This window comes from Thamnophis sirtalis, unplaced genomic scaffold (assembly GCF_051295495.1).
Source record: "Thamnophis sirtalis isolate CommonGarterSnake01/CBP01778 unplaced genomic scaffold, rThaSir2_p1.2 scaffold_10, whole genome shotgun sequence".
Classification (NCBI taxonomy): domain Eukaryota; kingdom Metazoa; phylum Chordata; class Lepidosauria; order Squamata; family Natricidae; genus Thamnophis; species Thamnophis sirtalis.
In genome coordinates this window covers 18,849,228-18,921,316 of record NW_028261390.1, presented here as the reverse complement: position 1 = coordinate 18,921,316, position 72,089 = coordinate 18,849,228, and the positions used below count along the sequence as shown (strand labels likewise).

General features: G+C 39.7%; 1 protein-coding gene across 5 annotated transcripts; it reads left to right on the top strand.

Moving 5' to 3' along the window:
* The first annotated feature begins 25,374 nt into the window (after window positions 1–25,374).
* On the top strand, window positions 25,375–70,985 carry EMCN (endomucin). 5 transcript variants are annotated; one of them, XM_087724148.1, is made up of 14 exons: window positions 25,375–25,639; window positions 39,776–39,808; window positions 43,280–43,315; window positions 45,422–45,463; window positions 49,494–49,571; window positions 49,928–50,002; window positions 52,219–52,296; window positions 53,947–53,997; window positions 58,337–58,432; window positions 59,840–59,864; window positions 63,396–63,457; window positions 65,876–65,954; window positions 66,959–67,029; window positions 68,560–70,985. In XM_087724148.1, exons 1-13 carry the CDS (start codon window positions 25,570–25,572, stop codon window positions 66,981–66,983), a joined length of 750 nt encoding a protein of 249 aa, XP_087580274.1. In that variant the 5' UTR covers window positions 25,375–25,569; the 3' UTR covers window positions 66,984–67,029; window positions 68,560–70,985. The 5 variants fall into 5 exon arrangements, with proteins under 5 accessions (XP_087580274.1, XP_087580273.1, XP_087580277.1 ...); XM_087724147.1 differs by having other exon boundaries at window positions 66,956–67,029; XM_087724150.1 differs by lacking the exon at window positions 65,876–65,954 and having other exon boundaries at window positions 25,378–25,639.
* Window positions 70,986–72,089: the final 1,104 nt, after the last annotated feature.

The following is a 72,089-nucleotide window of genomic DNA, read 5'->3' as shown; positions in this document are numbered from 1 at the left end:
CCTCCCTTTTCAGATTCTACCAGCTTATTATTTTCCTTTCTGTGAAATTCTCATGCACCTATGGCGCATGTGGCATGCCACATTTGGTGGCATGCCAGCCATCACTCCATCGCTCATGCACCGGTCAGCTGATTTTTCACATTTCCGGAGGGCCAGGGAAGACCATTTTCACCCTCCTCAGGCTTCAGGAAAGCCTCCAGAGGCTGGGGAGGGCGAAAAACGGCCCTAACAGGCCAACCGGAAGTTCGGAAACAATTTGTTTCTGGCTTCCGGAGGGCTGGGGGAGGCCGTTTTTGCCCTCCCCAGACTTCAGGAAAGCCTTTGGAGCCTGGGAAGGGGTCGCACACTTATGCGCAGGAGAGCGGTCATGCGCACATGCACAGTTGGGCAGGAGATTGAGTATGCCTGCGCACATGCATGAAATTTTGGCACACCATAAGAAAAAGGTTGTCCATCACCAGTGGTGGGTTTCAAAAAATTTTGGAACCTCTTCTGTAGGTGTGGCCTGCTTTCCAAGTCCACTGGTGGAACCTCTTCTAACCGGTTCGGTAGATTTGACGAACCGGTTCTACCGAATATGTGCGAACTGGTAGGAACCCACCTCTGTCCATCACTGACTTATGGGTACCGTATATAGTGACGACATTTGTATTTTTAGTTTGTTGGAGATTGTCTCCTTTCCAATTTTTTATTTGTTTTAGTTTTATGTTTAAAGATTGCTTTGTTAATTGTGTATATTAAGCACTTTAAAAAAAGATGCTTATGTCGTTAGGCTGAAATTCTTTCTGCCTGCCATGCTGGCTATCCTACTCTACTTTTAAATTTTATCCTAATTTTAAACACAGTGTTCAAAAACTTGCAAAAGACTGGCTCCATTCTTATTTTACATATCATTCTTGAATTTAAGGAGGGTACATAGAATAAATACAGATACAACACAACACAAGGCACAGTGAAATAAAGATTTCTTTTTGTAAATGTTGATAGTATTTGGGGTGACTGGACGCAATTTCATTAGTTCACCATTCCTTAAATGGGATGTGTGATTCGTGATAGCCATGATATGCCAATCATTTGTTTTTTTAAGCGCTCAAAAGCATTTCAGAATACCAGACGTACTCACTGGATTCCAATGGTTGGGGACCCTGCTCTGAGGAAATCTGGGTATCATCCAGCTTTCCTCATAAGAACAATGTGACACAATTTAAAGTAAAATATGCAGGTTGTCCTAAGGTCCCACAGGAAATATTGTGTCTGAAGGTCAAATTGCATGTTATACTTATCATGAAGGATGCAGCTGATTGTGTTTCTGTTACCTTTTAACCTTAAACAGGACCTTATGGTTTTGTTCTGCCTTTGAACTGAAGCAATGCTATTTTCTCCTAGTTTCATTCATTCTCCATATGGCTATTTCATTATCCTTTTTATTTCCCTTTATTTTGGTAGAAAAGCTGATTTAAAAGGTTATATTTATATGTATAGGGGGACAATGGCTCAATGGTTAAAGATGGTGAGCTTGTCAGATGGAAAGCTAATAGCCCGGGTTTGAGACCCAACCATTGAGCAATGGGGTGAGCTTCCGTTAGTTGCCTCCATTCCTGTCCACCTAGCAGTTCGAAAGCATGCAAATGCGAGTAGAGAAAAAGGTACCACTCTAGTGGGAACATAATAGTGTTCCATCTGACTTTGGCATTTCGTCATGCCGGCTACATGATCATAGAAGTGTCTTTGGACAACACTGCTTCTCTCAGTAAGAAACAGAGATGAGCACCAACCATCAAACATGAGTGGACAGGGGAAAACCTTTCCCGTGCCTATATATATATATAATTATATGATATATAATCATATGAAGACTCAGATCCTAATCTACTAAGAGAGCTCTAGCTCAGCTTCCTGAATAATTAGGTGAAGACATATAAGCAAAGTTGGACCAAGCAATTGGCATGGACCCTACTATAAAACCTACAGAGCTCAGGTGGTGGTGGGGAGAGATCAAGCCATTGGCTTAGGCAATTATAACTTCCCCAAGGGCAGGCGTACTAGAATGGGCTGTTTACTCTCTCAATAGAAGAACCACTATTGTCTTCTTCCCTTTGTATTTTTGCTGCAATTGTACTTTCTAATGAATGAGAGTAGAGAATAGGAAGCTGACAAAATAGTCAGCCTTCAGTTTGTTCTTGAAAAAGCCAAAAATACACCCCTCACCATTTTTTCCTTATTGCCATTCACCCCATTATTGCTTTCATCTCCTGCCATCTATGGAAGGAAATTCAGAACAGCTCTATACTTTTTGTCCATAATACCGGATATCCTTTTGATTTTTGTGCCTTTGGGAATAGACACACAGCTGCTCTTACATTACCTTGGCTTTCAATACTTTCACATTGAACAAGACCCATATGTTTCACAGAGTTACTTGAAACAAATCTTTCAGTAAGGATTGCTTCATACCAATCTACTCATGCCACTTGTCTTAACATTTAAATGTTGTGAAAAGAACTGAGGATTACAAGGTCAGACGTTCAGATACCACCAGCAGGATGGGATTTTATCTTCAGAAACAGAATTTCTCAAAATCAGTCCCTCCAGACCATTCTGAAGGCAGCCAAAATCCTGTTTGCATTCCTGCAAGATTTGGAATCAGAGGGGGGGGGGAGTGTCCATGACTTAGACTCTTTCACTAACTGATAACAAAATGCCCAAATTGTTATTTAGTTGGTGCCCCCTTGCCTACAGCAGATTGTATCCCAAAATATAAAAATATCCCTTATTTCCCTAAATTAAAGGTAAAGGTTCCCCTTGCACATATGTGCTAGTCATTCCCAACTGTAGGAGGCAGTGTTCATCTCCATTTTAAAGCTGAAGAGCCAGCGCTGTCCAAAGATGTCTCCATGGTCATGTGGCCGGCATGACTAAATGCCGAGGGTGCACGGAATGCTGTTACCTTCCCACCAAAGGTGGCCGCTTTTTTTTCTACTTGCATTTTTGAAGTGCTAGGTTGGCAGAAGCTGGGACAAGTAACGGGAGCTCACTCTGTTATGCAGCACTAGGTATTTGAATTGCCAAACTATCAACCTTTCTGATCGACAAGCTCAGTGTATTAGCCACCGCATCCCTTATTTCCCTAAATTACGAGATTCTAAAATATTAGGAAGTTAAAGAAAATTCATGTTTTCAGAAGTGAAAGAAAAAGAAGAGGAAATTTTCAGGAAGCCTGGTTGTAAGTCTCTGAAGAACTCTCATTAAAAATAATCTGTGTAATGCAAATTAAATACAAATTAAAACAATCATTACACTGTTAAAAATTGCTCAATGGGCTAGGAGAAATCTAAATTTTCAGAACCATCTGCTTCAATGGACACCTCCTGTCTGATCAATTGTTTTGTTCGCCAGTGACTCAGTATTAAACACTCAATTATCAGGAAATGGGCCTTCAGCCAATGGAAATTTGCCGAAAATATCCTTCCTAGGCAAATGCGGAAATAAAAGTTATTGTTTATTGTCCATCTAGTCATCTTTGTTTGTTTGTTTGTTTAATCAGATTTGTATGTCACCCATCTTGTCTAGTAAGATGTTTATGTCTTAAGGGTAGAGGGTAAAGGTTTCCCTCGCACATATGTGCTAGTCATTCCTGACTCTAGGGGGCAGTACTCATCTCTGATTCAAAGTCAATGAGCCAGCACTGTCTGAAGATGGCTCCATGGTCGTGTAGCTGGCATGATAACCAAAGGCGCATGTTACCTTCCCACCAAGGTGGTCCCTATTTTTCTAACTGCATTTTGTACGTGCTTTTGAACTACTATGTTGGCAGAAGTTGGAACAAGTAACGGGAGCTCACTCAATTATGCAGCACTAGGGGTTCAAACCGTCAAACTGCCAACCTTTCTGATCGACAAGCTCTGCGTCTTAGCCACTGAGCCACCTCATCCCTTGTTTATGTCCTACAATGTCCTAAATATTGGGAAGCTCAGGAAAAAAAACACACGAAGGCCACAGGTCATTGTAGAAATATCTGGAAACAAAAGGGTTCAAATTGACACCTTGTCACACATTTTGAGTCTTCTTCCAGCTCTCCCGTTGTTGAAAAAATAGCATTTTTGCTACCAAATGTTAGTACGGCTTTGTCTCATGGATTGCCCACTTCTTTGCTCCTCTTCTAATCTTGCCAGCGATCTTGAACAGAAAAGCACATTAAGCCTTGGGGCCACATGATTCCATTTAAGCAGGACTGATCAAATCATTTGTCTCTGACCTGATGTCTTCCAAATGTATCAGAATTATATTTTCAAGAATCTCTTGACAGCTGAGCCATTGGCCTTGCCAGCTGGAGTTTCAATATTTAAGGATTTAAGGACTGGCGCTACACAACTCTAGAGCAACACTGCTTACAGATTCTTTTTTTCCTCCTGGCAAAATACCTAAGTCCACATAGAGCAACTGACATAAGAAAAACTGGAAAGGAAAACATAACTTTAGAAAATAAAGGAGAGCTATAAATGCGGCTTAGTGCTGACTAGAATTAAAATTTATTCTGTTTGTTGTACACTCTCTCTTCCTCCTATATCTTTCGAAGCAAGCATTTCCATATGTTTAGATACTAAAATACTCCCTTTCCAGAGAAGAAAAAAAAAAGGATGTTCCCCAAACCCTAAAATACAGAAAAAAGAAAGAAAAACACAATACCATCTAGGACAGACAGCTGATCAGCTAAGGATTGTTTCACAGAGAGAAAGTAGACACGTTGATAAGGCAGACACAGAAATACTTATGTGTCTGAAAAGAACAAAGAGTTCCTGGTATCTTCAACTAAACACCCTCATTGAGTGTTTCACTGTTATTTCCTGAAAAGGAATTTGTTGGCTTATCTAATGTAGTACTCATGGGCCAAAGGTCAACTTTCAAGAAGGAAAAACTCTTTTTTCAGGATGTGTAGACTTCACCTCCACAAAATGAGCTGGTTAACATAAGGCCTTGAGAGGCAAATGTGGTCTAAAGGTAAATATAAAGGTTTCCCTCAAACATATGTGCTAGTCGTTCCCAACTCTGGGGGGTGGTGCTCATCTCCATTCAAAGTCGAAGAGCCAGCGCTGTCCAAAGATGTCTCTGTGGTCATGTGACTGCCATGACTAAATGCCGAAGGCGCATGGAATGCTGTTATCTTCTCACCAAAGTGGTCCCTATTTTTTTATTTGCATTTTATGTGCTTTCGAACTGCTAGGTTGGCAGAAGCTGGGACCAAGTAACAGAAGCTCACTCCATTATGCAGCGCTAGGGAGTCGAACTGGCAAACTGTTGACCTTTCTGATTGACAAGCTCAACATCTTAGCCACTGAGCCACCGCGTCACAAATGTGGTCTAGGTACCTGCAATTTTTATAGTTGTGGGAGAAGAAACATTCTAACTGATGCACCAGCCCAGTCCTGCTTCTTAACCCACCCCTCCTCACTAAATATATGATTTAAACATTGAGAAAATCTTTCCCAATGAATGGCTGGCACCATGTTTTATGGTGGACTCTGTAAATAAATTCTGCCATGTGTACTATCCAAAAGTTGTCCTGTGGAAAAAGGGAGCAGCACGTAATGGCTGTGTAGAAGAGAAAAATAGGAGGTGCCATTTATCCCTGCCAAATCATGTAATCAGGAGCAGGGCTTCCCGTAAATAGTACGCAACCCAAGAACCCATTGAGGCCAGACCTATCTCTTTGGCAGATAACAGTGAAAGGTTTTAGTGCCCCTCTCTTCCTGACACAGTGTTTTTAAGGCAAATTCTTTCTCTAGACTTACATAAAACTTTGGCAAGGTTATAGTAACAAGGGTGGTGTCTAGCTCTCTGCTTCCACCTTCAGTTTCATCTTCCTTAACATAGTTAAAAGTGCAGAAGTCCTGCTGTCTTTTGTACAAAGCATTCTCCCAAAGGAAGCCTCTTGTCAATCTACTTTTACTCCAACTTTTTATGTTAACAAGCACAGGTTTGTAAACCATCCCTTTCTCAATCTGGCCCAAGCAGGAGCCCATCAGAGAATTGAATGCCCTTGATGAAGATGAAAGGTGAAGTAGAGACATGTAAACTGCATATAGATGGCACCCAGCTCCATATTCCCTGACAATTACATATATAATAAGAATCATATCATATTTGAAAAAAAATTGCATGCTGAGCTTGTTGTTCTCATTGATCTGGTTCTTCCGGACTGTCTTAGCCTTCTGTAGTGCTTGAAAGTTTCTCTCCCCCTGGTCTCCTCTCCATCATGGGTCCCATGTGACATTAGACTACCAGATACAAGGGACTGTGTGTCTGCTATGGAGCCACTGGTAGCTCCATCCCATCAGCCTTAACTACCTTCCTTCTCATTGCTACCGTCAAGCTTTACTTTTCCAGTCCAAATAACATCCCACTGTAGATTTGTGTTAGGTAGATCAGCAAGTAAGTTGATGTTTTGTTTATTCTTGGCATACAGTTTGATATCATCCATGTAGAGACATGGCTGATGATAATTCTACTCTTGAACTTTTATCCATCTATTTCTATCTCTGTCTCTATCTATCTTTATCTATCTATCTATCTATCTATCTATCTATCTATCTATCTATCTATGTGTGTGTGTTTTTTTATTTATTTGTGCTGATAAATAAATAAAGGGAGACTAGTATAGATCTATTTCAAGCTATTTAGCTCTGATCAGCTAGCCATACCCTTACTGGGATTCGAACCTGTGCTGCATTGCATCTTAGGCAAATGTCTTAGCCATTATGCCACAGGTCTCCTCCTTATCAGCTTATCATATATATATGGATTTCTGTCTGGATGGTCTCTTGTAACGAGCCGATGGACAGAGAGTGGAAGCAGTGAGCTTCCTCCCATATTTGGGCATACCAGGGGTTGTAACACTTCATACATACATACATACATACATACATACATACATACATACATACATACATACATACATACACTGTATATATCTAGATATCAATATCATCTATATCAATATCATCTATATCAATATCATCTATATCAATATCATCTATATAGCAATAGCACTTAGACATATACTGCTTCACAGTGCTTTACAGTCTTCTCTAAGTGGTTTACAGAGTCAGCATATTCCCCCAACAATCTGGGTCCTCATTTTACCAACCTCAGAAGGCTGGAAGGCTCAGTCAACTTTGAGCCTGGTGAGATTTGACCTGCCAAATTACAGGCAGCTGGCAGGCAGCAGAAGTAGCCTGCAATATTGCACTCTAACCACTGCGCCACCACAGTTTATAATATCTATATCTATTACATCTATATTACCTCTATCTATGTCTATCTCCTGACAAATTTATGTAAACGTATGTATAAGAAACTAGAAATGTTGGTAGGTATAAAGAAAACATGCAAATCAGAGGAAGCTTTGTGTCCTGAGCATTCCTGTCTGTTTTCATAAATGTTTTACAGTCTTCTCTACCTCGTGACTGATGAGCAGAATCAAAAGCTTTGAAAAGCCCTCCAGCATTTTTTGGTAGACCTGAAACTCTATTTTTAAATCTCTCATCTTTATAGTAACTGGAAATAATTGCTATTTCATCTTTTTTTTAAATATGCACAGTATATTTTAGTCAGTGCTGGGTTTCAATTTATTTTACTACTGATTTGCTTGAGCGTGTCCACTCGCCCGCGTGCATGCGCAACCCTTCTGCACATGTGCAGAAGCATCCAGATGGATGGAACCACCGGCCACCATCACTACCAGTTCACCCAATCCAGGGCAAACCAGCAGAAACCTCTGATTTTAGTACATTTTTTTAACTTAATGTAAAATACAAATAAAAATAAAGGCAGTGAAAAACCTGCAAAGGAAATTGTGGGGATTAAGTGAGTGAAAGGGGGAAAAGTAATTTTAAAACAAAGCAATGACTTCCAAATTTTTTCAGTGCAGAAGGATACATAGGAGAGTTATAATATCAACTTTTTAGTTATGCCAAATACTAACCACTAGCCATTTCTATAAGGATTACCCACTTAATTTTCAAAAGCTAAAGTTTCATTTTTTTTTTCTCTTTCACAAAGAAAGTCCAGAAAGTTATGTATCTCCATCAGTTCCATCACCTTTTCAATCCATTCCTTGATTGTTGGGATTAATGCTTCTTTTCATTTCTGGGCTATTTTATCATTGTTGTGACATTTGACTTTATTTAGCATTCCTCTCAAATCTGGGTTTGCTATTCGTGTTTATCCAACGTTCTCAGATCTTATTTTCTTTGAGCTACCTGAAATCACTAATCTCTCTCTCTCTCTCTCTCTCTCTCTCTCTCTCTCTCTCTCTCTCTCTCTCTCTCTCTCTCTCTCTCTCTCTCTCTCTCTCTCTCTCACACACACACACACACACACACACACACACACACACACACACATACACACACACAGACACAGACACAGACATAGACATACACACAAACACATACACACACACAATGGTGCAATATGCAGACAGAGCAACACCAGTTAATCACTGAACGGAAGAAGAAAGAAACTTTGCCATTAATTAGAAAAGATTAAAAAAAAAAAGCTTTTAATCACTTTCCAACTTCCTATCAAAATTCCTATTGGCTAAGAAATTGTCTCTCATCATCCAATCGGAAGTGAATGTGGGAGCAATGAATACCATTAGAAACTATGCTGGGTCCTGGTAGAAATAGATGAATATTAGAAAGAGAAATATAGTACTGATATCGAACTAGCACGGAGATCTACAAGGATGATAAATGACATGTGTGTCATTTCATCATGCAACTGACGCAATTTACACACTGTCTATAACATGGGTGCCAACTCTGCAGCGGACCTGACCGCTTCAGTGTTGCCACATTGGAGCTGAGGGATAGGGAGGAGGGATTTGAGATAGAGGGGATTCTATAGTCAAAGCAAAATATTTTGGGAACCAAGGACATTCTCACACCTCATTGGATGAAGAGAGAGTGATGCTACCTGGCTGCCAGTCAGAGGTGGGTTCCTACCAGTTCACACCTATTTGGTAGAACCGGTTAGTCAAATCTACTGAACCGGTTAGAAGAGGTTCCACCAGTGGACCCAGAAAGCAGGCCACACCTACAGAAGAGGTTCCAAAAATTTTTGAAACCTACCACTGGTCCTTGGATATGATTATTCTACACTATCATACTCATATTTATAAAATTCAGTGCCTCTGTGAAAGGTAAGGATGACTACTGCATTTGTGGTGCAATCAGAACATTGCGTGTGTTGAAGTTGTTTTAATGCAAACCAAAGATGTCTTTTAAAAATCAAGTTTACATCATATTCTTATGCATGCCAGTGCTGTGTGTGAGGTAATTTAAGGTGGTTCTGACAAGTGTCGTCGGCATCTTCATATCCGGTCACATGGGCAGCAAGCCCCTCCCACAAAGGAGGCCACACCCACAGAGGAGGTTCGAACAATTTTTGAAACCCACCACTGCTGCCAGTCCTCATTGTGATTGGACCATGTGACTGATTGTTTGAGAAAGTAGAAAAAACTTTTACTTTTAATTAAGGGAAAACTGCAGGAGACTTCAAAGTCGGTTTTCACCAGTTATTGCCAATATGAAATTTCCAATAAAGCTATTTGAGGAATCTACCTGCCTTGGAGTTTTGCTTGCTATAGATCTATTACTTGGAACCCTGACATTAAACCAACTCTGTCAAACACGCAGCATCTCGTTGCTGTCATGTGACATATTGTGATATTTTTTCCCTTCATGGAGCTGGCGTGGAAGTGGCTTGCATGTTACACATCTGACCCACAGGCTGCCAGTTTGTCACCACTGGTCTATAATTACATCAGTTGCGCAGTGAAGTCTTGACACATGAGTTGATATTTGACATTTGACATTTTCTTGTGGATGTCACTTGCATCAAGTATTCATTACATTTTGTTTCCTTTCTTCCAGCCATGCAACATACTGTATGTTTGATAGATAACTGGACTTCAGGCAGAAGTGGGTTCCTACTGGTTCAGACCGGTTTGGCTGAGTAGGTAGTAACTTGGCCTCCCATGCACCCAAACCAGTTCTATTGTCGTAGGCGCCATCTTGAATTTTCCTTCTGTGCATGCGCAGAACAATCTCCATTGCAGAAATGTAATTTCCCCCTTTTTTACAACCTTTTTAGGTGTAAATGCGCATGCATGCAGATTTTTTTTGCGTGCCGAGCCAGCAGTAATGCTGTAGCAACCCACCCCTGGTTTTAGGTGTATATGAGGATTTGATCCTCAATTTCCCACACCTATGCTAGCTGAAGTTCGGCAGTTCAAATCTCACCAGCTCAAGGTTGACTCAGCCTTCCATCCTTCCGAGGTGGGTGAAATGAGGACCCAGACTTTGGGGGCAATATGCTGACTCTGTAAAAAGCTTAGAGAGGGCTGAAAGCCCTATGAAGCAGTATATAAATCTAACTGCTATTGCTGCTGCTATTGCTATGCCAAACTCTCATCACTACAATCCTCCATAGGAATGTCTCCTTACATTTAATGAGACTAACTTCTGAATTGACACATACAGGATTAACGTATTTTTTGGAGTATAAGACGCACCCTTTCCCCCCAAAAAAGAGGGTGAAAATCTGGGTGCATCTTATACACTGAATATAGCATTTTTGGCCTCCCGAAACCCTGCCCTTTCAAAATCTTGGTGCGTCTTATACTCCGGTGTGTCTTATACCCTGAAAAATATGGTAAATTATGATTCATGCTTCATCTGATGGTATTTATAACTTTGGAGAAAATCATATATCATTATTTTCACATAGGCATCATAATTAAGGTCTGATTTATTATAGTTATTGTTATTGACAGTATTTCAGGAATTGTTGCTTTAAAGAAGGAGTGGCTGTACTTCCTAAAATTACCTTTCTAACCAATATGTGACTTATTTATAAAATATAGTTCCGATTGAGAGGAAACTGCTTTACTTCTTTGGGGCAACACCCGATTTTAATGGAACTAAATCAGGGGTGGCAAACTGGTGGCCTATGGGTGGGATGCGTCATGCACAGGCCACACCTATCCCAGATCTGTGAATGGGAAAAACATTGCGAAACAACACGTGACCCAGTGACTTTGACACCCGTGAACTAAATTAACTGATTACTTCTATATAGAACTTCCATGTTTAGACATAGAAATCCATTGAATTCCAATTCTGCAAAAGAGAGAAACAAGATATTGAAACTTTTTTATGTTTCATATTCTGGAAGTTCCTCTGACATTTGAACAAATTTGTAAAGAACAGAGAATGTTTTAATAAACAAGCTTTCGGATCTTGCATATTATGCTTCAGCAGACCTTGTTGAATTGTTTACTTGGGCTCAAATCCTAACTACTCATTTGTTTTATCTATTGCCTCATCTATTAGGAAGTTTATTTAATTAAGCCTGAAGTTCTGCAGCATCACCAGGCTGGATCTGTATCACTTCAAATACATTGAATATTGACTAGGCTATGCATGAAATTTGTAGATGCTTTGTCTTTTTCTAGCAAGGAACAATAAGGCTTTAGAAGAGACAGACAGGATTAGCAGATCATATTTTCACAGGAGCCACAAGCAGTGACACTTGGCCCGAGATCAAGTTAAAACACAAAGACTCATAATCATTGGGATTCCCACTCCCTCTGCTTTTAAAGGAATGTGTTATTCTTCCTGTTTTTGGTCAAGAGATGGATGAATGACTCACTGGAACTCTTTCGTTTCCAAGCTACATCATCCATGGGAAAAAGAGTTTCCTTGCAACAGGAGTTGCAATTCCCAGAGAAATCCATGCAATATTTAGAAAGAGGATAATTCAGGAGTGTCAAACTGGATTTCTTAGAGGCTTGGCTAAGCATTGTAGTTCTCCTCTATGGGCTGGCCAGGGTGGGAGAGTCAGGAGGGATGCCTCCTGCAGTACCCTGCCAGCCAAAATGTGGCACGGGGTGTCTGTGTGTGTGTGCAGCCCCCATGAACCGTTTTCAGCCTGGATGACCTCCTGCAACACTTTGCCAGTCAAAAAAGGGTGTGGGAGCACACGCACCTCCCTGCACCCTGTTCTAGCTAGCAGAGGCACCGTGGGCTGGTCCTTTGCTATTTCCAGGCCAGCCCCATGGGCCAGATTTAAGTAACACCCCCTCCCCCAGGCTGTATCTGGCCTGCGGACCTTGAGTTTGACACCCCTGGGATAAACCAGGGTCTGGAGGCCGTTAGGAACTGGATGAGCGCTAACAAACTGGTACTCAACCCGGACAAGACCGAGTGGCTGTTGTGTTTCCCTCCCAACAATTTGGCTAATGTTCCATCTATCAGGCTGGGGGGTCAAATTTTATACCCCTCAGATAGGGTTCGTAACTTAGGAGTCCTCCTGGATCCACAGCTGACTCTCGATCATCACCTGTCGGCTGTGACCAGGGGGGCATTTGCCCAGGTTCGCCTGGTCCGCCAGTTACGACCCTACCTGAATCGGGAGGCTCTCACAACAGTCACTCGCGCCCTTGTGATCTCTAGGCTGGAATACTGCAATGTGCTCTACATGGGGCTGCCCCTGAAGTGCATCCGGCGACTGCAGTTAGTCCAGAATGCAGCCGCGCGAGTGATAGTGGGCGCACCGCAGTTCGCCCACGTTACACCCATCCTCCGCGAGCTGCGCTGGCTACCTGTCGATCTCCGGGTGCGCTTCAGGGTACTGATGACCACCTTTAAAGCACTCCATGGTAGTGGATCTGGGTACTTGAGAGACCGCCTTCTGCCGATTACCTCTCTCCGACCGATTAGATCGCACAGACTGGGCCTCCTCCGAATTCCATCCGCCAGTCAATGTCGACTGGCGACTACACGGAGGAGAGCCTTTTCTGTTGCAGCTCCGACCCTGTGGAACGATCTCCCCGTCGAGATACGCACCCTCACCACCGTCCAGGCCTTCCGCGCAGCCCTCAAGACCTGGCTCTCCCAACAGGCCTGGGGATAAGTCCTTAATTTGCCCCACCCGAGTGTTGAATGTAGAATGCATGTTGTGTTTTTACTACTTATCTTGTTTTTATATCGTTTATTGTGTATTGTACCCCCTCCCTAATGGTTGTAAGCCGCCCTGAGTCCCCTCAGGGAAAAGGGCGGCCTATAAATTTTAATAATAATAATAATAAATAATAATGCATTGACTAGGGCTGTATGAATCCTATGAGAAGGTCAGAGGTGGGTTTCTGTTGGTTCACCCCAAAACAGGCAAGCTGGCACTAATGGTGGCTTGTACATGCATGAGCGAACTGGTAGTAAAATAAATTGAAACCCACCACTGGAGAAGGTGCATTGCAACAATGTGAGGTCATAGAAAGCTACTCTCTCGGAATCAGGAAAGCAGCTGCTTCTCTCTTTATTTTTTTCCCCAGGTTTGCACAGCTGCTCTGGAACCTCTTCCTGAATGTCTCCACATAGGCTTTGAAGGAAAGTGAGTGACTATTAGCAGCTTATGAACAGCTGTCCAAACAGGGGAAAAGATGAGGCTGCTTTATTGATTCAAAGAGAGGTGCTTTGTACCTGTCCGGATGTCTTGCAAAGCAGGTCCAAATGATTTCCCATTGTCTAATAGAGAATACTGCAACCAATAAAGCATGCTCAATCTCCTTCTGCTGTGGTTTTGCATACTCTAAGTATGTCGTCCCATAAAATATTACTTGACTGCAGAGAAGATATTTAATCCACGCCACTGCTGTTGACTCGTTTTGTCAATACATTATCCAGACTTTTTTTTTCTTTATTATTATTATTCTGGGGGTCCCCTTTATTTGGTAATTTTGTTCATTCTGGGCAGGATTTCAAGGCAGTTAACACAATATAGGGGAACTTAAAAATGACACTTAGCAATAGCAATAGCAGTTAGACTTATATACCGCTTCATAGGGCTTTCAGCCCTCTCTAAGCGGTTTACAGAGTCAGCATATCGCCCCCACAGTCTGGGTCCTCATTTCACCTACCTCGGAAGGATGGAAGGCTGAGTTAACCTTGAGCCGGTGAGATTAGAACCACTGAACTGCAGATAACAGTCAGCTGTAATGGCCTTCAGTACTGCACCCTAACCACTGCACCACCTCGGCTCCCTAACTTGTACTACATGAACCCTACATGGGTGCAGTCTCCAGAGGGCTTCTTAACAGAATAACAGAGTTGGAAGAAACTTTGGAAATCTTCTAGTCCAGGGGTGCCATCATGTGACAAAGTGAAACTTTCCCCCCCTTTGCCAACCTGGGGGTGGGCGTGGCCATTGCTTGACGCATCTGGCATGCGGGCCACGAGTTTGACACCCCTGTTCTAGTCCAACCCCTGCTCAAGTAGGAAACTCTATACCATTTCAGGCAAATGGTTCTCCAATCTCTTCTTAAACACCTCCACTGTTGGACCATCAACAACTTCTGGAAGCAACTTTTTATTTCTAGCCACTTTGGGGGAGTTCACTTTTGTTACACCAGAGGATGGGTTTCATACTCCTGCCTTAGTAGAATAACAATTCAACAAAAGGAAAATTAAATAAAAATAGACGGAAGTAGTTAATTTTTTTAAAAAATGGAAGCTTCTTGCAGGTGTTCCCTGTATAAATAAAATAATAAGCAAGCATAATGTTGTACGCCGCCCTGAGTCCTTTGGGAGAAGAGTGGCATATAAGTCCAATAAACCTAAACCATAATAATACAAAAATAAGGACAGCCAGAATATGTAAATATATTCAAGTATAACCCTATAGAATTGTAACCTTATAAATTTATGGATATATCCCAGTTACGTAGTGATTGGGGGTTGGTCCTGCCTTTATTTCAATTCCTTTCAATATTTACTGCAACAGGAAAATAGAATAGGTGACTCAGTTAATTCATTTAACATCAAGTCACTTATTTGCCAGCTTAACTTTTCATCTGCCTTAAAACTCTCTTTGTAGCATTCATCCATCTTTTGTGAACTCATAAGCTTAACATACTCTGTAAGGGAAGCAATTATAGAAACTTCCTCAGCTCTATAATGTACTGTTATTAAATTCAACTGAATGGATTAAATTATCCAACTTTCAAATCAGAAGACACTCAGAGGCAAAAATGCACTAAGAAGAATTGTCACATATTGCAGAATGTGCAGTTTCTTTGTTAAAAAATGCCAAGTTCACAATACCTGTGGCTATTGCATGTTAGGCCGATCGTAACTACTCATTAATTTTCAAGCTGTAAGTGTAGATTTATCAAGCCTGATCACATAGTTTCGTAGCGAAGCATGGGTATTCAGCTAGTAAATCATGGGATAAAATGTCCCCCCACCACCAATTAAGAAAGCATCAAATAATTAACAATATCATGAACTTACTTAAGGGTTACACATACTGAAAATGTTAATTTAGGCAAATGGCAAATTCACACATCGGCTTCAAGAAAACGTATCTTAGATTCCAGGCCACAGTGACACATTAGAGATGTAGTGATACCAGGACACAACTCTTAGAAATGTTGACTGGGTGGCTCCATGTTGTCTGGTGCCTTAATAAACGGGGTATTTTCTACTCAGCAGCCTTAAGCTCTTTTGTTCTGTTGTGAACCAGCTGGTTTAAAAATTCCTTCCCATATTTCAAACTCTTCCTCCACTTTGGTCATAGGATGCTCTATCTGATTCACCTTTAGCAAGTCCCTTAGTGGTTTATTTCCGTTTCCTTACCCACCCTGGACTGATAAAGAAGAAGATAGGGGAGGGACTATGTTCATCAACATAGGCCAGACTAGAAAATAATATGTGCTTCAATAGAATATACCAATCAACAAAGAAGAAGAGAGGAGAGGAACTATGTTCATCAATATAGACCAGACTGGAAAATATATGTTTTAGTAGGATAGACCATACCAATCAGTTGGCATACTAACCACTCAGTGGTGGGTTACGTCCGGCACACCCAAGTACAGGCGTACCAGTGCCTGCTGGGAGGACCAGGTACCGTTCCGGTATGGTGCTTTGGAGGGCACACCCGCCCACCCGTTCTCCTTACCTCTATTTGACCCAACCGGGCCATTTGCGCACGTGCATGCAGCGTACAATGCCTGTGCAACGCTCCGCCAAGCATCTGCAGCATCGCAGGTGGTGGCACACATACGTGCGCAGCACGTGTGCACGTGGTGGACTCCTGGCCCCGTCACAGCATACCGGTTGCGACGGGATCCAGAACCCAGCACTGCAACCACTTCCTTGCCAGTATGCACCAACACTCATAGACAACATATTTTCTAAGAGTACTAAGAGTACTGGTACTCAGTGGCAGGGAAGAAGAGGAGGAAGAGGATGATGACAAGATAATAGGAATAGGTGATAAATGGGGAGTGCGGTTCTTCTATAAATGAAGACTCAGCTAATTCAGGTTTTTCTTTTATCTCAGTTAGCATTAGAATTAAAGTTCATCAGCAAATTTGGATGGCACCTGTTGAGGGCAATCTGAACTAGGCCAATATCAATCTAAAAAAATATTTTCTAAGAACACCTTCCCTCAAAATACATTCTCATTTCAAAAAGAAAAAAAGAGAAATGTGACACTGATATAAACATCTTATAATATTATTTTTGATAATGTAAATAATTTAATGGCTAGATTGGAAAACTCGATCCTGGGCGCAACGTTTGGGAAGCCAGACTCTGCCTGTCACAAGGACAAAGGGTGAGTGATGGAGGAGTAACACCTCCTTAAAAATCCTTGGCCCAGCTGGCCCAGCTGGTAGCACCTCGTAAGGGTCCCTTTCCAGGGTTACAGGAGAAGACGGTCAACGGTTTTGAAGAGCCAAGGTGGCCAAGGTGGCGCAGTGGTTAAATGCAGCACTGCAAGCTACTGCTAGATCAGCAGTTCAGCGGTTCAAATCCCACCGGCTCAGGGTTGACTCAGCCTTCCATCCTTCCGAGGTGGGTAAAATGAGGACCCAGATTGTTGGGGGCAATATGCTGACTCTCTGTAAACCGCTTAGAGAGGGCTGAAAGCCCTATGAAGTGGTATATAAGTCTACTGCTATTGCTACTGCTATTGCTATTGAAGGTGGAAGAGGGCTTAATGCCCCAACGGCAGATAAAGCAGCAGAACCATCTTTGAGGAAAAGGGAAACTCTGATTACAAACCTCCACCGCCTTGTGGCTATATCCACTACTGGAAAAGGCTTCAGGAGTCAACCTTAAGGCAAAATTAGCAGTTCATGACAGCATACAACCACGTTCTGGTAACTCCTGCGATGCAGCTGGAACCATCGTATCAGCTCTGCCATTCCATTGGACTATTTCAGTGACGTGGAGAGTGGGGAATCTGCTGCTTGGGTAACAGTCTAGCCTCCATATTAATCTACCCAGGCCTCGTGCTCTGGAGAGGACACTCCAGCTTTGACCTCTTTCCAGAGCACGATACCATAGTCTATTGAAATTGAAGGATGCCAATGCAGATCAGAAAAAAATAGCCACAAACAGATCAATTCCCACTTTCGAATGAAATAACATTTGGGGGGGGGCATTTTATTTTACCCTATATCTGAAATTTAAAAATATTCTTCTAACCTTAGTAGCTAAAATTTCTCAAAAAGAGATGAATGCATGCTGGAACATACCGTTATTATGAAATGCCCAACACTATAATAAATTACCAGAAATGTGTATGTATGAAAAATCATCTATATACGCAACCTTTCCATGGGTAATTTAAAATATTGGCTTTCAGCAAGTCATTTTGAACACTTGATTTTCAGCTGGTTATTTTACTGCTACAATTGATGGCTTTCCGTGTGGTGGAAAGTATTTCATTCTGCTTTATATGTCTGATATAAATTGGAACATAGAAATTCTGGCAAGGGAAGAGGTGAAATCTGCAAAGAAAAAGAGATACGGTTCACCAAGTTGCCAAAGTAGGACTTGGTGGAATATTTTTTTTTAACTCTGAAAATATTTCAGTCTGTTATTCAGTGTTGGGATTCAAAAAAATTTGCTACTGGTTCTGTGGGTGTGGCTTGGTGGGCATGGTGGGCATGGTGGGCATGGCTGGGGAAGGATACTATAAAATTTCCATTCCTTCCCAATGAGCTGGGATTCAGGAGGCAGAGAATAGATGGGGGCGGGGCCAGTCAGAGGTGGTATTTACTGGTTCTCCAAACTACTCAAAATTTCCACTACGGATTCTCCAGAAGTGGTCAGAACCTGCTGAATACCATCTCTGTTCTTATTATATATTTGGGGTTAAACTGTGAGGCCAGTAACCTTGTGCAGAGAACCGCTGGTGATTACTAGAATCAGCTCAAATGTTAACTATGTGTAATAAATTAAAAATTCTTTCTCTCCTGCTCAAAGATGTCCAAGAGATGGGGGGGGAGACAAAAAGTTAAAATTGTGGTTGCGACTGTATAATCAAAATCCTACTCCTCTTTCAGTCAGTTCAGTCACCATCTTGATTTTTAAGCACCTCCCTTCTAAATATTCTTGCCGTCTCTTATCCCAACTTTCAGCTAATTCTTAGAGATCCAATAAAAGTGAATTGGTGAATTCATTCATCTTTCTTCTTAATGGGCTTTTTCCTGAACATAAGCTACATAGAAGAAACACGGGGTGTGTGTGTAGGATTAGAAATGGAAAGTCATGAATGAACCCTCTAAAACCAGGGACAGCTGATTGTCGCACAACTCATCGGCAGTAAAAAAAATGCTAAAAAAAGTTTAAAAAATGTTCTGACAATTGAGTGGCACAGCTGATTGTCGGAACTTTTTTTTAAAAAAAAACCATTTTTTTACTACCGTATCAGGCGAATGGTAGCATTTTTTACTACTGGTTCAGGTGAATCGGCCCGAACCAGTAGCATTTCACCCCTGATGTGTCCCTGTGTCAGGTTCAAAGCTTGTTTTTGCTGTTGCAACTATTATCATTTCTTAGCTTGCCAACATACATGGGGGAAAGGGAGGGTGAGATGAAACGTATGCTCCTGACATCAAAAATAACATCCATGAGAACCCAGGACATTTCAACAGGTGTTTAAGAGACCCATAGACACTTTCTCATAATAATACAAGGACACTCAATTGGACAATGTGACCTACACAGCCAGGGGAGAGGAAATTCTATACTTTAATTATATGGGATTGGGTAAGAATTCGCCAGAACTGGTTTTGCTTTAATCTGTGCCAAAATGATGTACTCAATTAAGTTTTGCATTAGGAGATTAGAATGTCTCGTCCATGCTTGCTTGACTGGGTTTGTCAATTGGAACCTTGACACTGTATGTATAATAGGTTATCTGTCTGTCTGTCTGTCTGTCTGTATATCTATCTATCTATCTATCTATCTATCTATCTATCTATCTAAATGGCTCTGTGTGTGTGCGTGCATGTTTCAGCATATCTCTGGAATGCATTGAGCAATTTCAAGCAAACTTGGAACATACTGTGGGGGTAAGACACTCCTAACACCCCTTGGGGTATGTGTTCTGTTAAGATACAGCCTGTTGTGCCTTAAAATGGCTTTTACTGTACAGCGCAGTGGAGTTGCCATGGTAATGGTTTCACCATACTCCACAAGGGGGCTCCCTCTGGTAAGGGGGAAAATCCAACATTAGAAATTACGTTTGGTCCGGACATTTCCCCCCTATAAATAAATACCCAGGCAACACCAGGTTATAAGGTAGGTTTTTAAAAAAAAACTGGGAATAACAACCACTAAAGGGTTATCTGGAAATAATTTGGAATAGAAAATATAATTATGTTTATCATCATTACAGGTAGTTGTCCATTTATAACCACAATTGCAAACAGAATTTTGATTGTTAACCTATGCAGTTAAGCATATCATTTTGTGACCAGATTTGTTTTTATGACTATTTTTACTGAAGATATTAAGCTATCACATGGTTATTAAGCGAACTGCTTAATTGATTTTGATTGTTAGGCTCATAAGTGTGAACTGTCATTAAACAAATGATTATAAGTTAAGAACTACATGTGCCTGAAATAAATAAATAAACCAACAACCTGGGATGTCAGGGAGAAGAATGATGAACTGAAAACAGCTGACAATTGTGGCAAAGACTAAGGAACCAATGAGTAGACTGGTCCTTTTTCAGAAAAAGGAGAAGACAGGAGATAGCCCAGGTGTGCTCCAGACAGCTGTTTCTTGCAAATAGACTGCAGTGCAGTTGTTTTCTGTGAGTTTGAGTACCAGAAGACATTTGCTATTTTGCCCAGAATGATGATGGAAATTTTGAAAAGACAAATCTCACTTTGTAATCATTTGCTCATTAGGTACTTCTAAGTTATTACTACAGACAAGTTTGAAAACACCGCATGATTCTGCCTTCAATTCTAAATGAAGGAAAATTGTAATCATAAGCTTAAGAATTTAAAGAATTTAAATATAAAGAATCTGAAATAAACAGGAAGGAACAAAAGCAAAAAAACAAAAACAACTGATACAAAAACTGTATTTATGGAAAGTAGTCAATAGTTCCAGCAATTTAAAAGGTTTATTATGCTAACAGAAGGCAAGATTTTGCACATTGCTTCCTGTTGGTTGATTGGTTGAGTTCACACAATACAATTCCAGGGTTCAAATAAGTGTGTGACATGGAAACAAGATTGCTTCATTCACACAGAATGTTTAAACAATGAGTGATTTCTCAAAGAGTCTGAATCACAAAATACCCAAGTTCATTTTAGCCAAGATGGATGCCCAGGTATAAAATATCAAGATGCAAAGGATATGAATTAACATTATTATTTTCTTGGATAAAGAAATTGGCCCAGTTAAACACGAAATTGATTTGGTGGTGTAAAACTTTAGGGCTAGAAAGCTAATGCAAAACATTATCTAAATTTGGTATGTCATCTAAAATAAAGGAAAATGTTAAATGAAATGCACAATTAGCAACAGCAACTATGAGGAAATTGTAATTTATTTTAAGATACTAATCAGTCATTATTCTAGGACAGAAACTTGACCTAGACATTTTTGGCACTCTAGCCACATTTCCTGGTAAGTTCCTGGTAAGTTCTGCTCCCTAATATAGAAGTCTACACTCAATTAAATAAACATGCAGGACAAACTCTCCCTGGAACAGCAAAACATCATTGGCAGATACACTTTTGAGGAGTGAATTAATAAGATATCACAGAGCCACAAGCTTAGGTCAAACATCTGCAATAAATAGCCGGTTACAATTTGGTTCAAGCAAAGAAAAACACACCACTAGTCTCAGATATTAAATCTCGTAACAAACTGAAATTGCCTTCAAGAAGTTTATAAAATTTCTCTTATAACTAAAGTTTATTAGACCTCAAGGTAAGCAGAAGAACATATCTTTGACCCAGCTTCATCAATCTGCTCTCATAATATTTGTGGTTCTGCAAACATTCCTTATTTTTTCTTTTACTAATTCCTTTTCATTTCATTGGATTTAATTGTACTTTCCAATTGACTCTTCACTAGAATGTGCTAGCAACCATTGTTGAAGGGCAGAAACATACATCATCACTCTGTATTCACCCCTGCATCAAATATGACCTCCAGATATATTTTTGGCTGTGTTTCCCCCCCCCCCCGCCCCTTATGTTGCTTGAGTTCCACTGTCCATTTTGGCTTCTGTACTTTGCTTTGCTATAAACTAACTCCAACAGATCTTTGGCTACTTCACAGAGGCAGGAATTCCTCTGCAACTGAATCAACTGTTACCATGGTTTCTAATGACTTCTACAGCTAACTTGGCTTGTAGATAAAAAGATTGCTGCTTAAACATGTTTTTTTTTAAGTGTCATTTTTCTTTCTCTGAACTAGATTTTTTCCCCTCAGATTTTTAAAAATAAGTCCAGAAGTGCACCATTTCATCATTGTTCTAGTCACACTCAGCTCAATGCCAGTCTTCTTCTATTGTCAAGACAAATGTTAAAGCCATTGTGCCAGGGGTGTCAAACTAGCGGCTTCATGTTATCATGTGACATATCATGACTTTTTGCCCCTTTGCTAAACCGTGGGTGGAGGTGGGAAGCGCATGATGCATATGGCCTGTGGCCCGTGAGTTTGACACCCCTGCATTGTGCTATCATAACATTCCTGATAAAGGCTGTTCTCAAAGTCACCAGGAGGGATGCAGTGGCTCAGTGGGTAAGACTCTGAGTTTGTCGATCAGAAAGGTCGACAGTACAGCGGTTCGAATCCTTAGTGACGCGTAATGGAGTGAGCTCCCATTACAAGTCCCAGCTTGTGCCAACCTAGCAGTTTGAAAGCATGTAAAAAATGCAAGTAGAAAAATAGGGACCACCTTTGGTGGGAAGGTAACAGCGTTCCATGCGTCTTTGGCATTTAGTCATGCCAGCCACAAGACCATGGAGACATCTTCGGAAAGTGCTGGCTCTTTGGCTTTGAAACGGAGATGAGCACCGCCCCGCTAGATTCGGAAATGGCTAGCACATATGTGTGAAGGGAACCTTTTTACCTTTAGAAAACACCAGAGACCAACTGGGCAGCATGAAGTACATTTTTATTTTAAAGGTGTGTGCTGGACCTGTATGCTTTGACACACAAAAACACACACATAGAAAGAGATAAGAGAGACTTTTAAGTGTGTGTCTGTGTATCCAGTAAAATCCACCACACAAATAAAAGCAATTGTCAGTTGCTGTCCTGCTAAGCTCCTCCTGTCCAGGAGAAGAAAGCTCCAAAGGGAATATGTGATTACCCTGCTCTATTGATTTACTACTTTGCCAGCTGTTGCCAGGAGTCTTAATCCAGACAGGAGTTTCTTAGATGAGTCTAGAATCATCATGCCCACATGAGTATAAGGCAGAAGCAACTTAAAGGTGCACTGCTCATTGACTCAGTATTAATATCTGCCGATAGTTTACTCAGTTTTCCACTGCACAAAGCTATCCAGAAGGGCTGATATTACAGTTTGAAGAATAAAAATAATTCAGCCTAATCCATGATTTGAATAAAATCTTATGTGTGTTATCATTTTTATACCTTCCTTTCCACCTCAAACTAGGGGGAGAGTAAGGGTAGATGTCAACCTCTCAAAGCCTTCTAGACTTAGTTAGCATAGGTAATAGAATTTATGAAATATAGCCAAAATATCTGGAAAGCATTTGGTTACCTATTCTTGGGCCAATGATAATTATATGCAGTGGTGGGATTCAACCGATGTAACAACGGGTTCGCTGAGGGTGCACTTCACCCAAACCGGTTCCAACTGGTAGAATCCCACCCTTGATTATACGTGTTTTTGCTTCCTATTAAATAATTGCTTCCATCTATAAAAATTGCCTGGATCATCTCACCTTTGATATATCCAATGGCATGTAATATTAACTCATTTCATTTCATTTTTTCATTTCATTTTTCTTGTATGCCGCCCACTCCCGGAGGACTCCGGGCGGCTCACAACAGACAAGAGAAGGGGGATAAATAGACAAAGACAACACTTTAAAAAAGACACAACATTCACAATTTCCGTGGGGCTGGATGTTTCACAAGCCCCCCGGCCTGCTGGAGCAGCCAGGACTTGGTGGATTTGTGGAAGGCCAGGAGGGTAGTAAGGGTCCGGATCTCCACGGGGAGGTCATTCCAGAGGGCTGGAGCTGCAACAGAGAAGGCTCTCCCCCTGGGAGTTGCCAGTCGGCATTGGCTGGCAGATGGGATCCGGAGGAGACCTAACCTGTGAGATCTAATCGGTCTATGGGAGATAATCTCTCCTTGGTTATGATGCTAATAATAATTTCAGAATACCTGCCTTGCCCAGATGCTACAATATTGCTACACAGATTATTTCATAGTTATAAAAGCCGAAACACAATTTTTGGCAGAAACTGAATGATTACTTGTACCTGTCCAACTTCAGCTTCATTTTCATTGTTGCTTTTACCTAACATAAAATTTGGATCAAGATGTAATTAGTGCAACAAGAAGTTGGGTTTGCATTCTTTTGGAAAATGAAGCCTTACATATGGCTTATATTTTGCTTCCAGTAAAAAAAAAATATCAATATTTCCATTTAAAAAACAACAACAGCAACATGTTGAGGAAATTGATTCACTGTTTCCCTTTTAATTAGTCTGTTATACAATGTGCAACTCATTGACATGTAGTAGGGGCCTTTGTCTGAGTTTTTCACAAAATGCCTAAATTTAGAATAGAATAAAATAACAGCTGGAAGGGACCTTGGAAGTCTTCTAGTCTAACCCCCTTTTCAGGAGGAAACCCTATACCATTGGTTGTCCAATCTCTTCTTAAAAACTTCCAGTGTTAAGAGCATTCACAACTTCTGGAAGCAAGTTGTTCCACTGGTTAATTGTTCTTTCAGGAAATTTCTTTTTAGTTCTACGTTGCTTCTCTCCTTGATTAGTTTCCATTCATTGCTTCATGTCTTGCCTTTAGGTGCTTTGGAGAATACCTTGTCTCCCTCTTCTTTCAGTATAACCTTTCTTTAAATTTCCAGTATAGTAACATAGCTTTAATGCCATAAATGTCTCTGGCCTCACTGAGTTTAATTTTTATTTGTTTGACAATACAAATAAATATTGCAAAACAAATTTTATTTGTTTGACAATATCCAGATGTGTTTCCCCTTTACATTTAAACCCCAGGAAATAATGTACCAAATCAGTATCCGATATTAATAATAGATTGGATAAAATTTAACCCACACAACTGAAACTGAAACAACATTTATCAACATGGAGGGCAGGACAAAATGTCACAATTCAGTAAAACCAAACTAAAAGATATCCATGGTCTTAATCAATGTATAAAAAGCCTTCTCTTTTCTACTCCCACATATTCTAGATACATAAATTGGCTGACATGGACATTTAATCTTCAACGTGCAAAGCAAGCAGTTTATTCCACTGTTAATATAGGAAGCCTGGGCTTCCATTTTCCCCAAGGTACCTGCCTGAGGAAACTGACTCATTCTGCCTTAATGGTAGACCTCAGCTTCAATCCTTCTTGGGAACAGCATGCCTTAAGGTAGAATTTGAAAGATGGTAGTCCAAATTGCACAATGCAAGCCTCTCCCTAATTGAAACAGCTCACCAGACATTCTTTTAAAAAGTTTGGAGAGTGTGTTTCTTATAGTAATGGCAGCATCCATCCTGCTTTAAGTATGGCCATCCTCAAGTGGGAGTGGGTGTGTTCCGAATGCCTTTTAAAATACATTTTCAACATTATTATCAAAATGACCCCTTCTAAAGGGAGATCCGTTCCTTTAAGCAACCTTTCCTGACCTCTTGCAGCTAAAGAACAAAATAGCGGAGCAACAAAAACACTGACGCCTGCCAAAGCAGGAGGAGTTCCTGTGAACGGGCTGAAACAATAAATCTCCTCCATGCTGAATTCCCGGAGGGAGGCTGTCGTGTTTCCTCCTGTTCTTTATCAAGGTCCCCCAAATAAGCAGGATGGGCAGTGGCTCTCCACAGCTGGCCTTACTCCCTCTTTCTCTCTGCTACAAACTTTTCCCACTGGCTAATTAGAACCAGGTTGGGTGAGAGTGAGTTCTGGTCCTGCTGCTGCCTTTGGAAGGAGAGGCCTGGAGCACCCTGACTGAATGATGGCTGGGAAGCTGTGGAGCACTCTCCTCCTTTCCCTGGCTCTGTCTGGCTTCTTCTGCGAAGAGGGTAAGGCCTCAAGATTTCTTTGCCACCCTTTCAGCTTTGTCAGAGCACTGGAGCTAGTTGCCATTTTGTCATATTGGATTGCAGACATATTTGTTTTGGTCTCAGAAACTGGGCATCTACGATGAAAAAAAACCACATGGTTCTTTCTAAAAGTAAAAAAAAAGATCTGTCTTTCCGATTTTATCAGTAAACTTTTCTAGAGGACTAGCTCCTTGTAAACTAGCAGCGGAGGATAACAAATTATTGAACTTTATTTAGCATATGGCGACTACAGAGGTCTTGCAATCACTGATAAACAAATGTGGTTTAAATAAATGCTATAATTTCATACCTAAGGAAGCTAACCATCTAACTGCTTCTGGTGTGGCTGCGGTGACATCATCCCAGGTGCCTTGAGTTAATTAATATTTGTATTGTCACATAGGCATCCAAAATGATTTTTAGAAGAATTCCTCACCTGTGAAAAACAAAAATCACAAACTCCTTTTAAACTCCCTTTTACAACCTTGTAATCCAGGGTAATTCGGAGTAGAGTGGGTGGCTGGATGGAGCTGAGCATCAAAATCCTGCTAAAAATCAATTACTCCTCTTAGAAATATTGCATTTAAAGAAGTAGGTTGCTTTTCATGCACAGTTATTGGAAAGAAACTCCTTTAACCACAAGAATTTACTTTGCAGCAAACAAGCATAGGATTGCATTAGGGTGATCCTCTGGTACAAGTCCCACTGTATTTAACGAACTCCGTGACACTAAAATAAATTGCTATTATTGTGTGGCCATTTTTTTATTTGTTTTCTAAATTTATGGTAGTAAGAATAAAGTGGGGAATAAAGGAATATCCTTGCAAGAATAAAACACTCTGATCTGGCACAGTTTGGGGAACATGATGCAACTGAGATTGGAGATATTACCGATTCATTTCTTAATATTTATTATGGATTCTAACGTTGGTGCCCTCTGTGGTAATCTTTAGAAGGCTGCCCATTTATCAAGAAAGTAATTCAAAACAATAATCAGAAAGCAATTAGTACTACTCCTTTTCCAAGTGCTCTGAAAGAACTGGGGGCCAGAAATTTCATTTTGCAAGAAAGAAATTTGTATTGTTGTTGTTTATTCTAGTGGTGCCTTCTAAGTTGGTGCATAGTACCTTTTATCCTTTCACAGATGTTGTAATAGACCAACTGATTGAATGGCTAGTAACTATTGGGACCCTTGTGGTTAAAATAATAATGCAATCCTAGGTACTGATTTAAAACCACTGCCTTTTGTTGCAAAATAGACCAGAATTAACAGAGTTCTCACTGAAAATTCTGTTTGTATCTCAAAATTCTCTTGTATTTGTCAATACTGAGACCTAAACATCCTTGATATATCTCTGTCTGGTATACATACATGTGCATAATCACGCTTAACATGGGAGAAGCATTACTATTGATAAATATTGCATAACCAGTGTACTTTTAAACAGCAAAATAAAAAGGGGTTGGACAAGGGACAATAAAAAATTTGTATTCACATGAGTAAAAATGTGTGGGGGCATGTATATATTGCTCAGGATGAACTGAGCAGATGGATAAATACCATTTTATTCAAGATAATAAACCTATTTTTTCTGAACTCTGGATTCTTACCCATATTCCTTTTATTGGTTAATAACTAAAGTTTGTAGCATGACAATACAGGATATGGAATCAAGGATTTAAGTTACAGGAAGACAGATTCCTGTTGAGTGTTATGAGCAGGAAGAGCAATTCAGCAGGACATAATTAGAAGATAAAAACTCCTGCACTAGATATGATAATGGCTGGATAATCATGCTTTAATTTGGATCCCTACTTGGAGCAATGGGTTAGTTTTAATGGTCTAAGTCAGTGTTTTTCAACCACTGTGCCGCGGCACACTAGTGTGCCGTGACATAGTGTAAGGTGTGCCGTGGGAAAAACACCTGCCTATAGTCAATATAGGCACAGAGTTAAATTTTTTTAACATTTTCTAATGGTGGTGTGCCTCGTGATTTTTTTCATGAAAAAAGTGTGCCTTTGCACAAAAAAGGTTGAAAAACACTGGTCTAAGTGACAATACATGCTCAATAAAGGGGGGGATGCCATTGACATAGGATGAATTGATAGAGGGGATTGAGTTGGATGTTCTGTCTCCTCTTCTGTGCCTGGAGTCTCCAAAGTATTATAGACATCTAGTATGTGAGTATGTAGTAAGGCAATTACAGCTACAGAAGGAAAAGATGGAAGTGTTTTGAAAGAGTTGAGATGTTTCCATCCATACCTACACCAAACAGTAATAAATGGAAAGAAATTGAAAAATAATGTCCAATCTGGTAGATACACACAATATAATCATAAGAGTTGGAATTGGCCACTTTAGGCCATTAAATTGATTTTGTAAAAAATTCGTGTGTAGAGGTCTTTGCAAAAGATAGAGAAGAAAGTAGCTTAAAGAATGAAGCAGCCATTGAAAGCTATGAATAACACAGCGTCCTAGATTTCTGCATTTGGTAAAGGGTGTGTGTATGTACACACACACACACACACATGCACACACCTTTTACCTAGGATGCTGTGTTCTTCATAGCTTTCAGTGGATATATATATGCACCTGTGTTTCCCCAAAAATAAGATTATTTTCTTTTGGGTCCCAAAATAATCACTATGGCTTATTTTCAGGAGGTGTCTTGTTTTTTTCCATGTATGAGAGTCACATTTCTGCTTGCCTGCAGTAGGGCAAAAGGCCATGTGGCATGCCAGTGTCATTACCGCAAAGCAGGGAGGCGGTGCTGCTCCACGTTCCTTGCACCAGCTTACCTCAGGGTCCCTGCAACCAGGCCACCCACGCCCCGACACCTGCCTCGCCTTGCAGTGGCAGCTCCAGCAGCCCCATCCATCAGGACTCTGGCTGCCAGTCCATATCTTCTCCTTGCTCGTGGCTCCAACGGAGCAGGAGGCCGGGCAGCACACTAGTGCCGCGGCCACATGGTGGAGCTGTCCCATGCACTTGCACTGGCTTACCTCATGGTCACCACAGCCAGGCCATCCATTCTCCGGCACCTGCCTCATCACGTTGCTGTGCCGCCAACACAGCTCTCGGCCTCCTGCTCCATTGTGGCCATGAACAAGCAGAAGAAGAGGGCTGGCAACCTTGTGGTCTCCTGATGCCCATGGCTGTTGGTGCTGCTGTTGCAAGGCAGGTGTCGGGCGTGGATGGCCTGGCTGTAGGGGCCTGAGATAACCACTACCACCATCCTGCCCCGCCTTGTGGCCGTGGCACCATAAGCAACCAGATGAAACGGGCAGGTGTCAACTGCACAGGCTGTTAAGTAGGGCTTATTTTGGGGGTAGGGCTTATATTAGGCACATGTAAAATATGGTAGGGCTTATTTTTGGGATAGATCTTGGTTTTGAGTATATTGTATATTTCCCCAGTGTATAAACAATATATACTGTATATTCTATTTTCTGGGTGCCCTGGCAATATATAAATATATAAATGGACATAAGCCATGAGATAATCTACAACCGTTATTTTTGTAAATAACGTTACATTGCCAATGTATTTAGCCATATAAATATATAGCTAGCACCAATTTTGCAAATCAATATCGATATGCAGAATGTCATAGAGAGATCACATATATGTGGCCTACATTGGAGTCATTTAAGACTGCTATGCAACACTTTGGATTTAAGGTAAATGGATGCTTTGGAACATAAAAGAACACAAACATACAACCTTTTAGCAATTTCTTAAGCTAGTCCTTTCTCAACGTTAAGTGGCAGTAATGGAAAGCAAAGGCACAGCTTTTCAAGTGCCACAAGGATATCCTCCTCCTCCTATCTTTTGAAGTCCTTTATTTAAAAAAAAAAAAGAACTGCACAGAATTTCACCCCACTCAATGCAAGCACTTCTAACGGGAGATTTGTGTTTGTGTTACTTAAATATATCAGTGTGCTATTAGATTATAGCAGTAGATCCTCAACCCCACACCCACTATTAGATTATAAATGGATACTATCTCACAAGACTCTACCTTATTTTGTGGCTGCCAAATACTACACTCCTGAAAACAGTTTCAGCAGTAAATATTTTCAATGGTTGGTTTTGGAAAAGACATAAAATAAGTTTTAACATATTTGTTCTCCATTTCAGGGTCTTCCATGAGTTGATAAATGGAGGACATTGTCCCACTTCCTTTTTACATGCATCAGAGGACCTTAAAAAGGCTGTGATCACATGATCACAATCCTTTTAGCCCTTCCTCCCGAACATCTGTCCCAAACTTCCTAGTATCTCAATAAAATTCCTGTACCACAGAGGCTTAATGTTTCCCCCCCCCTCAGATATATTTTCTTTCTTTTCCTTTTTTAAATTTGAACCCTTTTAACCCAGTAAAAAAAATGTATCACTCCCATGCAAACAAATAGCATCTGCAATCCCTCAATCAGCACAGATGTTTTTCCCTTCATTCCCAGCTGCTCAATTCTAATAAAATGATAACTTCTTAAATGTTAGTCATAATAAGGGAATCAGTCTCCGGAACAGTTTCCACTGAGGTCCTGTTTTGGGCTACCTAGCTGAAGGGTTAATACTTGAACCATGTTGAAGACCAAGTATAGATATTTTAATATTTTCTACAGTGAACTCAAAAATGGGGGTCGGAGCAATGGGAAATAACAAATACTCACACGTTCACTTATTTTTAGTTATAAGATCCCAGCTGTTGTTTTAGAAATTATTCTTGCATTTGTCCAAGAATATTTGATCTTGATATTAACTCTAGTACTGCCTTTTGGGGGGGGGGGGTGTAAAAATGCTACTTCAGTGTCAGTTGTGGGACAGATAAGAAAGCTAAACTAGTTAAGGAAATTGAGGTAGATTGGCATATTTCAGTTGAAAAGGGAAATAGGATTAACCCCCAGAACACATGCCTTTAGCTGATATATTCTGTCTCCCTAATAAGAACCAAGGAAGACTAATTATTATAGGCAGCAGTATTTACACAGTATTGTCAAGATTGTGGGCATGGTGTCATGATCAATGTCCTAACCCCTTTGCACATCACTGCATGTATAAAGAGGGGAGGATTCTGATCATGCTTTTGTGCCTGCTATTTTGCAGTTTTTGAGGCTAGATGACCATGAGGGTTGGGACCTGTCAAATTATAGGGTGTACTCATGGTGAAGAATAGAATAGAATAGAATAACAGAGTTGGAATGGACCTTGGAGGACCTGCTTAGGCAGGAAACCCTACACCACTTCAGACAAATGATTATCCAACATCTTCTTAAAACTTCCAGTGTTGGAGCATTCAGAACTTCTGGAGGCAAGTTGTTCCACTGATTAAGTGTTCTAACTGTCAGGAAATTTCTCCTTAGTTCTAAGTTTCTTCTCTCCTTGATTAGTTTCCACCCATTGCTTCTTGTCCTACCCTCAGGTGCTTTGGAGAATAGCTTGACTCCCTCTTCTTTGTGGCAGCCCTGCTGCTATCATGAACACTGCTATCATGTCTCCCCTAGTCCTTCTTTTCATTAAACTAGACATACCCAGTTCCTTCATATGTTTTAGCCTCCAGTCCCCTAATCATCTTTGTTGCTCTTCTCTGGACTCTTTCTAGAGTCTCCACGTCTTTTTTTTACATCGTGGCGACCAAAACTGAATGCAGTATTCCAAGTGTGGCCTTACCAAGGCATTATAAAGTGGTATTAACGCTTCACGTGACCTTGAAGCTTAGGAAATAAATTGTCACTAACTAGTAGATAGTGGGACAAATGTATTTTCAGTCTTGTGAGATTCTGTTAATGCAGCCTTACAATAAAGTAATATTTGCTCATCTGCTCATGTTTCCTGTTTGGTCTATAGGTTAAGACAGATTGGGATTGGAAAGCAAGATGCTTCATTCCTTTTTCACTTAGTGATCTTTTTAGCCATTGTACTTTCTATATATTAGTGGAAATCAGTCGAATAACATTTTAATTGATTTTTTTAAAATCTCTCAGGAGCTGATGAAAAGAGGTATGCCAATTTCTCTGGAGCACTCCCCTTCCTTTGATACGCCAGTTTCTTAATGTGAAGGGCTAGCAAGTGATGGAAAGCCTTATTTATCTTATCTTTGAAGTGCTGAGATGAAGACATTGTGAAGTTGCTTTTACTTCCTGCTCAGTTTTAATTGTTTTCTTTATTAATTACTCTCATGCAAAAATAAAATTTGTGCAGTGCATTGTAAGAATGACATTAAAGGGTGAGGGGTGCAGAATGGCAACCCTTGGGGATATAAAAGTTCTCCATTTATTTGGATGCTGTCTAACAAATAAATAATCTCTTATATTCTGGTTAAATGAAAGAATTTAGTTCAGCCAGATGAAAAAGGGGGGAAAGAAAAGGGATCCACTCCTTACAGTACTGCAGTGAAGAAGATATTTCAACAGAGATCTGTAATTCTTTCTTCTCACAGCTGTTAAAACCAGGAAATATCCTATTTTCCCCAAAATAAGACCTCCCTGGATAATAAGCCCAATCGGGCTTTTGAGCGCATGTGTTAAGCCCTCCCCAAAAAATAAGCCTCCTGCACCTCAAAAATAATAAGACCTCCCTGAAATAATGCCAAGTGTTTATTTAGAGGGTCAAAAGAAGATTAAACCCTGTCTTATAAGACCCTATCTTATTTGGGGGCAAACACAGTATATGTCATCATTTGAACCTCTTGTCTTGACTAAATATGATTAGGTTAGCATATAAATGAAGGATCACCAAGGAATTGCGGGGAGATACAGAGACACAAACACACACACATAAACATGCATGCATTCATACGTATGTACATACATACACACTAAACTTAGGGAAAAAGAAAAGAGAATGGAAAGACTTGCTAGACTGATGACAGCCTTTCTGAGTAAATCAGACAGGAAACATGACTAGATGAGCTAATTCTACTTCATTGTAAAGCTACATGAACAGAACCTTGGAAGTCCGGGTATAAACTTCCTGCTGCCAATTTTAACCTTCTGATTAGTTAGGGTGGGTCCTTTCTAAATTTCTTTTTCTGATCAGTAATTCATTGGGGCTCCTTCCTCCCCCATCTGTTTACTAGACAACATCTCCTCATCCCCCTCATCTTCTACACATTCCTTAATATGAGATTTGCAAATAGCATCGTTTAAAAGCCTCTGCCATGGTTATAAGCAAGATGACTGATCTGGTCATCTTCTGGTGTTCAAACCCATGGAAAACTACGTTTCAGTTTTCCCCTTGTGAGAAGCTGCTACCTGGAGCACATGTAAGTGATTTCCTGTCTTCTCCTTACCTGGAGAGGTTCCAAAGAGCTGGTCTACTAACTAGTTCCTTGGTCTTTGCAGAGGGCATCTGCACTTTCACAGGGACATCTGCAGTTTGCTATATCTCCCCTGCAAACCTCAAAATTATACAATTGCTTTAGAAGATTAAATAGGAGTTGAGCTCAGCTTGAAGACAACTACCATTTAACTTGTCCAAGCATCAGCAATTATCAATTATTCAGCCAAAACTGGTTGACCTTAGAAATCTGAGTAAAAACTACTTGAATAGGAGACCTTCTGGATATTCCATGACTCTTACATAGGTTGTTCAACATTCCCACAGCAGTGCAGTAACACTGCCAAGAAACTGCAGGAGTTTACCTCAATTTAAGGGCATTTTTATCTTATTACCTTAAGCTGAAACCAAGAGAACTCTCAAAGTAGACTAACCATCCTCAATGTACTTCTCTTGATATTTAGGGGGGGGGGAGATTTTGATCATTCCTGACTCTCTTGCCCATGTGTTTATATTTGTTGTAGTAATAGATCAATATCATGACATTAATGCATTAAAGTTCCCTTATCTTGCAAAGGGGAAGGTACAGATGAACAGGTGGGATGGAAAGCAAGCCTCATTTTTGGACTGGTCAAGAATGTATGCATTTGGACTGAATTCAAAGAGGGTTATAAATATTTGAGCAAAGAGGTTTGTATTTTCAAACTTTGTCTTCTTTGCAAGTGCATATTTATTCATATACATTATGTCCACAGCTATTAAAATTTATTGCAGCAAGCCTACTTCTTATTTGGATAAGATATACTAACACTAAAGCTACTTTAAAAATAAATCCAGTTCTTGAGACATGCTGCTAGTAATCCAAAGTGCTCACACAATTACCCTAATCTCATTTGTGTTGACCCAATATTTTTCATAAATTAGAGATGAGAGTGACCTTATCAACTTAAGCAAATTATGTGGTTATTTCCCACAGCTTTCTACAGGCTAGGTTTTAATTTAAGTATCTTACTTAAATAACCAGAATTTTTGCTGATCATTTTTTTTCTCCTTCCAAGCTTAACTAGTAAGTGCCTGTATACTTTTGGGGTTCTGTCATTTGAATGAAAAGTTTTACAAAATGGCATTTTCTTTCCTAAATAATAGACTTGGTCTTAATAAGCCTGGTATATTTTCTCCTTCTTGACTTATAATTTTATTTATGAATGATATATATGAATGATAGAGTTGGAGCCTAACACATGCAAATGAATGATTTTGCCATCTTAGTTAGTTTTTGAGAATGCCTTTAGCAACAGTTCATTTTAATCACTGTGAAAAAAGGACTGCAATATCTAACCACTGTTGCTTTCTCTTTCCCCATCTAGAAACCAAAATATCTGCCATAAATAAGAGAAAAGGCAGGTGGGCACTTTTCTTCCATTCAGGGACAGGTAGCCTTCACAAATTATAATAGTCTATTTTTTAGCCCAAAACTGGATGAACGTTAAAGGGGGAAAAAATAAAAGAATCCCCCCTCCCATTTGCCCACTACTTATCCAACAAAAAGCTTCTCCACTAGCTATAGCAGGAGTGTCAAACTCAATTTCATTAGGTTTGTGTTTGACCTCGGGGGCCAGGGTGGGCCTGACCAAGGTAGGTGTGGCCAGCTCAATGTCACTTGTGGCGGCCCAAGCACTTTGCCAGTGAAAACAAACAGGCTCCTGAGCTCCATTTTCAGCTGCAACGGCCTCCTGTAACCCTCTCCAGTGAAAATAGAGCTCTTGGGGGGGGTTACACATGGCCCTCCCACGCTCCATTTTTGCTGGCCACTGCGGGCCAGCCCTTTGCGGTTTCTAGAGCAGCCCCACGAGCCAGATCTAAACACCTCGCTGGCAGGATCTGGCATTATAGAAAACCTGCTGGATGGCCAAATGCCTTCCACCTATACAAAAAGAGGAGAATGTCAAAGAACATGAGGAGAAAGAGAAGATTATTCAAGCATTTTTAGGGATGATAACCTTTCAGAACATAACCCTATAATCTGATGCACTTTGATCATCAGCCACTTCTTCTTTTCATGTGTTTGGGAAAGGACTCTCTTGGATGTTGTTCATGGTGGAATAGCATCCAGGGTAAAAGCAAGATTAACACTCTCTCTGTGAAGCTGCATGTGGGAATCTAATGCTGCTTGGTGATCCTAACACGATCATTTTCCTCCAGGAACAAAGCAGCTTAGGTGTGGTATCATGAGCATATAAAAGATAACAGGAAACTCTAAAAATAATTGCATTATGGGAGCATTTGCAGTGACCCTCTTCAGGCAGTACACAGCTTAATCACATTCTTCTGGTAGAAGTTAGATGTTAAGGTCAAGCTCGTTACATACTAAAGTGAGACTGAATAATACGAAAACAACCCCAGACCTCATTTGTCATACAAAAGAGCTGTTTTTCTCTGCCTAGAATGATAAATACTGTTTTGATTTTTCTCATCTATACGAGGACTGGCTGATAACAGTACTTCTAAACGTTCTCAGGTACACATGATCACAACCATGGACATGTATCTCCATTTGGGGATGCATAGGCTACCTTTGAGGCAGAGAGGCTGTATGAAATCATGGATGAAGCCAAGTTTGAATTCTCAGTTTGGTAAATGATTTTGATCAGGCATCGCTTCTCAGCCCCTTCTATTGTACAAGATTCTTGTAGGGATATAATGATAGAAGAAGCATCTGGAGTAAGGGCAGACTGTATATATGCAGTGATTCATGAATAGGCAAATTATGCTAGCTTTTCTGCTGAAAGAATTGATGGAGAGGAGGAAAGAAGGAAAGAGGTAGAAATAACCCAAAGTTGGCAGGGACTTTGGAGGTCTTCTAGTCCAACCTCCTGCTCAAGCAGGAAACTATACCATTTCAAACAGGTGGCTGACCAATCTTTTCTTAAAAACCTACAGTGATGAAGCACCCACAACTTCTGAAGGTAAGCTACAGGTTAATTGTTCTCACTGTTGGGACATTTCTCCTTAATTCCAGGTTGCTTCTCTCCTTGATTAGTTTCGATCCATTGCTTCTTGTTTTGATTTTGGGTGCTTTGGAGAATAGGTTGACCCTCTCTTTTCGTGGCAGCCCCTGAGATATCGGAACACTGCTATCCCCCCTAGTCCTTCTTTCCATTAAACTAGAGATACTCAATTCCTGCAACCACCCTTTATATATTTTAGCCTTCAGTCCTGTAATTATCTTTGTTGCTCTTTTCTACACTTTTTCCAGAGTTTATATTGGAGTGACCAAAACTGAATGCAGTATTCCAAGTATGGTCTTACCAAGGCATTATAAAGTGGAGCTAACACTTCAAAAAGATCCAATCCTTGAGCCATGAGTTCTCCCTCCAGTTGACCAATAGGAGAGTAGAAAATCAGGATTCAGAAAAAGTCTCATTACTCAACTCTTGAAGTAAAGATTCCCTTGCTCCTGCTCTACACAAAAAGCATGAAAATGCATTTCCAATCCATGTTTTCATTAGCTGTATTACTTCATCTTTGCAAAAAGATCTGGGAGATAGTGGCGAGTCCTCATGGTTCTGCTAAATAGCCTCACTGGCTATGTTGCAGAAAGATAGTGTGGCGGCATATTTGCAAGCAAGCATTTTTCACAACAGCTCTAATCATGGTTTTAGGTTACATTTTAGAGCTACACTGTTATGTGTGCATAGGGAAGAAAGTAGTGGCTCACTTGAGAACACAGACTCACAGGCAGGTAAATCTAGAACTTAATCTATGCTGATTCAATGCGCAGAAGAAATCCACTTGAGCTCAGCTGCTCATAAAGAAATTATGAAAATGACTAGAAATTTGAGTGGGTAGGTCAAGATTGGGTTTGTTGATCTAGCGGCCAGCATTCTTTCTCTGAAATAGTTCTTCAGCAAGAATTTACTTGAGCAATATCTTACTTGAACCCCAGTGTCGTTTAGGCATAGTAGAGCAGACCAAACCGTAGAAAATGACTAGCTTAACCTTGTTACCCAAACACTCTCCCCTATTGTTCTGATTTCAGATCAACCAGAGCAAGGACCTGGATTAATGCACAGAGATGCAGTCCTGGTAACTCAAATAGGTTCTCTACCTCCCTGCCCTAGTGCAGGGGTGTCAAACTCACATGACGTATTGGGATTGTCCCCCTTTGCTAAACTGGACATGGGCATGATAGCGCATGATGCATTCAGCCCAAGGGCCAGGAGTTTAACAGCCCTGCCCTAGTGGTTAGAATGCAGTACTGCAGACTACTTCTGCTGCCTGCCAGCTGCCTTTCAAATCTCACCAGGCTCAAGGTTGACCCATCCTTCCATCCTTCCCAAGTGGGTCAAATGAGGACCCAAATACACAGAGCTGTAAAGCACTGTGAAGTGCAGTGGTGGGATTCAAATAATTTAACAACCGGTTCTCTGCCCTAATGATTTCTTCCAACAACCAGTTCACCAAACTGATCAGAAACTTAACAACCTGTTCTCCCGAACTGGTGCACACTGGCTGAATCCCATCACTGGTGAAGTGGTATATAAGTCTAAGTGCTTTTGCTAGTGCGTCCCCCTCTGGCTGAATAAACAGGCTTTTTAACACAGAGCACACATCATGATAATCTATAGGAAAACATACAAGAATCTACAGAGATGAATAAATGAGATGAACTTTAGAAACTCCTCTGCACTTGAGTGCAGCATGAACCCAGTCTGATTTAGCTCACAGTAAATGTGCCTAAGATTGCTGCACAGATTAGTTAATCAGAGTGATTAATCATCTAAAGCTTGAATTGCAAATTGGAATTGCCTCTCAATTTATTGACAATAAACAAAGACTCTGGGATGAGAAACACTTAAAGGGCCTTCCATCACAGCAGGCATTCAACTTGGCTGCTTAAATCCCATTAATTTCACTTGCTTCTACACCCACCCAACATCTATTCTGTGAGCAGCAAGGCATTTCTATAGGGGCATAATCACTTCTGCCTGTTCTGGATACTTAAGCAACTCCTTTGGTGTCATAATACACATTTTGAAGTAAAGATTACAATTTACACGGCACTGAAATTTTCTGATCTTTCTTAACTGCCAATAGACTTTTCTTGTGCCTGAGTTCTCTACTATAATTTGCTTTTCACATGATAATATCTGCCATATAATTAAGCCTTTCAGAGCAGATTGACCCAGTCAAGATGTCAAGCACAGGGCCATTTAAATATATTTACTGGAGGGGGAATGCTAAACTCAAAAATGTATCCCAGCTGGTTGCAGTTGTACAATCATGTTACTGCTACTTATGGATGCAGGGTTAGCAATAAGTACCTACTTACAAAATACCCCTTTTTCTTATTTCTATTGTGTATTGCATTTACAACAAGCAAACAAATTATTCCTCTTCTTGGAAACTGAAATCTTTCTACTGTTAGTATAGTAGGTTTAGTTCAAACTTTAAAAAATCATATGATTTTCTCTCTCTCTCATATATATATATATATATATATATATATATATATATATATATATATATATATATATATATATATATATATATACATACACACACACACACACACACACACACACACACATACATATACATATACATATACATATACATATACATATACATATACAGGTAGGTCTTTGGTTATTCGGGTTTTCTCCCGCGTAAAATTGGAAGTGTCTTGGTGACGTTTCAACGAAGTCTCATTCGTCATCTTCAGGCTTCGTGCTTCCAGGAGCAATGTGAGATCTCGGTTGTTTCTTCCTTTTAACTGCCAGTGGGGGTTTGAGCTGATTGGGTGGGAGCTTGACTGTGTTCTGATTGGGTGGAGGTGTGTTCTGATTGGTTGGGGGTTTGTGTTTCATGTAAGGATAGGAGGGGTTTAAAGTGGCTAATGGTGCAGATCTCACGTTGCTCCTGGAAGCACGAAGCCTGAAGATGACAAATGAGACTTCGTCGAAACGTTGCCAAGACACTTCCAATTTTACGCGGGAGAAAACCCGAATAACCAAAGACCTACATACTAACACCCGCGAAAACCTCAGAAAACATACATATACATATATATACATACACACACACACACACGCACACACACACATACATGTTGAAAGTAAAAATGGCCACAAGTACAGCTCAGTTCCTGGGGATTGCCTGGACATAATCATGCAATTTTCTTGGCAAGACTGTAGAGATGTTTTGACATTGCTTTGTTCTGAGATGTTTATTTGGACTTTCAAGTCTAGTCTATTGCCTGATTTTTCAAGTATTAACTAGGTTCAACTCTCATTAATTTCGAACAAGGGAGACACTTGAAGACATGTTTCCTTTACTTTTTAGACGTGTGTAAAAAAAGGGGGGATATATCAGGTCATGCTACTCCCTGAAGTTATTTTGAAGCACTACACTTTAATGAAACAGAATGGCAGGACATGTGACAGATAAATGGAAATGCTTCACATAGCTCAGAGTAACTGTGCAATTATAAAGAGATGTAATCCACCTGGCTAATTTAAAAAGCAGTTGGACAAATATATGAAGAGGTGATGTCATTATCAGGATTGATCAACATCAAAGGCAGGTTGGTTGGTAAAAGGAGAAATTAAGTTTGTAATTATTTCAGCTGTTTTATTAATGATATAAATGACTAAGCATGTTTCTTGTTTTTTTAAATTATGTTCTATATCATTCAAAGAATTACTGACTATTTAGATACAGCTCAGCAGAATATTTGTTTTCATCCGGTGTCATCTTCTTAATTGCTAACTAGATATGTGACAGAATTGGTTCAAACTTATGGTTTTGTTTTGTTTTTGTATTTTCTACAGTTACCGTATCCAATAGTATTCAGCAAACTACTGGTAAGTAAAAACATGTAACCATGTCATCAAAACAATGGCATCAATTGAGATCTCTTTGTATTCTTTTTTATTCTGGAGAGTTACTTAGTTATTATAAGCTATAATAAGTCAGTTACTCTTCCCCTATAAAACTAGGGGAGAGGACAGGCAGTCTTTATGTGAATCTAACTACCACAAGATGATTTAATAACTGAAGCTGTGGAGCATCAAAACATTAGCAAAGAACATCTACAACAGAGCTGTCCAACTCCCAGGCCACGGGCTGGATGCATCACACACTGGCCACACCTACATCCAGTTTAGTGAAGGGGAATAGTCCTGATACATCACATGATGCTGCCGTGAGGATGTGAGTTTGAGACCCCCTGATCCAGAGGTGGGTTCCTACCGGTTCGGATGAGTAGGTAGTAACTCGGCCGGACATGCACCTGAACCGGTTCTATCGGCAATTCCACAAGCACCACCATCTTGTTTTTTGCTTCTGCACATGCGCAGAAGCAATTTTTTTACTTCTGTGCATGCGCACGTAGCACTCATCAAGCGCATACCCACCTGAAGCGTGTCCCTGAGTGAACCGGCAGTAAAAGAAGCCGGAACCCATCCTTGCTCTGATCTATACACTACAACAAGAATTTGAAATCTGTAAAGTAATCCTATTAATCTAAATTAACAAAATGGACTAGATCCTCACATCTGTAACTTTAACCTTCTCTAGAGATAGCTAGCACTTTAATTTGATCGCAAAAAGCATAAGACGGCTAATTGAAGAATAACGACTTTTATTGATATTCCTTATCAATGCAGCTATCATGTGTGCCTATATAGTTTACGGGGGGCACTGCCCATCACTAGGCTATGCATTTATATGTCAGTGATGGGATTCCATTGATCATTAATATTTCTGCATGGCTGAGAGTTTGTACATAACCATATGGAAATTTTCCAACAAACCCCTTTCAGAACCTTGGAGAGCACATTGCAAAAGCTACACCTAAAAAGCAGATTCTGCACCTATCTGAGGATTTTCGAAGATCTGGCAAAGCCAAGAAATCCTTTTTAGCTCCACCCCTTAAACCTAAAGAAGCCCTAACCCTTTCCTAAGCATTAAACTCATGCATAGCTGGTAAATCATGGGGGAATCATCAGAATCTGAATTACCGTATTTTTCAGAGATAAGACGCACCTTTCCCCCCCAAAAAGGAGGGTGAAAATCTGGGTGTGTCTTATACGCTGAATACAGCATTTTTGCCCTCCTAAAATCCTGCCCCCTTCACAAAAATGGACATGCAGAGAATTTGGGAGGCCTGGAAAGTGCTCTTGAGGGCTGGGGAGGGCAAAAACAAGCAAAAAATGGGTTGTTTTTTTCTTGTTTTTGCCAATTCCCAGCCCTCAGGAGCACTCTACAGGCCTCCTAAAGGCTATGCATGTCCCTTTTTGGCAAAAAAAAAAAAACCAGGCCATTTTTTGCTCGTTTCGCCCCCAGGAGCACTTTGCAGATTCTCAAACTCTCTGCATGATCCTTTTTTTCACAAAAAATGAGGCGTGCAGGGGTTTTGGGAGGCCTGCAGAGTGCAAAAACCTTTTTTTAAATTTTACATCTTCAAAATCTTGATGCGTCTTATACTCCGGTGCATCTTATCCTCCGAAAAATTCGATATCTTCAAGCTGAGAAGGCACAAACAGGTATGATGAGGATTGACATTGTAATGCATTTACTATATGCAGAGTTCTTTACACATTTGCTAAACTTCTGATTCTGTTGACATGACATCCAGCAGTTCCTTTATGCCAGGTTTTTCACTGGCTGGTAGTCAGTTACTACAAGAAATTAAACAGCCAGGATGGTCAGTACAATTGTAACACCATTGGACCAGATTAATTTCTCACATTTAGTTGTGACACTATTGGACCAGATTAATTTCTCACATGTTTATTCTAAATAATGTGCAAGTAGAAAAATAGGAACCACCTTTGGTGGGAAGGTAACAGCACTCTGTGCACCTTCAGCATTTAATCATGCTGGCCACATGACCATGGAGACATCGTCGGACAGCACTGGCTCTTTGGCTTTGAAATGGAGATGAGCACCGCCCCCTAGAGTCAGGAACAACTAGCATATATGTGCAAGGGGAACCTTTACCTTTCTAATGCATAGGATTTCAACAATGCTGAGTGGGCAACATGGAATTTATAGCCTATATTACAGTTTCCATGCTCTCCATCCAGCATAGTTAAAATCCAGTGCATTGGAGAGCACAAAATTGGGGAAATTATCTCATTCCAATTAATCCCAAATGATCCTTATGAATTTAAATGGATAGTCATGAAAATGTTTTACATTGCAAAATGCAAATAAGGTTATGAATTGAGTTTGTCAATTGATGCCTATTTTGCTGCAACATTAGTTTACACTTCAACATTTTTTTTAAATTTTACATATTTTAAGTTAAAACCACACAGTACAAAGCAGAGTATATACCTAAAGACTTGGCAGACATATTCTCACATTATATATAAATGTAAATTAATTATAGAGAGAGATTTTTAAAATCATTAGAAAATAGTTCAAACTGAAGGTAGTACAGCAAATGGAATGTTACACAAATTGGTTTGTAAATTACATTGTCACAAAATACAGATGTCATGAAATCAATTAGTGTTAATTTGGGCTGTTTTTGTGAACCAGACGGAACAGTACAGTCATAGCAATCTGTAGAATGTAATATGCATCTAATTTCCTTATAGATTTATTATATACTTATCCCACCCCTACACACAAACACACACACACACACACACACATGTATGTATGTATGTATGTATGTATGTATGTATGTATATGTATATGTATATAATCACCTTCTTTTGAAATATTTTCTAAAGATTTTAAAAAGTTAGTAATAATAAATACCAGCTAATAATAAACAGGTTAATAAAATTTCATGTTTTATTATTTTATCTCTTTAAAACAGATGTAATAGGTCAATATGGGGATTTGAAGATATTTTTGTTCGAACAAAAATATTTTTATTTCTATAAATCATCCAATATGCAGCCATTTGTATGAATATGCAATGATAGATAGATAGATAGATAGATAGATAGATAGATAGATAGATGATAGATAGAGATAGAGATAGAGAGAGAGAGAGAGAGAGAGAGAGAGAGAGAGAGAGAGAGAGAGAGAGGTATCCCTATATTTATACCATATTATTGTTTTTAGAAAACTCTGTGTTGTCTTTTCTGAGACCCGCATCTAGCAATAGTGTTGTTTTCCTGAAATTCTATATATTATTTTTATTTATTCAAATGATGTCATAGTTTGGAATCTGAATATAACTATACTGCTATTATTCAGGAAGTAAGAGTTAATACTAAAAAAAGCATGCTAAATTGGGGACTATTTATTCAACTTGATTGGTTGTTTAAAAGTGCATTATAAAATTGTAATCTTTAATATGCTTTCTATAGGGTCTCCCATAATACATACCACTTCAGCAACAAAAGGTAAGTTCTTTAATAAACAACTGCTTGAAATCCTGCATTTAACTATGCATGTTGAGCAAGTGAAAATATTTTAAAAGTTGTTATCAGTGTCTTGTCTTGATCCGCCAATGATTGCATTAAAGGCTTTATTATATTTCTAAAAAAATCTGTCATTGGTGGATACTGTTTCAAGGGTAAATTAATACGCTCCTCAAAACACAGACAGGCAATCATTTGCTGCTGGGGAAAACATCTTTTAAAAATTAATATTGTTCTGTGGCAATGATTTTATCAAAATAATCAGTCCTCAAATTTGTTGTTGATTATTCCCTTTTAGGCAAAGATTGGCTCACAACTAAAATCTTTAAACTCTGATCTCCCACATCATTGTCCAGTATTCTACTTTGGGGGTGAGGAGCATGCACGGAGAACAATTTACATTGAACAGTGCATGGGTGCGCAGCACGAGCCTGACACACATGGGTTGCGAACCAGTAGTAAAACCGGCAGCAACCCACCCCTGTACCAGGCATATATTTTTTTCTTTACCTCATTTAGTAGTAGACACACCTGTTTCTACAAAGCATTTTTTTATAGTAGATCCACACAGCTAGTGTGTACTATGAAATAAAGGAAAAGCCAAGTACAATAATAGGTTGAAGATAGTGTGAAGAGAAATGGCCCCAACACCTGATCAAAGCCCATTTTTATATGCATCACGAGGAGATTTCAATTTTTTTAAAGCCCTCCATGCTGCAGACACTTCTGTTAAGTTTGGAATAAGATCCTGTCAGGCTTCCATGTAATACATCCAGCCAAGTAAGACTCCGAAGCAGGCATTTCCTCAAAGTTCAATTTTATTACATCTAGGAAGTCCCCCAGGTTTTCCCCACCCAAAGGAAAGTCAAAGTCTCTTTCCCTGCACCCCCATGTGCATCTCATGGTCCCTGCACCCCCATGTCCATCACATGGTTCAATCAAGTCACCATCCTAACTGGAGTTGTTTCCCAATCATGCCTCTCCAGGTGCAGGCTGAACATCATAGATGGTATTCAGCAGGTTCTGACCAGTTCTGGAGAACCGATAGCGGAAATTTTGAGTAGTTTGGAGAACTGGTAAATACCATCTCTGACTGGCCCCACCCCCATCTATTCTCTGCCTCCTGAGTCCCAGGTGATTGGGAGGGAATGGGGATTTTGCAGTATCCTCCCCCTGGAGTGGGGAGGGAAGGAATGCAGTACCTTCCCTTGCCATGCCAGCCAAGCCATGCCATGCCCACCAAGTCACACCCACAGAACCAGTAGTAAAAAATTATGAATCCCACCACTGCTGAACATCCTTGACTCCCAGTGAAAGAATGTTGTTATGGCTATACATCTCATCCCATCACCATCCAACCCCTCTCCCAGTTCCCACGGCATGCCCATTCACCAAGTGTGGCAGCCCTGAAGATCCAAAGGAAAAGATGGCTTCCAGGGCTGACAGATTCATCTGGTAGTCTGGTCAAAATGTGCAAATGGAAAGGCAGAATGCTGCTGTCTTTCAGAAAGAAGAAATAGGATATATCATCATTTTTCTGTTCATAATCAGGCACTCAAAGCATACGAACAAGCAATTTTTAATGACATTTCTCAGAAAAACCCGTTGGATTCAGTGAAATTTACTGGGCAGATGCCTAACTTTTATTAACTTCCATCTGGAATTGTTATCATGCAGGGGAACTGAGAGTAAGCAGTGGGAATATGAACTCTCTTAACTCCTCCTACCCCACTCCTTTGCTCAGAACTGCAGCCTCTTAACGTTGTTTTGCACTGAAGAGAACAGTAATTCAAAGGAGCAATAAAAGTATCCACGTTTGAAGGAAAGGAAATAATTTGTTCTGCAGCAGAGCAAAAAGTGTGCATATTAAAATAATGAAGCTAGAGAAGTTTCACATATTGATACAACAGCACAAAAAGGCAATGTCAGTAACTGTAAGATAGAAACCCAGAATAGTAAATTTAAAACTTGCTTTCAAGTGTGCTTAATTTAAAATAATGTATTTTAATGCCTTTTCCAAAAAGATATGATCACTTTATCTAAGAAGCATTAAACTTACTGTGCATTTTCTGTCTCTCCCTTCCAAAGATGCCACTTCGATGAGCACAGTTGCAACTATTACCATTAAAGGTAATGTTTTAGCTTTGTGTAATATTTAGAATACTTCTAATATTTTATTTCTGTCTTAATTCATATCTAAACATTTTCTGGACAGTATGGTACAGCAAAGATCAAAAAGAAACTTGTGTTGTTGAGTTACAAATAAGTTAGAATAGTGTGCTGTAAGTTAACATCCAAGCCCCATGCACCACATAGCAGTCATGCCAGAAGCACCGAGGCACTTCCAGGTTGAAAGGATTAGCTGGTGGCATCACCACTGTCTACGTGATGCCCATTTGGGGGGTCCTTTTATGTCCCCAGCAGGAGGTGGAGCAAGGGATGGGAGCTCATCCAGTCTCACAGCAGCACTCGGATCTCAAACACAACGTCAACTCATAAAGCATTGCCATGTCTTGAGGCTCACGAATTAATTAGGGCATCTTTCGGAAACCTGACACACAGGCTTGCTAACCTCCAACCCAATGTCCTAATCACAGGGACCACCATGCATCTTTAGTCCCATGCATGATTCCTCAAAATTAATTTTGATTTTGTGAATTGGATTTACTCCTAGCAAAACGCCCAGTGGAAGGGTGCATAACTTTTTGGACTGAGAACTCCATTTGTCCTTCAAGTGGCAGATTGAGCATTCCCCAAAATACCAAAAGGAAAAATAAATATTACATGGATTTAACCAATAAATGCAATTAAATTCAGTTAATATGATTACTTCCGCAAATATAATCATTTCTCCCTCGTCTAAATTTTATTTGTATTTATTTGTATGTTCATTTACTTGTATTCACTTCTTTCGTTCATGTCCATGTTTATATTTGTACCTGCTTTCTTGTACATGTTTGACAAACTAATAAATACAAATGAATACAAATTACATTACTTTGGGAAGTGCTCTGGGGACAGAGACAGTTATACAGATAACTAGCTGTATGTTGCTCTGTGGCTTCAGAGGAGATTGCAGCCTTAAACTGCTAGTAGTAATTGCTTGGGCATATATAATGCCAACACTATCGGGGAAAAAAGAAAATGATTTGGTGCTAGAAGTATCAAGGAACTGTCCCCATTATGCTGGGTGGGGAATAGCGAGAAAAGATTTCCAGCAGCATTTATCCCTTTCTTAAATTGAGTTACAGATAGCACCCTGTTTGCATTTCCCTTTGGGATTCCTTGGCAGCCTCTCACAAGAATCTCATCAGTTTTATATTCATCTGAAGATAGATGCATCTGTTTTGTTTTCCACAACATTTTCATTTTCAAGTACAACTTTTCTACTCTGGTCCGTAAGCTGAGATCGCAGCCAACAATAATTGCTTTTGTTTGGTTTGTAAGTGCTTTTTAACTCTCTGTCAAACCTTTGAATAATTGTCGTACATATCAAACCTTCATATGGAATCTACTAAAGAATTGGAAGCCATTTTCTTAATGGGTCCATCTAAATTGTTTTCTTTCTCATGTGCATACCGTTCTATGCATTTTTCCAGCTGTTTGTAGCATTGTTTAAGTCAGGGTGTTTATTTGGCTGTAATTGTAAAAAAATAATAGTTACAATTCATCTATTACTAAGGATTAGTTTGCTTTTTTTAAAAAAATACAAATCAAATTATTTTTCTCCCACATTTCACTGTAAATGACAAGATAGAAATGATATATCTATTACTTTGGATCATTTGTGTTCCCCAATACTGTAGAATATCAGATTTCAGCATTTAACATAAAACAAAGTCAAAAATAAGAAAACACCAGATATTATTTTAAAACCGCCAAGACTGACACAATCAAAGCTCTTTTTTGCATATTTGGGGAAGACATCCATTAAATGAAGAGGCTTCCACTGTAAATGAAGAAAATCCATGAAATAGATGTCTAAGTGCCTTTTTAAAAATGCATGCTGTCTGTTATTTAAATGATGGAAAAGTTAGTAATGTGTTTTTCTAAAGAAAGGCATTCCATTTTGGCTTTGAGGATGAAAAATAGTCTGCTGAAAAACATTTCTATCTTGTGCTTAATACTGTAATTCATCCCGTTCATTCAATTCTTATTTTCTTTATATCAATAATTTTCAAACTTCCTGGTGCTCAGGATCATTTGAAGGAACTCAAAAATATTAATAAAATGGCAGCAAGTTCAAGTGAGCACAGAACAATTACAGCTGAAAAATCATTAGCATCATCTTTTTCTCAGTGAGAAAAAATGCTTAACCTTTTTGTCATTCAAAAAAACCCTTTGTGTTCCCTTGTTATTCTACTATATTTTCTATTTTCTTTCTACAAGCCTTTTCTCAAAATCCAAAAGGGGTGATGAGATTTTGGAAGACACCTAATACTATCAGAGAAGTCCACCAGTCCTTTACAGTTAACATAAGTTATATTTTCCTATTTTTTTAAAAAGAGAAATATCTCCCGTTATAAAAAAAAGAACAGGGTAACAATAACAGGGAAACTATGTTTGCAATTATTTCCTTTGAGTGGTATTTAGTCTTCTTAAAAAGATTCATTATGCGTTCCTGCTTACAAGTGCAGAAGGATAATCCCTAGGAAATTCCTGATTCTAATGAAGGCAAACAGTTTTTGCATTTCTGAATGTGATACAGCAGTACTTGCTAATTCATTTTTTTGCAATATAGTACTTCTGAAACAGAAATAGATAATAATACCACGATTCCCAATTTCTGCAGTGTTAGAGAAGCTGGAAGCTATTACAGAGGCTTCGACAGAGTAATTGACATAGGTTTGAAAGCTCTGACCTCAACCATTTTGATGGACAACTAAATCCACATTTTTATTTAAAGTAAACTGGTATGGTGATGTTCACATGATTGGTTTGGACATGTCTTCAAGTATCCCTCGTAAGTATTTACACTGTTGTGCCATAAGTAGACAACTGCTGAAAAGCAGGACAGCCTAATAGCTATCTATCTTCTTTTTTCTAAATTAAAAAAAGAGTTAAATACAGTGTTAATGAACTATTCCTTATTCATTCAACTTAATCTAAAATAACTCCAGGCTGTTTGGAGTTAAATTTCTTATTCTAATGCTGTTGGGGTCAGTGGATGAATTGCACAAACAAATTCCCTCCTTAGTCTACTTAAATGTGTTGTGCACACACTACTTATGTTTTGCAGCCTAAATATTTATTTCAGGGAGCCAAAATGAGGTCTCCCGTGGATTTTGCTAGGAGGTATTCTGGGCTAATGATAAAGATATAGAATCAAGATCATGTGAAGTGTTAATACCACTTTATAATGCCTTGATAAGGCCATACTTGGTATACTTCAGTTTTGGTCGCCATGATGTAGAAAAGATGTTGAGACTCTGGAAAGAGTGCAGAGTGCAGAGAAGAGCAACAAAGATGATTAGGGGACTGGAGGATAAAACATATGAAGAACGGTTGCAGGAACTGGCTATGTCTAGTTTAATAGAAAGAAGGACTAGGGGAGACATGATAGCAGTCTTCCAATATCTCAGGGGTTGCCACAAAGAAGAGGAAGTCAGGCTACTCTCCAAAGCACCTGAGGGTAGAACAAGAAGCAATGGGTGGAAACTAATCAAGGAGAGAAGCAACTTAAAACTGAGGAGAAATTTCCTGACAGTTAAAACAATTAATCAATGGAACAACTTGCCTCCAGAAGTTGTTAATGCTCCAGCACTGGAAGTTTTAAAGAAGATGTTGGATAACCATTTGTCTGAAGTGGTGTAGGGTTTCCTTCCTAAGCAGGAGGTTGGACTAGAAGTCCTCCAAGGTCCGTTCCAACTCTATTATTCTAATCTATTCCATTCCATTCCATTCTATTCTATTCTATTCTATTCTATATGATCTTATACGGACTTATATTCTGCTAAAGCCTACCTCAGTTTTAAAATGTTGCTTGCCTTACAATGCTATTTGCCTAGAATAGGGGTGTCAAACTTGTGGTGTCACATTGTCACGTGACGTATCGTGACTTTGTTCCTCTTTGCTAAATTGGGGGTGGGCGTGGCCAACATGTGACCACGAGCTGGACCCCGGGTCTAGAACATGCATTCATTGCCCTTCTTCATTACAGACCAAAGTGTTCAGACCCCTCACATCCCGGCAAATGAAAGCCACAGATTAGAACCCGTCACTGAAGCCAGACCTAAAAGTAAGTGAAGACAGATTTACATATCAATACAAGTCCACATTTATTTTATTAATTTTTATTTATCACATTTACATGCTGAGTCACCAACAAGGCAACCCTTTGTACGCCGCCATTATCATTATTATTATTTCTCAATTGTTTTGTTTCATTTTAGGATCTCGATAACTCAGCCCGATCATAGCTTTCTGTTTTCTCCTCCCTCTCAATCCATTTATTCTTCCTTCCTTTATTTGTTTTGCTGGGACCTGAGGCTGTTGAGAAAAGAGCTTTGATTTCCATGCTTGCATACTGATTATTCCTTTGACAAATATGTTTTGAGAACAGCAGATAACACACTGTCATTTATCTTATCAAAGTAACTGCAGGCACCACCGCATCAGCAACAAAGATTCCTGTGACTTCAGCATTCAGCCTGGGTCCAGCAATTTTAGGTGAGATTCTCCCCCACACACACTTAATATCAATCACATCTCAAAAACAGACCTATGAAACAATTATATGACTATCGCATTTGCCTCTTCTGTATTAGCTTATTACAGTTTCAACTCCTTTCAATTGACTTGAGCACAGGTATTCTCATTGGGTTTTTTTGTTGTTGCTGATCAAAAGGGAAACCAGGACGGCTGCGGGAATTCTTCACAGAAAAATCATATTATTGTTATTGCACTCTGCCTCCTGAAGGAGCTGAAAATGGTGCACATAAAAAGAGCAACATGTAGGGAAAGCTAACAGAAGGCTTTGTTATAGCAGCAATGCTTGTGGGAAATAATGGGAACCGTGGTCGAATATATCTGAAAGTACCATGCTGGGGAAAACTTTATTAAAGTGGGTATCAATATTTTTCTGAGGGCAGTTGCCATCTCTCGGTTATGTGGTGGCCTGGCTGCCCCCACTCCTTTTTATTTTAAAAGTAAAGGTCATCATTCAGTAAGGCAAGTCCAGAAGTTTTTATAGAAGTTCTCTTGAGGGGATTGGCTCCATCCTCTCAGTAGGTGGCTCTTAATTCAAGAATGGGCAACCTTTCTTCTACTGAGACCCTTTTGAAATCATAGGTTGATGGGGCAAATCTAAAAGGGGACTCATCTACCCATTCTCTTTGCTTTTTTCTAACTTAAATATATCTTTTTTCATTCTCGTTTTCCCTTTCTCTTGGTTTATGCCTCCCCTATAAAAAGATTGGGGGTCAACAGATTGCTTTGGACAGAGCTCTAAATTGATTGATTGTGAAAGGTATTTGAAAATAGATGGGTTCTATTGGTTGCATTAATACAAACTGGAGAGCAACATTGCTGATTTGGATGTTCTTCATGAGAAAACTAGTAACTGCTGAAGATACTACCATTTTTTGAAAGAAGGGTTATGCTGAAAACATTGTTAGCCATCTACAACCTAAGCCCGTGATGGTAAACTTATGGCACGCGTGCCCGAAGTGGCATGTAGAGCCATGTTGGCTGGCACACATAGCATCACCTGATCCTCTTCCGGGTTTCTGGCATGCATGCACAGGTGCGACGATCAACTGTTTTTTGTGCATGTGGCAGTGCCGGAAACTGGAAGAGCTGGTCTTCCATTTTCCGTTGAGCGCATGCATGCTGGCCAGCTGATCATTGTGTGCGCATTCATGCACAACCAGAAGACAAGCTTGTCAGTGCGCATATGTACAACAGAAACCGGAAATTCATTTCCTAACATCGCATGCCCACTAAGCAGCTTCTCTTCTGGCACCTGTCCCTGAAGTGTGCATGCACACACCCTCCTTTTTTGTCACTTAGTGCCAAAAAGGTGTGCTATCACTGACCTAAGCCTATGGATCGGGGGGGGTCAAACTCAAGGCCAGCCCACAGGGTGCTTAAATTTGGCCCATGAGGCTGGTCTGGAAATAGCAAAGGACCAGCCCGCCGTGCCTCTGGCAGCCAAAACAGGGTGCAAGGGGCTGTGTGTGGGTTCCCTGCACCCATTTTGGCTGGCAAAGTGCTGCAGGAGACTGAAAATGGGCATGGGGGGGCACAAAAGTCTACCCATGCCCTGTTTTGGCCAGCAGGGTGCTGCACGAGGCATCCATCCTATCCCCCCTTCCTGGTCGGCCCACAGAGGAGAACTATAATGCTGATCCAGCCCTCGAAGAAATCCAGTTTGATATCGCTGCTATGGACTATGTATAATCTATTTTATCTAACAGTTCCAAGGCTTTTTGTAATGACTCACCTCAGCCTACTGAACATCTAAAGTAATTGCCACGAGATGGGTCTAAACTGCTAAGCTTTATGGTAGTGATAGCATCTATTAATGTTGTGGAGTGTCTACCTGGAAATTGTAAAATACACTTAAGAATGTGAGAACATGGATGCAGTGAAGGTAGCAATAATCCATCATGAAGTTAATCGATTAATGCAGTAATTAATCAAGCCTTAATTGTTTCATTGAGACTTCCCACTTTCTACTTTTTGCAAATATGATGAAATTTGTCATGTTGGTTAGTTTTAAAATGGGATTATATTGCCATTCTGCATCCCACTGACTTTTCATGTAAGGGAGATGATAATGGATGGACAGACACTCGGCTGAATTCTTCCATTCAAAAGAAACACAAAGTTACATTTGGTTTTGCTTGTGACTAACACACATTCATTGGACTTCTTCATTACAGACCAGAGTTCTCAGAGCCCTAATAACCAGAAAAATACAACGGTCAAACTAGAAAAGGAATCTAAAGCTGGAGCTAAAAGTAAGTGAAGAAAAGCTTAGGTATCAATATGCCTAAATTTGTGTAAACCTGTAACTCTAATCTCTGCCATGTTTTCTAACAGACAGTCCCCAAGGCCATCATAAGATTACCATATCTGGGTTTCAAAAGTATGAATGATCACTAGATATACAAAAAAAATTATGTATGATTTTTTTTTTGCAGCCCAGATGTGGCAACCATGGCATTAACAGATTGAGGGTAATGGATCTGCACATTTCCATAGTACTTTCTTTTTTAAAATAAAAATAAATGATCTATTAAAAATAAAGTTGTGTGGGGTATGTTTACAGACATACTGATGTTCATGTGTTTCAATAGAAATACAAGTAAAATAGCTTTTTTGTGAATAGGTTGATGATAAGGTTGCTTTCCTTTCCTTTAGAGCATCATAGAGTTGTGTTGGCACAGTGCTTAGAATGCAGTACTTCTGCTGATTGCCTGCTGCCAGCAGTTCAATTCTCACCAGGCTGAAGGTTGACTCAGCCTTCCATCCTTCCGAGGTCGGTAAAATGAGGACCCAGATTGTTGGGGGCAATGCACTGGTATAAATTGATAAATCTATGTTCTTCAGTCTATACCTGTGCATTTGATTTTTGTTATCTAAATGAAGAAGAATTTGCATTTGTCTCTGCTTTATCTCAAGACCACACCTGGAATACTGCATCCAATTTTGGTCACCACATTACAAAAAAGATGTTGAGACTTTGGAAAAAGTGCAAAGAAGAGCAACTAAGCTGATTAAGGGTCTGGAGTCAAAAACATATGAAGAACAGTTGCAGGAATTGGGTATGGCCAGTCTAGATAAAAAGAGGACTAGGGGGACATGATAGCAGTATTCCAGTATTTGGGGAGCTGCCACAAAGAAGCAGGGATCAAGGCAAGGCAAGAAACAATGGATGGAAACTAATCAAAGAGAGAAGCAGCCTGGAATTAAGGAGAAACTTCCTAACAGTGAGAACAATTAACCAGTGGAACAGCTTGCCTTCAGAAGTTGTAAGGGCTTCATTATTGGAGGTTTTTAAGAAAAGACTGGACTTACCTATCCGAAATCATATAGGTTCTTGCTTGGACTAGAAGACCTCCAAGGTTCCTTCCAGCTCTATTCTGATTGATTGATCATTCTGCAATTTTCACATTACAATAGGCTTATATGACAAACTCATTATATCTTCTTCTATTAAATTGTGCACACAGACCCTAGCAACAGGGAGAGATGCAAAATTATTTCTGTATGGTTCAGAAATGGTACATGAAGTATACAGTAAAAAAAATCATTAAGAAAGCCAAAAAAGCTGCAATTAATTCAACTGCTAGTTGATCACTGAAAGAAAGAAAAGAAAAAAAACCTACAGGGGACAATATACCAAGGTGGCGCAGTGGTTAAATGCAGCACTGCAGGCTACTGCTAGATCAGCAGGTCAGCGGTTCAAATCTCACCGGCTCAGGGTTGACTCAGCCTTCCATCCTTCCGAGGTGGGTAAAATGAGGACCCAGATTGTTGGGGGCAATATGCTGACTCTCTGTAAACCGCTTAGAGAGGCCTGAAAGGCCTATGAAGCGGTATATAAGTCTACTGCTATTGCTATTAAATATACGTGACTATATGTTTTTCAATTTCTTTTCTCATAGACAATTCAGGATTACCTAATCAGGAAAAACAAGACGATGCTTCTCACATTGGTAAGTAAATATGGTCCATTGACTCTCCTCTCAAGTTTTCGCAAACAGATTTTTTTTTTTACAAAAATTGCTGCTTGAAATGAAATTGTTGTACTTGCTGGATGGTGAGCCTTGTAGCAAATGTGTACCTGCACACTTGCCTGGCTAACTACCTGTGTGCGTCTTTAGAACTCTACAAAATATATAAATGTAATGCAATTAGCATAAAATCAACAATTTTCACCTCTGAGCTTTGCCTTTAGAATACTGAAATAAGCACCAGATAAAGGAAAAGTTGGATCGTGCCAACCTTTGCAGAGAACAAGCATTAGAATATGTTGGCCCAAGAGCTTTAAAGTTAACATTCAGGGCAAAGCATCTGCTTGGGACTTTGTTTAAAAAGATTCAATGCGATTAATAATAAACACAACTCCTTAATAAGATATACCCAATTTTTTTATCTATAAAAGAAAATAGACAGCTATGTAGTTGTGTTTGATACTCACTTCAGTATCATCAGACTGAGAATTTTCATTAATGTATTGCAATGCATTTTGGGGAGGAAACCCTCTGAGCTTGATGTGGGGGGAGTGTTATATTCCAACAACTCTCTGCCTAACTAGCTTGCTTTGATTGATGAAGCTGCTTCGATGAGCAGCGAAACGTCTCAAACTAATAAGAAAAATAAATCCAGCTGCCATGACACAACCTTCAGATAACCTTATCTGGATGATCTAGAATTTTCATCTTCATACTTCAGTAGTATTAGACCCTCAGTAAAACATCTATTCAGTTAGCCCATCTGGTCCAGGAATTTGTTCCCGCAATGGCCAACCAACTGCCCAGGGAAGCTTGCTACTTTCCCAGCAGATGACCTTTGAGATAATCATTATTCTGACCCAGCCTTAGCACAGAAGCAAGAAACAGACCACTTGTCACACAAAACCTCTTTATTTACCTCTTGTGAATTAATTGCATTCGCCCACCAAAAAGTCCAGGCAATAGTAAACTGCAAGGAGTTTACTCCCCACATCAAGGAGTAAATTGCAGTAACAGACCTTATCAGTGCCTTGCAATATTTGCTAGGCTGTGAGCTCCCAGTCAAAAGGCTGCAAATTAAGTTCTGGCAAGCAGTCTTTGTGGCACAAAATACAATGAGCAAAATCTTCAGAAATACGAACTGTTGTCTTCTACGACAACCACTCCCCTTTCCTTCTATTTATTCCCCAGGCAGGGAGGGGCCATTCAGTGTCTACGTGTGCTTTGCTTCCTGAGTCAACTCCATTGTTCACCTTTCCTAACTGCTCTGTGCATATGTACATCTGGAACAGGCCCCAGCTGTTCTTCCTCCTCACTCATATCAGTCTCCAAAAGCAACTGCCTCTCTGGTGGCTGGGAAATGTTGGACAGCCCTGGCTCTATCTCTGTGTGCAGACAATTCAGCAGAGCTTTCCCCAGACTCTAGAACTGGCTCCAATTCCTCCCCAACCTCCACATCGTCCGAGTCTGCTGCCAGACACTGCCAGTGTTTGGCGGGCCACAACACTCACACTGCCATCAAGGCTAATTGCCATTGATCCCCATGACTTCCATGAACTGTTCCAGCCTTTGGTGACTCTGCTTCCAGTATTGTAGGAAAATTGAAATAGCTTCTCTTTGTCCCTTTTATCCCAACTACAAGTATCACAATTTTTATCCGAAGGAAGTTGCTTGAAACCTTTCATCATTGTAGTTGCTGTCTATGAACCTTCTCTAGCTCTACAATGTCCCTTGTGAACAGCAGTGACCAGAATGAAGAACACTTACTGGGAAAGTATGAATTACCATAATTCTCTTCTTTAAAAGGAAGACGTAGGGAAACTAAAAAAAATACAAGTAGCAATAGGAATAGCAGTTAGACTTATATACCGCTTCATAGGGCTCTCAGCCCTCTCTAAGCGGTTTACAGAGTCAGCATATCACCCCCACAGTCTGGGTCCTCATTTCACCCACCTCGGAAGGCTGAGTCAACCTTGAGCCGGTGAGATTTGAACTGCTGAACTGCAGATAACAGTCAGCTGAAGTGGCCTGCAGTACTGCACCCTAACCACTGCACCACCTCCTTCCATAATAATTACAAAACTCAAATAGGAATTATAGATTTGCACTTCTTAAGCTAGAGTATCACCTGAAAAATACGTTGTTGAAGACTAAAACAGGGTACGAAAAGGAGTTCTTACTTGATATAAAATGTACATATGCTGAATCACATGGGTAAACAGATATAAAATATCTTATAATTTTAAAAAGGTAGTTTATAACTCAACATAATGAAGGGTATGACATCTAGGATAGACAAATTCTATGCAAAAGAGGATGTAAAGAGTTGTCCCCAAACTTTGCCAGTAAAAAGCAAAGTCAGAGAGATGGGTAGAGTGTCATTGTTCCAAGTAACACCCCCAACAAAAGACAACTCGGAGGCTTGAGTTTCCTCAAAGTTCCATTTTATTAGAAATGTCCTACTGGCACATCTGGGAAAACCTGAATCTGAAAGTTTCCAGGTTTTCCCCACCCCAAAGAAAGTGCAAGTCCCTGCCCAGCACCCACATGTCCATCACATGATCCAATCAGGCACCATCCAAACCTCGAGGTGCTTCCCAGTCACCTCAATGCAGCTGCAGGGTAAGGTGGCCTTGACTCTCTGAGAAAGAATGTTATTTTGGCTACATATCACCCATACTCTGTATAATCCCCCCTCCCATTTTTCCATAGTAGAAAATGTGGCAGGCCTGAAGTCCCAAAAGGTAAAATATGGCTTCCAGGACTGTCATAAGAGTTTCAAGGAAAACAAGGTCCAGTGTTCTCATCAATAATTCTATCCTAGTATCTTGGTCGCCCAAAACATATCAGCTGCTAGATTCACAGTGTTTCTCAACCTTGGCAACTTTAAGTCCTGTGGACTTCAACTCCCAGAATCCCCCAGCCGGCTGGCTGGGGAATTCTGGGAGTTGAAGTCCACAGGACTTAAAGTTGCCAAGGTTGAGAAACACTGTGCTAGAAAGTAATGGGGTACTTAAAATCCATACAGGTAGTCCGCGACTTACAACAATCCATTTAGTGACTATTCAAAGTCACAACAGCACTGAAAAAAATGTGACTTGTGATCATGTTTCACCATTATGACCTTTTGCACCTTCCCCATGACCCTGGGGTCAGAGTTCAGACGCTTGGCAACTAGTTCATATTTATGGCCATTACTGTGTCCCTTCTGTTGTGACCTTCTCACAGCCAGTCCATGGGAAGGTCAGATTCCCTTAACAAGCGGGTTACTAGTTTATCAACTGCAGTGATTCAGTTAATAAGTGTGGCAAGATTTCTCATTTAACAACAGAACTTTTGGGCTCAACTGTGGGTCGTAAGTCGAGGACTATCTGTATTCAACAATGGATGGAGAGAGAGGGGGAGGGAGAACAATATTCACTCTCTTAAACATATTTGCAGAAACTAGTATTATGCTGAGGAAGAGATATACACTCCCATTTGTAATTTGTTCTTCTGATTCATGGGGGAGGGGTGGAAATCATCTTGATCTTAAATTCTGGAAATCAGGATACTGCTATTTACTGCAGAGACTTTTGAGCAGGACAGAAAAACACCCCCACACACAGACACTTTCATTAAGGCTCTTTGCCTGCCACCCAGTGGTTATACTGAAATATAGAAAGCCTAACAAATTGATTTTTTAGGATGCCTTCAAGTCAGTTCTAGGGACGCGGTGGCTCCCTGGCTAAGACGCTGAGCTTGTCGATCAGCTGTTCAAATCCTTAGTGCCGCATAATGGAGTGAGCTCCTGTTACTTGTCCCAGCTTCTGGCAACCTAGCAGTTCGAAAGCATGTAAAAATGCAGGTAGAAAAATAGGGACCACCTTTGGTGGGAAGGCAACAGCATTCTGTGTGCCTTCGGCATTTAGTCATGCCGGCCATATGACCATGGAGATGTCTTCGGAAAGTGCTGGCTCTTCAGCTTTGAAATGGAGATCAGCAACATCCCCTAGAGTCGGGAATGACTAGCACATATGTGCGAGGGGAACCTTTACCTTTAACTTTACCAAGTTAGTGCTGATTCCCCGAGACTGCATGGACAAGTCCCTCCTAGGGCTGGGAGAAAATGACTAATTCAAGGTCATCCATCTGGCTTAATGCTTATGATAGTACTAGAACTAAGTTTTTGAAGAATCCTCAATGAAGATATCAAGGGTGGTTTGGAAAGATGTTTTATATTTCATATTTTATATTTTAATTTCATATTTTATACCTACTCTTAAGATATGCATGTATCATAAGGTATATGAAATAAAATAAATACTTTCATTACATACAGGTATAATTTTGCCAGTTGTCATTGCCCTAATAGTAATAAGTGTCATCGTATTCCTTTTAATGGCACTGTACCGAATGTGCTTGAAGACAACGCCAGGTATGTATGTATTCTGTAAAAATTAAAGTGTATATATGACATAATGTAATGCACAGACACAGGATGAGGGTATCTGGCTTTGCTTTAAAGTATTTGAGAAAGTATTTTAGATGCCAACTGAACATTAAAGAAATAGTTTCCAGATTTTGTGAAATATTTTTTTTTCTAATTGGTTCTACTTTGGTGGGTTCCCATCACAAATATGGCAGGTAGTTCTGCATGTATTGCTTTTAAGATACAATTCATTCATGGAACAGGTTCAGAGATAGTAGAAAGAATGATCAAAGAAACATACACTTAAAACTATAGGTGCTAACAATATTTAGAATAGAATAGAATAGAATAGAATAGAATAGAATAGAATAGAATAGAATAGAATAGAACAGAACAGAACTTAGCCATGAGTAAGAAGATCAAGGAACTACATTATAGCTGAGAGATTATAATGGGGAAGATAAAAACTGTTCCTAATTGTTGCAGAATATAAGACATAGGACAATGTGTTCCGTGACATACTAGGAAACCATCTGTTGGGGATCCTTTACTCTGGATTCCTGCATAGAGGAGGAAGTTGGATTCAGTGAAAGGCCCTTTCATGTCTAGTAGTTTCAGGTTTTATTTGCTTAAAGCCTAACCTGATCTCTCTTAAAGTCCTTCTGAAATTAGGTGAAAGAAGATCTAGAACCCTAAAGCTAAAGTTCATGAGCCTTGGTGGCACAGTGGTTAGAGTGCAGTACTGCAGGCTACTTCTGCTGACTGCCTGCAATTTGGCAGTTCACATCTCACCCGGCTCAAGGTTGACTCAGCCTTCCATCCTTCCGAGGTGGGTAAAATGAGGACCCAGATTGTTGGGGGCAATAGGCTGACCCTATAAACCTCTTAGAGAAGGCTGTAAAGTAGTATATAAGTGTAAGTGCTATTGCTATCCTACAAACTCTTAAGGGTACATCCTCATTGCCCAACCAACCTACTCTTAAGAGATCTGCTAGAAAAGCTTCCTTATAAAGATATAGAAACTGAACAGTAGCATCTGTTACTAAAGATTGCTGGGTGTCTCACGTGCTTCACAGATTAGATTTCAGTTGCTGATACTATTTACAAGAACAACTGTTAAAAAAATGGACCAGAATTAAACAATTGGAATCAGTTCTAAACCTTCTTAGAATAAATTATAATTAGATTCAAATTGCTTCAGAATATTCATCTATAAAACCTTTGAAAATTATTACTGTTTTTAGACCACACTCAGTTTTTGTATTTCAAGAGTCTCTAGATAAGAAGAACAAAAAACCGTGATAGATACAAGGAAAAGGTCTGTGACATATCATGTAGAACTAGAAATGTAGAAAGATGATGTGATTTATCATGGTGGACTAGAAAGATAATGTGAATTTAAATTCCTTCCAGAGAGGCAAGAGAATGGAACTGAACAGTAAGTTTTTTTTCCCTTTTCTTCCATCCACTTTGCTCATTTATGTTAAAACATGTTAAACATGTTAGCTTACAGTTTCTTTAACGACCCAATTTTGAAAAGAGTGGTGCTATTCACCTGACCTTCTAGTCTTCTACATTTATCATTCAACAGTCAAGTCTCATTTCTTCTAGATGAATGTAATTTTGAGAGTGAAAAGGTAGAGTGTGGGAATTAAAATTACATAACTTGCATGCAGATACTCTGTGGAGTTTCAAGTCAGCTGCAATCTCTCTCATCTGTACTTTGATTTACAGTATGTGACCAAGCTTCACTCATAGTCATTATTCTACTTGGTGCAGCAATAACATTTCCTTAAAAACTTTTTTAACCCACCCACCCCCAACACTCCTCGGAAAATGTAACTTTCTGGAATTTCATCCAAATATTTTATTGTCTGTGTCTATATGTAATACAAAAGGGATGTGATGGCTCAGTGACTAAGATGCTGAGATAAAAGGTCATTAGTTCGGCGGTTCGAATCCCTAGCACCGCATAATGGAGTAAGCTCCCGTTACTTGTCCCAGCTTTTGCCAACCTAACAGTTCGAAAGCATGTAAAAATGCAAGTAGAAAAACAGGAACTAGCTTTGGTGGAAAAGTAAGAGCGTTCCATGTGTGCCATACTGGCCACATGACCACAGAGATGTCTTCGGACAGCGCTGGCTCTTCAGCTTTGAAATGGAGATGAGCACCACCCCTAGAGTTGGAAATGACTAGCACATATGTGCGAGGGGAACCTTTGCCTTTTATATATACCTCACAGGGTTGTTGTGGGGAAAATGGGAAGAAGAAGCAGTTTTAGATATATTCACCACTTTATTTGTAAAAATAATAAAGGTGGGATATGAATAAATAAATAAGTAAATAAATAGGACCACTGCAATTTAGTTGTAGGATTTATAAGGATACAAAAACAGATTATTACTAGTAATCTTTGTAAGGATACAAAAAACAGATTATTACTATTATTTGCAACTAAAGAAGTTATCCAGAGTTGCTTTGAGATAGGTGACACATAAATTTAATAGAAGAGACAATTTTATCACTCTCTTTGTTGGTATTCACCCCCCATCTGTAAGAAAATGCTGGAGAATTTGTCTCCCCACTTTGTCATTGAAAGAATTCACAAAAACTATCCCATTTCTCAAGCCACAGATAAACAGATTTTCAAGGAATCCCTTTGCACAACTTTAGTTATAGCAGTAAACTGCTTAAATTATATTACTGGCCCAGCACTCAGCACAGGTATTACCTATAGTTACCACCATACCATTATTTTGACTCTAAAATTTCAGGGTGAGAGCAGTTGAGATAATTGACTTCTTCATTGTCTTAAAAACAGCCTGTCAATGTGGGCATGATTCTTTGGTAATTTGCCAATGATGTTTAGTGATTCTAAAATTGTTTGCAGGCCATCTGAATGCATTTATTGTACATTTTACCCTGAATTTTAAGAACACCAGAAAGCACATCCATTTCTGTAACAATTTTTAACTTGTCCAGACTTGGGCTTATTCTTTCTTTGTTTGGATACTGATCCAAAAATTCAAATTTGCACAAACCTAAGTGCAATTGTTTTAATTAAACTGTTGATTTGCTAATCCAGATAGATGTCTTTGAAAGTTTCAGCACGGCCTTTACTGTTGACCCACATACTAATCTGACATCTGTAACAACAATTATACCATTTTTGAAATCCTCTTTGAGCTCATTCATTTACCTCTGGAAAATCTTCAAGACAATCTTTTAAAACTCTATTCTCCAAATGAGGTAATGAATATATTGTGCTTGGCTTGGCTTTCAACTAAGTTTGGGTTTTATCCCCACTCCCCAGCCCTGCCCAGAGCTGAGGTTTTATGTAATATTGACAAAGAAAGTGCATAATTGTGACCATGATCTGTTACTGGAATTATTTATATTTAGGAAAGTCAGATGCAAGTTGCTACGGCTTTCCAAAACTCCTCAGGTTGCAATCTAATGCTTTTCAAATAAATGCAGTCTGAATTCCTCTGAATTAAATGATTCTTCTCAATAAATCTATGTTGGAACAGATCATCTCCTACTTCCCATTGGGAGCAAGATATAATCCTCTGTCTTTTTATGCTGGCCTTGGAAATAGGAATTTGGTTTTTCTAAAAAAAAAAAAAAATATTCCTGGAATTGAAGCCAGATTTAGGGTTTTTTGCTAGGTGTTTTTTGTTTTTCCAATCCAGCACAGAAATCCAATCAGTTGCCCACAAAGAAAGAAAGAAATTTCCTGACACATTCACTCCAGGGAGGACAAGCAAGGTTACAGAGAGAACAAGACATCCCAGGACCTTTCTAGTAGGAGAAGGGAGAAATTAACTCAATACACGTTTAATGAAAACATATCTAATTTCACCTTTTTTTAACCAATATGCAGAATCAAATTTTCTAATACAATTTCTCATTATTTAAAATGAATACATTAGAAAAAAGACACCAATCAAATATATATTCAAGTTCATGGAAACAGTGTACAATCTGACTTACATTGTGAAAATTATTTGTATTAAAGAAAAGTAGGCATGTACATCAAAATACACAAGAATTTCCCAAGTTCAGTGAATTGGACTTGAACTGAAGCTGAGAAGGACCAAATGGAACATATCTGCAAAAACGTGAAGCATTGATGGAATTGCCCATTCCTATGGCGGCTTACTTGCATTTCTTATTTTAGACAAAATGGGGCAATGGACAATAGTGTGCAATTGCAGCCGCTCAATGGTAGTGGCTTTGTGGTTCCTCCCGAATTGCCAAGCCATTTGCAGCTCAGTGTCTATCTGGCTCACTTGGATTCTCCAGAGTGACCTGCTGCTATTAGACATGATAAAGGATGCTACAATCCTCAGCTTCCTTACCAAGTACCCAACCACAATTAGGTACTTGGGATGGGTACCTCCACTGCTAAGTGCTGCAGTCATTAAGCAAGTCACACCTGATTTTGTGACCTTTATTCCCTGGTTGTTAAGTAACATATGTGGTCATAAAGTGAATCTGGCTTCCCCCATTGACTTAGCCTGTTGGAAGCTTCCTAGTAAGTTTCTAAATGGCAATTATGACACGTAACTGTCATAAATATGTACCGGTTGCCAAGAATTTTGACCATAGGGACACTACAACAGTCATAAGTGCAAGGACTTGTCATAAGTCAAGTCTTTTTCAGCACAGCTATAATTTGGAAGAGTGATTAAATGGATAGTCATAAGTTGAGAACTATCTGTATTCCATCACCACGGTTGAAGTAAATCAGCCTTGGTAGTTCAGTCTCCTATAAAAGGAACGAGAGTAAACAAAATGTGAGGATAAGATGTCAGAGAAGAAGCAAAGCTAGACAGGAAAAGCTCCATGTTAGATCCTGCCAACAGTCTATCAGTTCTCCTGTCCTGCATCATCCTATATCCACTTTCATATCATGTATCCTTTGCCATCATGAGACATTTGTCAATCATGCAACACCTCCCAACAGAGCCCCATCGGATAAAGAGAATGTGAAACTCATTTCTGTTAAGACAACTTCTTCAGACTCAGGTAAGTCATCCTTATTCATTACTGGTCAGGTTGAGAAGTAAGACCAAGCTTTTAAGCATTCAGTCGGAATTAAACAGATTAAACTATTAGGCCTGCATTTATATACTTGCTTGAAAAAGATTGGAACCTTGTATGAAACTAGCACATATCTACTATTCATTAAATCAACCCAATTAGTTTGGGGCTTCTTCACAAATGCAGAATAAAAGAGGCCACTGCTTTCAAGAGCCTTAATGTAAATGAGAAGGACCCACTGAGTTTTTAAAAGCTCTGAATCCAGTTGGGCTACTTTAATAAATAGTATTAAAGATGCTCTGCTCATACAAACCTAATGCACTTCTTCCAATTCTTCAAAAAATGCACAGCCCTAACAATCTGAAGGCTTCTCTAAATGAAAGATGCATGGACAAAATGATACCAAAAAAATTGTTCAGCATACTTGATACCCCATTTGGATATGATTATGCCTCTCATGTAAGTTTTAGCCATTTTCTGGAAAACAGAACAGCAAAAAAAAATATGGTTGGGGCCTTCTTCTAAATCAGGGGTGTGAAACTCAACGCCCGTGGGCTGCAACCAGCCTGCGGGTAAGGCCACCCTGGAAAAGGCAAAGGAATGACCCCATTTTCAGCCACGGCCCTCCCGGGCCCCATTTATAATGAGATTATAATGAGAGTGAGGGAGGGTCTGAGGGAGGTCCTGCCTTAGCATTTGGCCACTACAGGTGCCCCCCCCGACATGAATTATGTTGACCTGGCCACACCCACTCTGGCCACGCCCATTCCATCCCTGCAAGTTCACAAACACAACCCTGATGCAGCCCTCAATGAAATCGAGTTTGACACCCTGGATTTCAGAAAACAGTTTGAAAACCACAAGTATGAAATTATCAAACTGTTTTTAGACATAATATTTTCAGACTTGGCGTAAAAGAAAGATAACATTGACAGTTTTTTTAAAAAGTAATAAATGGAAAAGAGAGCTTCTGGGCCTCAGAAGGCTTCTAAATTTTCCAATCTGACTCTAAAGTTTTCTTCTGCTGAGCAAATGCTTAGTAAACCCATTACTGAACCGTGTTGTATGCACACTATATTTGGAATACGTCTGAGCCATTGGCACTTTAGGAACCGTTTTTCTTTTTCTCTTCCCTCTCACACTAGTTAATTTGATTCATATTTAATACACTTTTTGCAGTTGGCTTTTCAAAACTTTAATGCACTTTCAGTTCACACATTTCCATAAGTATGAAATCCACTTTGCCCTTTCTGATCTTGTGAAATATTCAGTTTTTAAAAAGCCCAAGAAGTAAAAAAAAAAAATTCTCTTAAGTCTCCAAATCTCCCCTGAGATTTTTCTCTTATACATGTAATCACATTTACCTTTTATCCAACTTTTCTGAAGGAAATGAGCCTCCCTCTTTCAGATGTCAAAACTGAGCATCCAGGGAACAGCTGTTTTATGAAACAGAAATGCAAGAAAGATGGGCAACAATATTATAGTCCGATGGGAACAGATGTGGCATGTAACGGGAAAATAAGATTGTTTCACCATAGCTGAGGATTATTTCTACACTGATTAAAATAATTCCTCTTTGGTGCAAAATAACTTGGATTTAATTAGCAAAGTCATCTTCAGGTTGAAGAGCAACCTCTTCAGCTGTTAACTTTGGTTCCCAGCATTTTAAAAGTAGAACTATCATTGTTCTGAATTTCAAAAGTTAAAAGTCAGGGTATGGGGAGAGGGACTTCAGGCTGGGGAAACTACTGTATATATTAAACTACACAGTGGCCCCTTAACCAGGGGTGGAATGCTACCGGTTCAGTTTAAAAATGCTACCAGTTCGGGGGGGGGAACCAGTATTTCCGACAATCAGCTAGGCGACGATCAGCTGTGACGCGCAATTTATATTAGGTAGAATCTTCAGATTTCCTGCTTTCTAGCTAATATAAATCGGGTAGCACAGTGGATTCCCCCTCACTGTTCTACTTACTTTTGCAGACTCGGAAGGCTTCAAAATGTTATTTTTTTAGTGCTGCATGGGCGCGCTTCAAACACGCCCTTCAGAGCGCATGCTCGGTAGCAGACTTCAGAGGATTTCACTGCTGCCCTTAACTACAATTACAAACTACAATACTCCAGTCTATTTCCCCTTGACTGATCTTAGAAGCCCATATTGAGAGAGAAAAAGCATTGCAATCCAGCTCCACTTTCCCCATTAATAATCCAGTTTATTATGGAGTGTAGATTCTCTATTCTGTAATTATGACTCAACAGATCAATGATGCTTAGTAGTTTTTGAAAGGTTTTGAAATTTTGCAAAATTCTATTTTAGCATGATGTTTGTATTCTGTTTTTCATCTCCTGCGTATTTTAAACCACTGCTGTTCCCCATTAATCTTTATTTTCCTTCTGGGCTAGGCATGTTCAGTTTCTTGACCCTTTCCTCCTATGACTTGCCTTTAGGCATGTCATTACCTTTGGAATCCTTCAAACCAGTGTGAGTACTCCCATTGGTTATCAGACGGCAGCCTAAAGACTGCAGTACTTCCCAATGGGCTTAGAAGAGTGATTTCAATGGGTTCCCTTTGAGTTGGGATTAAGTTGCTTCTGGGTTGGGAGTCATCAAATTGGTGGGATATATATCCCACCCTCTTCCTGAGTAGTGATGTGGGATATTTCTATATTTAAGCAAAATAATTTAGGTGGGTTTTTTCCCCTTACAATCTTAAATGAGTACCTGTTCTTATTACTCAGTTGCGTATGAAGGTGCCTTGTGGCTCTGCTAGATTAACATATAATATGTTCTGAGCGAGGCTTCCCAAGAGCATGAAACAAACTCCTTGTCCCGACAAAAAACCCTTTTACTAATTTACAGTGAATGCTGCTCATTCATAGCCGGCAAAGTCTTTCAAAGGAGGATTTATGGTCACAGACCTTATCTGACTTAGAGAGCTGACAGGCCGATATAACCAATTAGCAAACTAATTGTCTCCTGCAAACTCCATTCCCCTTTCGCTTCTCTTTTATCTCCTCTGGGAAGGGTTATTCATTGTCTGGCCTTACTCCCAAGCCGACCCCTGCTCTTTAGTTGTTCTGTTCGTCTGGCAACTCTGTGCATGCGCACACTGGGAACAGGCTCCAGCTGTTCATCTGCCTCATTGATGTCTGACTCTGAAGGCAGCTGATAACTGGCATACAGTTCTGCCCCCCCTCTCTGCCTCTAACACAGAGCCCTCATCAGAGTCTTCCCCAGACTCTAGGACTGGCCCATGTTCCTCCCCAGCCTCCTCACTGTCTGAATCTGCTGCCAGCTTTGGTGACTGCTAATGGGCCACAACAATGTAGGCCATCCTTTTTTTTTTTTTACAAAAAAAAGTACCTTTAATTTATTTAGTTCTTTTTCACTGACTGCAGTGGCCAATGGCTAAGGCAGAAAACTTCAGTACAACTATATCTGGACCTTTACTGAAATTGTGCATATTTTCATTTTTTTCTTAGCAGAGCAGACTTCTCAGGGAAGGAATAAAACTCGGCAACATAACGATTCCTCCTCGTGCCAAGGCAACAAATGAGTATGCTCAATTTTTTATTTCTATCTGCTAGATGCTGAATGAATATTTCTTATTTTCAGTGGCAGTCAATAGCATTTCGTTGGGAAAAAAAGCAGATAACCTTTTCCGTATGTAGCTTAAAGGTTTGGAGCAAATGTTGTTATGTGTTCCCAAAGCAAAGAAGACAAGTGGATAAGTACCTTAGAAGACTCTGCTTGCAGTTCAGAAAATCCAAAACAGAGCAGATTCTCAGTGTCAGTCATGGGTAGCATCTGGGTAGCCTTGGAGATGGGCTACTGAAATTATGCAAAGGTCATTTAGAAAATGAAAGATAACATAAAAATATGATGTTCTCTGCGGGGAGGATGCCACTGACAGAACAGTGAACTACAAAGAGTTTTGAATTAACTACATAAGACAGATGTCCATGAATGCTATAATTCAGAGATAGATGATTGATTAGTTGGTGAAAGGGGTCATTTCAAAAGACCTCAACAAAGAGATGGGTGGCTGGGAGATAGATAGATAGATAGATAGATAGATAGATAGATAGATAGATAGATAGATAGATAGATAGATAGATTAAGATAGATAGATAGATTAAAGATAGATAGATAGATAGATAGATAGATAGATAGATAGATAGATAGATAGATAGATAGATAGATAGATAGATAGATAGATAGATGTGGGTGGATAGACAAATGGATAGACAGATGGATGAATAGATGGATGAGTGGATGGATAGAAGGATGGTTGGTGGATAGACTAATGGATGGATAGATGGATGGATGGATGGATAGATGGATGGATAGATGGATAGATGGATAGACTGATGGATGGATGGATAGACGGATGGATGGATAGATTGAGGGATACATAACGTAGAGGACTCTGCTTGCAGTTCAGAAAATCCAAAACAGAGCAGATTCTCAGTGTCAGTCATGGGTAGTATCTGAGTAGGCTTGGAAATGTGCTACTGTAATTAGGTCATTTAGAAAACGAAAGATAACATGAAATATGATGTTCTCTGCAGTGAGGATGCCTCTGATGGATGGATAGACAGATGGAGGGATGTATAGATGGATGGATGGATAGATGGACGGACGGACGGACGGACGGATGGATAGATGGATGGATAGATGGATGGATGGTTAGATGGATGGATGGATAGAGAGATGGATGGATAGACAAATGTATAGACAGATAGAGGGCAATGACAATTAGGAAAAAGGGATATTTCTACATTCTTCTTTTAGAAACTTCCATTGGTTTCCTTTGGTGGATGTATGACCTCTGCAAGATTAGCCTGAGGGAATCTGTCATTTGAGAGATGCAATGTTCCTTAAATGTTCCTTAATCCCAAATGAAACAGTATCACCTTTCCAAGCAACTAATTGACTGCTAATTAAGATTCTCAAATAGCTTTGAAATTGAAGACTAATAATGCAAATTATTTTAGTTTTTGCACCCTAAAAGTCAGTCTATTTGATGTAGTAAAGCCAAAATCATCTTGTAATACAAACACCTCAAAACGTTCCTTCATTTCAGATGTGAAGAATTCCTGTTTCATTCTAGAAACCACCGAACAAAGTTGGATTTTCTTGATGTGAATCAAAAGCATCTATGCATCACTGGAAAAAAAAAAACGGTTTGCTTCATTTCTCTGTAATTTTGCCATGTTGTCATGTTGTTTTTCTATGCCCTGCTGTTTATCTCTAAAAAGAATTTTGTAGTTTTTTTTCTCTCTTTCAGTCCATTCCTCTACAAGACCTATTTATTGCTTTCCATGTATGTAAGGCAGAGAAAAAAAATTGCATATTGTAAAACTATATAAAAATGCACTTGACCTTTGCCAATTCTGATACTGTAGTTTTGTACATAAAATATATATTCTGCCTGTAAATATAATTCTTTATGTACTTTCAGTAATTACCACAATATTAAATATTATATGTTGTGGCCATATCTGTTTACAATAAGAACAAGATACTAGCTTGAATCTTTCCTTCTGTAAATTGAGTAGATTCCCTCACTCCCATTTCAACGCAAAGCAAAGTTTCAAGTTATTGTATTCATAAATGACTAATCTCCTTATTAAGACTAACTAAACTGGTACAAAAATTCCACCACATTCTTCCAAAAGTTTTTCTAAAGCAAAATGTGACAAAAACCAAGGAATGGGGAAGAAGCAGGACACTCCAAAACTTCTTGCAACTAAGATAAGATTTTGTTTCCATGAGGTCTGCAACTGAGATTTGGACTTAAAACAGAACCTATTTGTGAGCAACAGGTGCAATATATTCTGAGTTTCAGCTACTATCCTAGGACATTTTTTGGGTGGTTTTCTTGTTCTCTGCTTCTTGTAACATCCTACCTTGATGCAGATTTCTGCAACTTCTTCTGCATCATTTGATAATATCAGAAGTATCATTACCATAATGTGGATTCCTGTTGTTTTTCCCCCCGGATAGGCCAACACGATTATTATGTCTTTAAAACTATTATATTGTATGTAGCTCTGCAATATGTTTTGTGCAGTGGTGGGGGAGAGCATTTTTACAAGGCAAAAATCATTGCAATGCAGCCTGAACCAAAGGAAAGGAGGAGGAATATATAGTATGTATATATCAGGGATCAGCAACCTTAAACACTCAAAGAGCCACAAAGGTTCTAATCAGAAGCCCTCTGGTCAATTCTGAATGCAACAGGAAGTCCGGTTCCCTCACCAGTGTCTCTTCCTAGCACAGCATCCTTTTTCCTCTACCTGTCCTACCCGAAAGCCCTATCAGTTGTGGAGCCAACTGGCAAGAGGGAGCCGCAGCAGGAGGATAAAAGAGCCACATACAGCTCCAGAGCCGCAGGTTGCTGATCCCTGGGATATATTGATACTCTTTAATAAAATATATGGGAATCTCTTACATTGGATTTCCTGAATCTACTGGATTTCTACTTCAAATGGCAGCTTTGGGGACTATTTTTTAAATGAATTTTTAATATTCCTTCATTCCAAACATTCCAAAAGGGGAAATAATTTCAGAATAACAAAATTCATGATACCACCTTCTGCTACCATGACTACATTGCATAAGCGCAATGTTCAGAAAAGATTCTAGGAACCATCACCCTGTCAGTCTTTATCAAGCATTTTTCCCTGGAAAATTGTCCTCTCCTTTTAATCCTGCATATGGTCAGAAGCTGCGTTTGCTGCAGCAATCTAGAAATGTAATAAGCAAATGATTGTGTCAAAATTCTTTTTTCTGGCTGCTTCCATTAAGGATGCAAAAGTATAATTTGGCAGGAAGAAAAAATGTGTTCTTCTGCAGTATTTTATCAGAGATACATTTGTGCTTAATTAACACAGGGGTAAGACACAAATAAACAAGTTGCCGAAAGCTGTGGCAGGTTTTAAATAATTGGGAGGTCATCGCATTTAATCTAGTGATGCTAGAAATTGAACATTAAACTGCAGTTCTGTCTTTCTTTAAAACCACTAATGAAAAATGGACACATCCTCCCTATTTCAGTTGGTATAGTTAAACAGCTTGTACTGCCAGAGAGTTCTAATATTTAGCCAAAATCCCTTTTTGTATAATTTGAACCTGTTGTATCAGGCCTCAGAATGAAGCAAAAGAAAATATATTTCCTCAGACATCTGTTTGACAGACTTTCAAATATGTTAAGATAGCTATCATATTTCCTCTTAATTCCCTCTTTTCTGAGCAAACCATGCCAAAGTCCATTTTTCTTCATGTTCTATAGGCTTTTCACAATTTCCATTCTCCTCCTCTGGATGTGTCCCACTGTCTGTTAATTTTTGAAATCCTGAGACTACAATCCACTCAGAGGATCAGTGAATAAATCAAAAGGAGAGAATTCTTCCATCCTTAAACTGGATGACGATTTAAGGAGTGGGGAGGAGATTCTATCATATTGTTAAAAACTGTTCCAAAAATGAAAATGTAAATGAAATTGGAGTAGGAATCTTTGTATTGTTGCCAGCAAAATTTGAGTGAATGGTGTCAGTACATAAACATTGAGTATAAAAACAAAATAGAATAAAACATTTGCGTATGTATTTAGACAGCTTGGATTTCCTCGGTGCCAAATCCAGCTGTTATAGTAGCACAGGTGATCAGGGGTTGGATTCAGCCGGTTTGGACTGGTTCGGGCAAACCAGTAGCTCTGACGGTCAAGTGGGCCCCCCCACCCACCCTTGCACTTTACTTACCTATATCCTTTCAGCTGATTCGCACAGAGAGCGGATTGCTGTGCCTCAGCTGTGTTACTCCCCAGAAGTAATGTGGAAGGTAAGTTTTGTTAAAACTGCACATGCACCCAGACCATGCGATCACCGAACTGGTTGTTAAATTGGCAGGATCCCACCACTGCAGGTAATCCTTAATTTATAACACAATTGAGCCCAAAATTTCTGTTGCTATATTAAGACCATTAAATGTTAAATGAGTTTTGCCTCAGTTTTATGACCTTTCATGCCACAGTCATTAAGTGAGGCACTTATGTTTTTAAGTTAGTACCACAGTTATAAGTTAATCTTACTTCCCCATGGACTTTGCTTGTCAGAAGATCACAAAAATGGAATCCCATGAACCTACAATGCTATAATCATCATAAACACAGGCTGGTTGCCAAGTGTCTGTATTTTGGTCACGTGACCATGGTGACCTGCAATGGTTGTGAGTATGAACAATGGTCATAAATCACTTTTTTGCAGTGCCATTGTAAGTTTGGCCACTAAACAAATGGGTGTTCTGTATTTTTTGGAGTATAAGATGCACCTTTTTCCTTCAAAAAAAGAGGCTGAAAATCTGGTTGCGTCTTATACATTGAATACAGCATTTTTTGCCTTCCAAAGCCCCACCCCCTTCACCAAAATGGCCATGCAGAGCCTCTAGAAAGCTTTCAGAGAGCTCCTGGGGGCTAGGGAAGGCAGAAATGAGAAAAAAATGGGCCCCTTTTTGCTCAATTTTGCCCTCCCCCCAGCCCCCAGGAGTACTCTATAAGCCTCCTAAAGGCTATGCGTGCAATTTTTTTTACAAAAAACAGCGCCGTTTTTGCAA

Excerpts from the sequence above, each read along its gene's own strand:
- EMCN (XM_087724147.1), top strand. The coding sequence starts at position 25,570 with ATGATGGCTGGGAAGCTGTGGAGCACTCTCCTCCTTTCCCTGGCTCTG. Across the intron at positions 25,640-39,775 it reads TGGCTTCTTCTGCGAAGAGG|TTACCGTATCCAATAGTATT; the intron begins GTAAGGCCTCAA and ends TATTTTCTACAG. Across the intron at positions 49,572-49,927 it reads CACTGAAGCCAGACCTAAAA|TAACTGCAGGCACCACCGCA; the intron begins GTAAGTGAAGAC and ends ATCTTATCAAAG.